Source organism: Mesoplodon mirus (assembly GCF_964341445.2).
Source record: "Mesoplodon mirus genome assembly, chromosome: X".
Taxonomy (NCBI): Eukaryota; Metazoa; Chordata; class Mammalia; order Artiodactyla; family Ziphiidae; genus Mesoplodon; species Mesoplodon mirus.
Genome location: NC_138981.1, coordinates 103,449,612 through 103,521,700, shown reverse-complemented (window position 1 = coordinate 103,521,700; position 72,089 = coordinate 103,449,612). Strand labels below are relative to the sequence as shown.

The following is a 72,089-nucleotide window of genomic DNA, read 5'->3' as shown; positions in this document are numbered from 1 at the left end:
GCACAACAAAATAAAGAAAAAAAAGAATGAAACGAAATGAAGACAACCTAAGAGACCTCTGGTACAACATTAAACACAAAAACATTCGCATTATAGGGGTCCCAGAAGGAGAAGAGAGAGAGAGAAAGGACCCAAGAAAATATTTGAAGAGATTATACTCGAAAACTTCCCTAACATGGGAGAGGAAATAGCCACCCAAGTCCAGGAAGCTCAGAGAGTCCCATACAGGATAAACCCAAGGAGAAACACGCCAAAACACATAGTAATCAACTTGGCAAAAATTAAAGACAAAGAAAAATTATTGAAAGCAGCAAGGGAAAAATGACAAATAACATACAAGGGAACTCCCATAAGGTTAACAGCTGATTTCTCAGCAGAAACTCTACAAGCCAGAAGGGAGTGGCATGATATACTTAAAGTGATGAGAGGGAAGAACCTACAACCAAGATTACTCTACCCAGCAAGGATCTCATTCAGATTCAATGGAGAAATCAAAAGCTTAACAGACAAGCAAAAGATAAGAGAACTCAGCACCACCAAACCAGCTCTACAACAAATGCTAAACATTGTCGTGAGGCCTGATCGATTTCTGGGGCAGCCCTCGGCTAAGAGTTACTCTGCCTCTAGCCCTTGCTGTTCCTCATCCTAACTTACCCTGCTCCCGTGCTATATAAAACCCTACCAATAGCACAGGACCCGTTTGGCAATAGTCTGGTCTCCTTTCTTCTTGGGGAAAGCAAACTTTGCTCTTACGGCACATGTAGAAGTGTCTGGTGCACAGACATTTCAACTCACTTTTCCTATATCAAGGGATGACTGCCAATCCTCTTCCTTAACATGTTGAGATACGCTTGGAATTCAGTGTTCTGAACAATCAGCAGTTTGGTATGTGTTACTGCGTTGTTGGTTTACCCCCCAATGTGGTGGACACAAAGAACAGACCCTCCTGATCCCCGTTCAAGGAAGGACCTGCTGCCCAGCTGCGGAGACTATGCTCAGACCCCAGCGGTCAGACCCTTCAGGGTTGGCTTCCACGTCAGGTCACGAGGTCATGCTCTTGCCAGGGCAGCCTGCTTCTGGTGATTGAGAGAGAGAGGAGGATAAAGGCCTGGACTTGTCAGCCCCTTGTGGGACACTCTGCCAGGCAACACTTGCTCCAGACCTCCCCATGGGGTGGCCACGGCTTTGTGACGCTAGCATCACTGTTCGACTTTTCCCTCTGCCGAGTCCCGCCTCCCATGCCTTCCTTTCACAGATATTGATCTCTAAACCTCTTGCAACCCCAATTCCACTTCAGCATATGCTTCTGGAAACCCCAAGCCATGACACTCCACTTCTTGCCCTCACAGCAGCTATGCTAAAGTACGTAAAGTCCAGGGCAGCTCAGCGCCAGGTGACACAATCCAGGTCCCCCTCGTGATGCTTCCGTGTCCTGGCCCACAGCCACAGGAAAGGCCACAGGCATTGTATTGCAGGACATGAAGCAGGGAAAGCTTCATGGAGTGAACTGAATTTGAGGTGAACATTTCAAAGTAAGGAGAGAAAAGGGGGAAGAGAACTAATACCCACTGAGTATCCCTTACGACTTGGGCTCTCTGCTAGGAATTTTACTTGCTTTATTTCATTAATGCTCTGCTCACGATACTATGGGGTAGGTGGTTCCTCCACCAATAATAACAAAATAAAAATAGATACCATTGATTGAGTGCAGTCCTTACTATGTATCAGGTACTGTTTTGAGCCTTCACATTCATTATTATCTCATTTATGCCTTAAAGGTCTTCAAGGCCTGGGAAGCTTTCAGATTTTTTTAAATATAAATTTATTTACTTATTTTATTTTATTTTGGCTGCATTGGATCTTTGTTGCTGCATGCGGGCTTTCTCTAGTTGTGGCGAGCAGGGGCTACTCTTCGTTGCGGTGCTCAGGCTTCTCACTGCGGTGGCTTCTCTTGTTGCAGAGCATGGGCTCTAGGCACGCGGGCTTCAGTAGTTGTGGCACGCAGGCTCAGTAGTGTGGCTTGCGGGCTCTAGAGCGCAGGCTCAGCAAGTTGTGGCACGCGGGCTCAGTTGCTCCGCGTCATGTGGGATCTTCGCGAACCAGGGCTCGAACCCATGTCCCCTGCATCGGCAGGCAGATTCTCAACCACTGAGCCACCAGGGAAGCCCCAAGCTTCCAGATTTTGAAGACATTCATCAGAGTCCCAGCCTCTAGCACCAGAGTTCCATGGATTTCACTTAGGATCAACACCTGTGTGATAGTCATTCTCCCATCTAGAGTAGGGGCTCCAGCCAAATGATCCCGCTTTCTGCTCCTCCTCTGCTGACCCTGTTCACTCAGGACTCTAAGAGGGAGCTGAGGCTTAGAGAAAATAAGGGACTCACTTCTACTCACACAGCTAGCAAGTTGCAGAGTTTGAGTTCAGACCTAGGTCAGCCTGACTCCCTAGCCGGATTCCTGACTCTGGTCCTGTTACTTCCTACTGGTCTGTGATGTTTTCTTTTCTTTCTGTTTTTATTTGGTTTTGAGGCATGGTGGCTTTGTGTTTTCTTAAGTGTCACAGCCCTTATAAATAAAACACTAATGAAATATCCTCATCTAGGAAAAACTGTGCAAATAAAACCATGTGCCTATATTTACAGAAATTGAAGGCTTTAAAATAAGTAATAACTAAGTCACCAAAAGAGGGCAATTGATATTAATTTTTTTACCACTCAGTGACATAGATAAAAGAAATATATTTTTGCATTTTATCAGTTACAGGCATACCTCATTTTATTGTACTTCTCAGATACTGCGTTTTTTACAAATTGAAGGTTTCTGACAACCCTACATCAAGAAATTTATCGGTGCCATTTTTCCAACAGTAATTACTCACTTGCTGTTTTTGTCACATTTTGGTAATTGTCACAATATTTCAATTTTTTCATTATTATTATATTTGTTATGGTGATGTGTAATCAGTGATCTTTGACATTACTATTGTAACTGTTTTGGGGCAGCACAAACAGTGTCCATATTAGACAGAGAACTTAATGGATTGTTGAAATGACGACAAAGGATTCAGAATATTACATAAACTTAGTTGATAAAGCAGCAGGGTTTGAGATGATTCACTCAGTGGACAAAGAATGTCATCTGCCATTTCAGTAAACAAAGGAGACTGTGGCCATCAAGGCATCAGTCACTGCAGCCACCCCCAACGGTGCACAGTGAGGGGATTCAGGATGGAGAAAAACTGGATACTGGCCCTAGATAGTTGAGGTGCACATCAAAGGGATAATTTCAATGACTCTTGCATCTTCCCACACATAGAAAAGCACTAAAATCATTAATGAGATGGCTGTTTTTTTGTGACTGGTAGTACTGTTCGACTACATTTTTTTTTAACGGCAAAAACTCACACACACACACACACACACACACACACACACACACACACAATCTCCTCCCTTATCTCTTTGGAACAGTCCCTCAGAGCTATCTGAGAGGCTGTATCCTGGGCTATAGTCCTCAGTAAGTCCACCAAATAAAACATAATTCTCAACTTTTACACTGTGCTTTTTTTTTTCAGTTGACAACTCCAATTTTGAAAGAAGTTCTATGTGGGTGAAATGCTATCAAACAGGGCTTCCCTGGTGGCGCAGTGGTTAAGAATCCGCCTGCTAATGCAGGGGACATGGGTTCGAGCTCTGGTCCAGGAAGATCCCACATGCTGCGGTGCAACTGAGCCTGTGCACCACAACTCCTGAGCCTGTGTTCTAGAGCCCGCGAGCCACAACTCCTGAGCCCACGTGCCACAACTACTGAAGCCTGCGTGCCTAGAGCCCGTGCTCTGCAACAAGAGAAACCACTACAATGAGAAGCCTGCGCACCGCAACGAAGAGTAGCCCCAGCTCGCTGCAACTAGAGAAAGTCCACTTGCAGCAACAAAGACCCAACACAGCCAAAATAAATAAAATAAAATAAATTTATTTTAAAAATGCTACTAAACTGCACTGCGTGCTATAGAGAAATCGTTGGTGAAAGGAAGAGTCAATCAATTTGGCAAACTTCATTTTTGCTTATTTTAAGAAACTGCCACAGCCACTCCAGGCTTCAGAAACCACCACCTTGATCAGTCAGCGGCCATCAACGTCGAAGCAAGACCCTCCCTCCACCAGCAAAGAGATTATGACTTGCTAAAGGCTCTGATGATGGTTAGCATTTTTTTAGCAATAAAGTATTTTAAAATAAGGTATGTACGTTTTTTTCAGACATGATGCTATTGCACACTTAATAGACTACAATATAATGTAACTTTTATATGAACTGGGAAACCAAAAAATTCCTGTCACTCACTGTGCTGCCGTGGTCTGGAACCGAACCCGCAATATCTCTGAGGTATTCCCATACTTACATAGTCTTGATTACCATTTATTAGTTAATCCTCTGTGTTCCTTTTAAACAGCTTTATTGAAGCATAAATTATATTCAATAAACTACACATATTTAAAAGGTACAATTTGATGAGCTCTGACATATGCATATGCACGAAACAGTTGTGGTGTCTCTTTCTATCCAAGTCATCTATAGCCAGCCCAGGAGAGGCGCCAGCTTTGGTGCAGATTCTTGCGCCATAAAGGATACCAGGTGACTACGTGAGCTGGAGAAAGACTTCAAAGCAACTGCTGTCAGTGAACTCAGAATCACCAACGTTAGACATAAAGGACCGCCGCACTTTTTTGTTCTTTTCTCCGAGAGGCCGTGATTAACTGGTCAGAATTGCAGGCTACTCTTAGCGCCAAGGCCAAGAATAAAGCAGCATCGCACTGCAAAAACAAACTGCGTTTAAAGGCTAGGCCTCCAGGGGGAGAAAGCTCCTGGAGAAATGCCTGGAAAGCGGCAAAGCCTCCGGAGTCACTAGCTCAAAGTACAATAGTCGCTTTGCTGAGCAAGGTCGCCTTGACCGCTGGCAACAAGCGCGGCCTCCCACAGCTGCAACCGGCCCTCCGAAGGTACCAAACGCAGGAGACACAAAAAGCCAATGTTTCGCCCAGATCGATCTGTTCCTGTTCCCGAAACGCTGACCCACATGTCCAAAGGCGCGCCAGGCGGGCCAAGATCCCTCTCCTTCCGCCACGTCTCTCGCCCTGGCCCGTCCGGGTCCGCCCCGCCGAGGATCCAGAGCACAGAAACCCATGCTCCCAGCTCTTGTAACAATACCAGGAGGGGGCGGAGAGGGGAGGGAGCCAACCACTTCTGGTTAAGTTTCGTTTTTATTAAAATCTTCACGTGACTGCCCGACTCTTGACTCAGCGATTTCTCCAAACAGCCTCCTTTAATGTATTGGTTTGTCATCACCGCCTTCACCTTTTTTTGTATAGTCCTATCTACCAGTTTTGAACTTTTATAGGGAATTCTCCCATTGGATACAAAGAACAAATAAATCACGTGTTAAATTCATTTAACCAATTCACTTCACGCCTGTAAAATGATAAGATACGGGTTTTAAATGATCACTTGACAGTTTCCTCCCTCACCCTCCACGGAAGCAACTGCCACACATTTTCTCGAAAAGATCTTAAAAGGTTATTTTTTCTTCCCACTCCTCTCCCTTAGTTATTGGATTATTATAGACCTATTTTTAAACAAATGGGAGAATTATATAAAGACTTCATAAACAGATGTCCTGGAATCCACCCCCCCTTACCAGACACACCCCAGCAGTGGCAATTCTGAAAAGTTTTGTGTGAATTGAATTTTTAAAACTCAAACCTTGATTTTTATTTTTAAAAGTTTATTTTAATCTTTATGATGAAAATACTACAGTTATTATAGAAAATGTGGACAATCAGACAATTCTAAAGACAAAAGGGAACTTACCTGGTGGTCCGGTGGTAAAGAATCCGCCTTCCGATGCAGGGGTATGCGGGCTCGACCCCTGGTGGGGGAACTAAGATCCCACATGCCGTGGGGCAACTAAGCCCGAGCGCCACAACTACTGAGCTCATGCGCCTCAAGTAGAGAGCCCGCGTGCTGCAAACTACAGAGCCCACGCACCCTGGAGCCCGTGCACCACAACTAGAGAGAGAACCCGCGTGCCACAACTAGAGAGAAGCCCACGTGCTGCAACTAGAAAGAAGCCTGCAGGCCACAACTAGAGAGAAGCCCGCATGCCCCAATGAAAATCCCACGCGCCACAACAAAAGATCCTGCATGCCGCAAACTAAGACCTGACGCAACAAAAAAATAAATTAAATAAACCAATATATTAAAAAAAAAGACAAAAAGGAAGTTATTTACAATCTCAACACTCAGAAACAATCCCTGTTAATAATCTGGAGTCTTTCCTTCCAGGCTTTTTATTATGGATTTTAAAAAATCATTGTAATTATACAGTTTTGTTTGTTTCCAGTTTTTTCTCCCTCATTACAATGTTTGCATTTTCCCATTGTATGACTTTTAATGACCCTTTGATAGTCCACTGTATGAATGTAACATGCTTCACTTAATCCTCCATTTTGAGACATTCAGTCTCAATATTTTCAATTGAGTAAACTATTTGAAATAGCCCTGTGGTAAATTCTTTCTGTGAAGTGAGGCATCCTTTGAAATGCAAATAACCACTCCCAGATCAAATCTACCTTTATAAGTGTAAGGGCGGAAAACTTTTCTTACCCTTCTAGATTCTTTGGCTGATCTAATAATTAAATTGACATAAGGCAGATTAACAGGAGAAAAACAATTTTAATTATATTTAATTACATATGTACAGAAGCCCCACAAAGAAAATGAAGAGTCCCTGGCAGTCAGGTACTTGAGGCTTCTGTACCTTCCTGAGCTAAGGAGAAGGGGGTAGGGTCCTGGGGCTTCAAAGGGGAGGAAGACAATTCACAGGAAGATGGGAAGAGGAAATGTTTAGTAAACAAATGTTTGCCATGCCTTGCAAGGGAGTCTTTGTGATATAAAAGTTCTCTCTGGTAATAGCTCTCTTCCTAGTATTGGCCCCCTACCTCAATTCTTCTAGGCAGTTAAGGGGAAGGTAAAAAGCTTTTCCTGAGTCTTCTGGGATTTAATTGCCTTCATCTCAAAACAATACACATGCCAAAGTGTTACATCTTGGGCTGATGTGTTCTGCTCACCCTCAGCAGCGTTTGAGTTCTCATTTATTGGGTTTGCTTAAGGTAATACACACCTGAACTTTTTTTTTTTTTTTTTTTAGTTTGGGAGTTGTTTGAGGTTTTCCTACAAATATATGTTTGAAGAAACCCCAAAACTATTGTTCCAAACATCTTTTGTGTTTTATCCACAGCGATTCAACACCATGTATATCCATAAGTATCTAGATCAGGGACAGGAGTGATGTGACTCCCTTCCCACTCTTTTCCACTGAGTAGAGGAGAGAAACTTGGAGAGAATAGGCAAGCCCCAGCACAGTGATTAGGCGTGGGGAGGAGGGTGAGATAGCGACTGAGCGCCTGGGGACTAGAGGGAAGTAAGAGTGTACTTGTCCCCAGGTGTTTATAGCCTGGCGGGTCAAACTAAATCAAACCTGGGACTTCCCTGGTGTTGCAGTGGCCAATGCAGGGGACACGGGTTCGAGCCCTGGTCTGGGAAGATCCCACATGCCTCGGAGCAACTAAGCCCATGCGTGCCACAACTACTTAAGCCTGTGCGCCTAGAGCCTGTGCTCTGCAGCAAAGAGTAGCCCCCGCTCTCCGCAACTAGAGAAAGCCCGCGCACAGCAATGAAGACCCAACGCAGCCAAAAATAAATAAATAAATAAATTTATTTTTTAAAAAAATCAAACCTGTGTGCAGTATTGGGCAGGCCGATTCTAGGTCACACAACGTCTTATTCTTTCATAGCTGTACCCTCTGATCTGGCCTAGTGTCAACACAGGGAGGAGAATAAATCCATTCCTTCAACAGTGGTTACTGAGTATCTTTTATATACCTGGCACTGTACCTGATGCTTACGATCTATCAGTGAATAGCAAAGGCACAAATCCTGCACTTTGTGTCATTAGCATTTTAGTGGGGGAAGACAGACCCTAAACAATAAACATAATAATTAATAAATTATATTTTATGTTAGGAGGAGATAGGGGCTGTGAAAAAATGGGCAGGAAAAGGGAGTTTGAAAGTGTTTGTGTGTGGGTATGTGTGTGTGTGTGTGTGTGTGTGTGTGTGTAGGGGGGTGTTTCAGTATTAAATAGAGTAGTCAAGATAGGCTCCATTAAGAAAGTGACAGGTAAGCAAAGACTTGGAAGAAGTGAGAGAGCCACCTGGATATCTGAGGGAAGACTATTCGGGGCAGGGTGGGGGAGGGAAAAATTAGGAGTTTGGGATTAGCAGATACACACTACTCTATATAAAATAAATAAACAACAGGGACCTACTGTATAGCACAGGGAACAATATTCAATGTCTTGTAATAACCTATAATGGAAAAGAATCTGAAAAAGAAAAAAATATATATATATATATGAATCACTTTGCTGTACACCTGAAACATTGTCAATCAACTGTACTTTGATAAAAAAAAAAATTAAAAAAAAGAATGTTCCAGGCAGAGAAAACAGGCAGTGTTAAGGCCCTGGGGTGTGACTGTACATGAAGAACAGAAAGGCCGCTAATGCGGACGGAGAGGAGCAGAGAATCTTGCTTAAGTGAGTAAATGGCTAGAGACTAGATTACAAAGCAAGATGTTAGCAAGGATGCATAAAACCCTACCCATACTGCAAGTTGAATGTATGAGTGCTTGAGCAGCCCCTGAGTTGGAAAGAAGCCATCAGGTGGAGATGGTTCTAGGTAGATTTCCTGGAACTTGAGTGGCAGAGGGGAGGGAAGGGTGGTGAGGGCGCGGAAAATGGAGGCAGGGCCTCAAACTGCCCCACAATTGTTGTCCAGATGTGCAGGTTTCTAGAGGGCTAGATGAGAAACCAAACTCTGTATTGAGACTATTGAAAACTGGCATGTGCTCTTATTCTGGGACTTTTAAGTGGCAAAGGAAGCAAGCAAACCAACCAAAAAAACAAAGACAACATTTTCCATCAAAATCTTATCAATGCCAACTTTGGGGGCAAAATGCTCAGGGCTCTTAGTCCCTAAAACTTGCTAGTCTTTCATACAGGGGTTGTTATATTAGTTTTCTGTTGCTGCTTTAACAGATCACCACAAACTTGGTGACTCAAAACAACACAAACTTATTATCTTACAGTTATGGAGGTCAGAAGTCCGAAAATCAAGGTGTCAGCAGGACTGCATTCCTTCCGGAGGCTCTGGGGGGAGATGAGTTTCCTTGCTTTTTCCAGCTTCTGTAGGCTGCTTGCATTCTTTATCACGTGGTCCCTTTCCTTTTATAACATCGCCGTCCTTTGTATTTTCATTCACTGTAAATTCCCTCCTTTAACAACTACTGAGGCCCAAGGAATTTCAGAAAGCTGTGGGATCTAAGTTGATAGAGTGCTTAGAAGTCATCTTATCTAACTTTTCTTTTAGTGCTGAAATGCATTTTACATTTTCTGGATAAATGCTCCTTCAGCTTCTTTGTAATACACTTTCAGTGACTCAGAATAAGTCAGTGCGAGTTCTTACTTTTTAAGATCTTATGGTTAGAAACTCTTCCTTCCTACTGAACTGAATCCTGGTTCCTTCTGACTTCAAACTAATCTTCCTATTTCCTCTCCAGTTCAGCCTGTAGGACTTTGAAGACAGCTACCCCGTTAGGACTTCTGTTCTCCCGCATGAGCGAGTCCCCGTGGGGAGATCTCGCAGTTCCTCTCCATTCTGGTCTCCCTTTCCTGGAGGCTTTCTGGTTTAATGTCCCCAAACTGTGGTACCCACCCAGAACTGGATCTATGACTCCGGGGCAGAGTCCATGGGGATATCACCTCTTTTGACTCGAGTTTTCTACCTAAGTGGTCCAAGCTTGCACTTTACACCTTTTTTTTTTTTTTAAAGAGTCACACTGTTGACTCACATTGAGTTTGTCAGTAATAAGCACCTGCAGATCTTTTTCACCGGGTATGGTCTCTTCCATCCTGTACCTGTGAAACACTAAAAACAAACAAACAAAAAAAGTCAAAGCAGACTTTATGTTGATCTCTGTTTAATTTTATCTCACTGGTTTGGACTCACAGTACCAGTCTGTTGCACATTGTTAGAAATCTTGATGCATTTGAATCTGAATCATCAGAATAGCTCGATCTCCTAGATTTGGATCATTTGCAAAGTTTATGACCAGTTAATTTTAAGGAAAATGTTCCTATCATTTAAAACACAATTTTCTTTTTTCTTTTCCACACTTATACTCACTTCTAACGCATTGGAAATTAGCATTGTCCTTCGGTGTGATTCATTAAACACTGAACAAATCTTGGGTTGTTTTTTTTTTTCTTTAGAGCAGAGAACCATAATTGCTTTTCCCATATCTGACTTACAACAGCGACAGATTAATTTTCTGCTAAAGCTATATTTTTAAGCAAGTAAATGGACCACAGACTTTTCTAGATATGTTTTCATTTAGGATAGAGTTTCTCAAAATGTATCCCACAGACCAAATACATCTGAATCACCTGGCTATTTTCTAAAAATGCAGATCCCTGGGCCCCAACTAGACTCTTAGATTCTCTGGTAGTGAGGCTCAGAAATTATCATTTGACATAAAGCACAGGTTATTCTTATGGACACTAGAGTTTAAGAACCCTGCTTTAGGACTTCCACACAGTGATCTATAGCAGTGGGTCTGAACCCTGACTGTACACGAGAATCACGCAGAGACCTTTTAAAACCTCTGACAAACATACCACACCTGGCATTAAGTCAGAATCTCTGGAGGTGGGATCCTGACATCTGTATGTTTTAAAAAGTTCCTCAGGTGATTCTACTGTGCAGTCATTATTGAGAAACAGATTTTTTTGAAGTATAGTTGACTGAGAAACACGAATTTATATGTTCCACAGTATAGATTTTTTTCACATCTTTAGGTAAAATCTATATTTTATATACAAAATTGTATGCCTAAAGTTCTGTTTTCTTTTTTTTTAATTTTATTGAAGTATAGTTGATTTACAATGTGTGTTAATTTTCACTGTACAGCAAAATGATTCAGTTATACATATATATAACTTCTTTTTCATATTCTTTTCCATTATGATTTATCACAGGATATTGAATATAGTTTTGTGCTATACAATAGGACCTTGTTGTTTATCCATCCTATATATACTAGTTTGCATCAGCTAATCCCAAACTCCCCATCCATCCCTCCCCCACACCCCTCTCCCTTGGCAACCAGGAGTCTGTTCTCTATGTCTATGAGTCCGTTTCGTTCCACAGTATAGATTTCGGGGTTAAATAATATTTAACAACTTGTCAAATCTCAAAAAAACCCTTTGAGCTCATAAAATGTCACTGCTTACTTTGGACTTTGAATTATTTGTGCTGGAGTAAAAAAAGAACTTATTGCGAGGAGAGACATAAGGTGCCTCTTATTCAGCACTAAACATTCCAATAGTTTACAGACACCATTATTATTCAGACAAGGAAGGTTGATGACTGCAGCACCATGTTAAGCACTGCTGGCAGCGCTGGGGAAAAATATGCTAGTAGAAGGCATGCTCCTCAAGGAACTTAGTCTAGTTGGAAAGTCAAAATGAACCTCGGAGAAGCTAGAGTGAAAAGCTATACAAAACCTCATCGTAATGAAGTACCGAACTGTAGGACACATGTTAAATGCTAGTTTAGAAGCTCAGCAGAGAAGGAGGGTTTGAACTGCATCTTGAAAGCATTTCAGGATTTGAATTGTTGGTGGAACAAATGGACAGCTTCATGGATGAAGGATATTAGTTCTGATGACTTCAAGTGCAAACAACAAAGTTTCCCAACTAACAGTGACTTAAGGTTATACAGACTTTTATTATCCCACTTAACAAGAAGTTGCAAGGTGGGCAGTCCCAGGGTTTGTGTAGCAACTCAACCATATCATCGACATTTTTGTCTTTTTGCTCTGACATCCTAAGTGCAACAATGATGTCTCCCCTCATGGTTCCAAGATAGCTGCCACAGCACCAAACATCACATCCTAATTCTAGTACCTCAAGCAAGAGGTTGATGGAGTGTTTTTCCAATTCATCTCATTTTGTGAGAGGAAAAATCTCTCCCAGAAGCTCCCTCAGAGTCCTCCTCATGTCTCATTAGCCAGAACTAGGTCACTTGGTCATTCCTATATCCAACACTAGCAAAGGCTTGCATGAGTGGTTTAGAGCAATTGTGACTCATCTCTTGGAGCTGTGCACATTTTCAACTGTAACATAATCAAGATTCTCTCTCTAAGGAAGTAGGGGGAATGACTCTTTGGTAAGCAACAAGTCGTGTCTGCCACAGATGTAATGTCAATGAAAACTTATGCAGCAATAAGGAGACCAACAAAGCTAGAGCAGAGAATATATAATGTGAAGATAAGATTGGCTTGGTAGAGAGGAACTAGATTGTCGAGGCCTTAAAAGCCAAGCAGAAAAATCTAGAGTTAATATAGTCAGAAAGAGAGAGCTAGTGAAGGGTTTTGAGTAGTAAGAGGATGTGGTAAGAGCAATATCTGAGAGAGATCAATGTGACATTGGTGTGAAGAAGGATTAGAGTCAAGGAGAGCAGCTAGACAATGACGGCCTGGTTAGGGTGGGAATAGAGTGCTAAGGATAGATTCAAGAGAAATAGTAAAAGAAACATCAACAGCATTTGGTAAGTGGCTAGTTTGGGTATGGAGGAGCTGGATTAAAGATAATGTTAAGACATTAAAAACAAAGTCTAGAAATCTTTATGAGGACAAAGGAAATGGGAAGGGTCACCTGGCTTGGGGAACAAAAGAAATGATGAGTTTTGTTTAGGAGAAGTTATGTTTGAGGTGACAATGAGCTGTTTGAGTGGGTATGTCCAATGGGCAGATGGATTTTCAGAGATTAGAAACAGCACCTGGTGCTAGAGACTTTGTACAACCAGGGTAATGGTTAGGAACATGGACACTGGAGCTAGACTGCCAGGGTTTGCACTTAATAGACATGTGACCATGGGCAGTGCTATGATTAAGTGTTTGTGTCCCCCCTAAATTCATATGTTGAAGCCCTAATGCCCAACGTAATGATGTTTGGAGGTGGGGCCTATGGGAGGTAATTAGGTCATGAGGGTGGATTAGTGCCCTTATGAGAAGAAACATGAGAGAGATGATGTCTCCACCATGTGGGGACACAGAAAGAAGGTAGCTGTCTGTCAACCAGCGCTGGCTCTCACCAGACACTGAATCTGCCAGCACCTTGATCTTGGACTTCCCAGCCTCCAGAATTATGAGAAATAAATATTTGTTGCTTACGCCACCCAGTCTACAGTAATTTGTTATAGCAGCTCGAGCTGACAAAGACAGGCAGGTTATTTAACCTTTCTGTGCTTCTGTTTCCTCATCTGTAAAACAGAGACAATAAAACCTACTTTATAGAGTTGTTGTGAGAATTACATGTGAAAGGCTTACAACAATCCCTGGCATATAGGACACGTGTAGCTTTTACTATTTTTTTAGTGTCACCAGCTTAGAGGTGACCCTAGAGGCCTGCCATGGATGTGCTCTTCAATTCTTCTCATTTTAGCTGCTCTTTTTAGAACAAAAGATACCAGAACCCTTCATGATCAGACAGGCCTATCTTGGAAACCCAGAAAGAAGCTAGGATTTTAGATCGTTACAGCTGAAAGTGACCATGGTGATTTTCTAGTCCAGAGTTTCTTGCAGTTTTTTTAGCCACAGAGCCCTTTGTTCAAGCAAAATTTCCCACAAAAACCCACGATCTAAAACAGAGAAAACTGAGGACTTCCCTGGTGGCGTGGTGGTTAAGAATCCACCTGCCAATGCAGGGGACATGGGTTCGAGCCCTTGTCCAGGAAGATCCCACATGCCGGAGCAACTAAGCCCATGCGCCACAACTACTGAGCCCACGTGCCACAAGTACTGAAGCCTGCACGCCTAGAGCCCGTGCTCTGCAACAAGAGAAGCCACCGCAATGAGAAGCCCGTGCACCACAACAAAGAGCAGCACCCGCTCGCCACAACTAGAGAAAGCCTGTGTGCAGTAACGAAGACCCAACACAGCCAAAAGTAAATAAATAAAATAAATAAGTAAAGATCTAGCAGTAATTTAAAAAATATATAAAACAGAGAAAACTGGAGCCATTCTTTTTTTTTTTTTTTTTTTTTTTTTTTTTTTTTTTTTTTTTGCGGTACGCGGGCCTCTCACTGTTGTGACCTCTCCCGTTGCGGAGCACAGGCTCCGGATGCGCAGGCTCAGCGGCCATGGCTCACGGGCCCAGCCGCTCCGCGGCATATGGGATCCTCCCAGACCGGGGCACGAACCCGTATCCCCTGCATCGGCAGGCGGACTCTCAACCACTGCGCCACCAGGGAGGCCCTGGAGCCATTCTTGTTGGTGTGGAATGAAAGTCAGGACGTCCTGCCCACCTGCTCTGAGATACCTCCTCTGAGCCCATGGACTCCCTGGAACACACTTTGAGAAACACTGCTGTTGTCCAAACCCTTAGACAGTAGAGGAAATTGTGATTAAGTGGCTAAAGAGATTAAGTGACCTGAACAGGCCACGGAGTGAGCAGTGGCCAAACTGGGCTCAGAAACCAGCTTTCCTGGGTTTTATGCTGAGGAGCGTGAGCGAGTGTTAGGTGCGAGCCCTGTGCTGGATGCGGCAGGAAGGTTGGTGTCTGAATCCTGGTTTCACAGGTCTTCAGGTGGCTGTGTCTACCCTGGAAGCCACCTGGCTCTCAGAAATCACTGTGTCTGGGGAGAAAGGGTGGGAAAATATGGATGGAAGGAAAGGGATGGAATCAAGTGAAGTGTACTTATTGTTTGTGCCTCCTATTACATCCCTAATGAAGGAGTTGGCCAGATGGACTGTCTTCCTCAAAGCCCATTGTAAAGCCAACAAGGACTTCCATGAACAGTCAGCCGGAAAAGGGAATAAATAACATCTGGAAGAGGGAAGTTGCTAGGAAACTTACACATTTCAATTCATAAGAGTGCTAAGGTCTCCATGTAATAAATTCCGGAACTGAACAGGGCCCTCAGTGTTTTCCTGGCCTTTCTCAATGACATGAAACTTTAATGAAGGGGGCCTTTTAGAGCACAGGGTCTGAGCTAACTGAGAATAGAGAACTAGGCAAGAAATACAGAGGTAAGAGCTCTATTCCCAGCTCTGCTGCCTACTTGGCCAAGTAACTTGACCTCCCTGGGCAAAATGAAGGGGTTGAAGCAGACAAGAGCTCTCCTGGTTTTCAATGTCTATCATTCTCTATCAGGAGCCTGCAGTGAGTGGCTGCCCTCTTACTCCAAAGCGCTGGCAGCAGCCTTCTCAGTTACACTTGAAGCCTCAGGTTATTGTCACCGTCAACAGTGTCATAAAGGGAGGAGGTAAGAATCTCTGACTCTGAACCCTCTCCTCCAAACCCCAACTGCAAAGGAAGGGAATGATATGACATTATTGCCTGAGCAACACACAGTCTCACAGTTTTGTGGGTCCTAATGTCCTGGGATCCCTCTCCTTCATAATCTATTCAGTTGAAAGAGAATGTGGAGATTCCAGTGAAGAGCTAAGGGAGGGGTGTGTGTGTGTGTGAGAGAGAGAGACAGAGAGACAGAAAGAAAGAAAGAAAGAGAGAGTGCGACAAAGAGAGACATATAGATGAAGAGAAAGTGGTAGAAGTGGAAGTTAGCAGTTTGTCCTCAGTCAGCTGGCTGGTCTAGTGGAAAGAAGGCATGTATCTTGCCACTTTCCCTGATGTGACACAGATGGAAAAAACTTGGGAAATATTCCGCTGGGGAGACCGTTCCGCCAGCTCAGCGCTTAGGCCATATGATCTCCAAAAGCTAGAACCTATTGTTGGACCTGCCATTCATTCGTGAATTTGATAAGCATTTACTGAGCGTTTACTATGAGCATAGATCGGTGAAAACAATGGCCATGTTCCACTTGCTGTGCAGCAGAAATTATTGCAACATTGTAAATCAACTATATTTCAATAAAAAAATAAATTAAGCCAAAAATGGCCATGTCCTCTGCCCTAAAGAAGCTCACAGGCTCCGGTGGGGTCTGGGCCAGTGAACAGACAATTACAGTGTGCTGAACGCCATGATGAGGGAAGTCCAGAGCTTTAGGGGAGCACGTTGGTGAAACCCCCTTAACTCAGCCTTGACTGGTTAAAGAAGATTTCTTGGGAGAGAGTCATGTCACCTGAAGGAGAAGCAGAAGTTAGCCTGGTGTTGGAGGAGGTGGGAGGAGAAAGAATATTCTAGGCAGAAGTAGGACCACAGGTTATTTTAATCTTCCTCTTGGTGTTTAGCAGTGTTTTACAAGCATTCTTCATTGGACATGTATGCATTTATATAGAAAAAATTTTAAAATATGAAGGATAGCAATGGCCCTTCCTTAATCAGTGAGCACCAGTGAGAAGTCATTAGGTCTATGACACACTGGCAGAGAGAAGGGAACACTACAATTACTACAACTAATAAGAGTAACAGGAATGTTTGTCAAGTGCTTATTACTTGTCAGCGTTTTTCATGTACCTCATTCAATCCTTGCCATAATCTTACATCATAGGTACTACTATTATTATCTCCATTTTATGGATGAGGAAACTGAGGCCCAGACGTCACACAATTAGTAAGTAGTAGAGGCAGGAGTCAAATCGAGGCAGTACAATGCCAGAGCCCCGCTCTCAACTACTGCACTATACCACCCCTCTTTAAATGATTAAAGTGAAACACACACATACACACACACACACACACACACACACAGGAGAGCAACTAGTGTTTAAAGTTGTCCCTCTTCTAAGAAGTAACTTCCTTCCATCAGCTGAGTATGTCCCTTCTCCTCCAAGTCGGGAGGGGTGTGTGTGGCGAGGAATATCAGATGCACACAGAGCATGGAATGACCTTCCTAATGTTGCATGATAATCGGATGGCTGAATGGGTTCCAAAAATCCACTTCAGCATCACAACGGCTGGACCTCACTCTGCTCCGGCCACACCAGCGGTGCTTACCCTGTGGCAAGTTTCCACTTTTCAAAACAGTGACATAAGCCTAAGTAATTTATTAAAACTCCCTTATTATTAATGGTGTTGTTATGCGATGCAATTCCTATGTTAACCACAGGGTGATGCTGCAGACAGATCTAGGGATTTGTTTGGGGAAGAGGGGTTTAAGAAAATTTGCGTTTTATAAATTACGGTACAGGGACTTCCCTGGTGGCGCAATGGTTAAGAATACGCCAATGCAGGGCACATGAGTTCGAGCCCTGGTCCGGGAAGATCCCACATGCCGTGGAGTATCTAAGCCCATGCGCCACAGCTACTGAGCCTGTGCTCTAGAGCCCACAAGCCACAACTACTGAGCCTGTGTGCCACAACTGCTGAAGCCTGCACACGTAGAGCCCGTGCACCACAACAAAGAGAAGCCACCACAATGAGAAGCCCACGCACCGCAATGAAGTGTAGCCCCTGCTCGCCGCGACTAGAGAAAGCCCGCGTGCAGCAACAGAAACCCAAGGCAGGGGCTTCCCTGGTGGCACGGTGGTTGAGAGTCCGCCTGCCGATGCAGGGGGCGCGGGTTTGTGCCACGGTCCGCGGGAGGATCCCGCGTGCCGCGGAGCGGCTGGGCCCGTGAGCCATGGCCGTTGAGCCGGCGCGTCCGGAGCCTGTGCTCCGCAGCGGGAGAGGCCACAACAGTGAGAGGCCCACATACCGCAAAAAAAAAAAAAAAAAAAAAAACCAACACAGATAAAATTAAATAAATAAATATAAATTATGGTACAGCTACACAATGAAAGCTATTTAGAAGAATGAGGCAAAGCTATACGACTGTGTTTTTTTTTTTTTTTTTTTTTTTTTTTGCGGTACACGGGCCTCTCACTGTCGTGGCCTCTCCCGTTGCAGAGCACAGGCTCCAGACGCGCAAGCTCAGCGGCCATGGCTCCCGGGTCCAGCCACTCCGCGGCACGCGGGATCCTCCCAGATCGGGGCATGAACCCGTGTTCCCTGCATCGGCAGGCGGACTCTCAACCACTGCGCCACCAGGGAAGCCCAGCTATATGACTTTTAAAGGTCATCTTCAAGATATACCACTAAGTGAGAAAAGCAAGTCACTAAACAATATGTAGAGCATGCTCATATTTATCTAATTTAAAAAAATGTAAATATATATGCAGGTACATAATTTTTTCCCGAGAGTTGAGAAAAAGAGATTGTTACCAGTTTTTACTTTGAGGAGTGGGACTGGAGTCCAGGAGCTAGTGGGAAGCAGCCGCATGGCACAGGGAGATCAGCCCGGTGCTTTGTGACCACCTAGAAGGGTGGGATAGGGAGGGTGGGAGGGAGACGCAAGAGGGAGGAGATATGGGGATATATGTATATGTACATGCATAGCTCATTCACTTTGTTATAAAGCAGAAACTAACACACCATTGTAAAGCAATTATACTCCAATAAAGATGTTAAAAAATGTTTTTAGAAAGTGTGTTTCCTTTAGATTTCATACTTTAAAAATTGATTTTTTAAAATGATTTTCACTCATTAATTTAAAAACCATTATTACAAAAAAAAATTTGATTGCTGTAAAAATTGAAATACCGTAGAAGTTAATGAAAGTCTCTTCTCCCCCACCTCAACCCCATTCCCCAGAGGGCAGGTGACCTCGGTTTGGGGCCTCTTTACTCAAAGTGTGGTTTCCAGAATGGCAACATCAGGATCACCTGGGAAGTTGCCAGAAATGCAGATTCTTGTGCCCCACCCCAGACTGGCTCAAACTCCACAGTAGGGCCCAGTAATCTGTGTTTTCAGAAGCCTTTTTGGTGATTGTGATGCATGCTGCAAGTTGAGAATCATTAGCAGGTTAGACCAGATCTTTGGGGGACAGGTCGAGAAGAATCCTGCTGGGGGAAACAAATAACTCCAATGGCCTGTTTCCACTCACCCAGCGCACTCTAGCTCGAGGCTGGCAGCCCTTTGAGCCCACTGTGATCTTTCTGTTGGGGCTGAGTGATGACCGTACAGTCACAGTTTGGAGGCTTACCCAGAAAGGGGGGCCATGCCAGAGGGGAAAGGAAAAAGGAGTGTAGGAGAAACTAAAAAAAAAATGAGTAGGGAAAAGAAAAATGGCAGAGAAAGAATGCAAATAAAATAATTGCATGATGTGGGGAGAAAAAAATGTTGCCTGCCATTTCAGTAAACAAAGAATGCCACCCGCCACCAAGCCACCAAGCCAGCAGCCGCGGCAGCCACCCCCGCCAGTGCGCCCCAGGGGCATTCAGTATGGAGGAAAACAGGATAGTGGCCCTAGATAGGGAAGATGTATATCTAAGGAATAATTGCAATGAGCCCAGATTCTTGCATCTTCCCATACAGAGAAAAGCACTAAAATCATTAACTTGAGATGTCTGGTTTTTTTGTGATTAGCAGTAATTTTTTTTTTATAGTTTGTTCTCTTGTATGCTTTTTTTTTTAGATGTTGGGGGTAGGAGTTTATTAATTTATTTTATTTATTTTTGCTGTGTTGGGTCTTCGTTTCTGTGGGAGGGCTTTCTCTAGTTGTGGCAAGCGGGGGCCACTCTTCATCACAGTGCCCGGGCCTCTCACTATCACGGCCTTCCGTTGCGGAGCACAGGCTCCAGACGCGCAGGCTCAGTAGTTGTGGCTCACGGGCCTAGTTGCTCCATGGCATGTGGGATCCTCCCAGACCAGGGCTCGAACCCATGTCCCCTGCATTAGCAGGCAGATTCTCAACCACTGCATCACCAGGGAAGCCCTAGCAGTAATTTTTGATGTTCGACCACATTTTTTTTTTTCCAGCAAAAAACTCCTCTATATCGTGGCTCCTCCCTTGCCTCTTTGGAACAGGTCTCGGGTGCGGGCTATAGTGCTCAGTAAACTCCCCGAATAAAACAGAACTCCCAACGTTTAGACAGTGGGTTTTTCTTCATTCAACAGATGGCAGGTAGATGGCACCAGTACCTCAGGGTCGCTCATTTATTTAATAAACATTTGTCATTTTTTCCATTCTAAATCTGTATCTTTTTGTTCATTTCCTCCCTTGGACCCACACATCTCATTGTTTTGTCACTTACCAACTCTGAGAGGGTCATTATTTCTGCCACCATTCAGTGTGTTCACATTTAGGTCAGTGTTTGCCGGTGATTCCCTGCTCCCTGGCTAAAAAGTCATGAGCTCTCAGAGCTGCCCCAAAGAGTCAGAATCTACCTATGGTGGTGGGGGACTGAGGAGTTTTGCCCTAGGGGGAGGTACGAGGTCCGGTAGGAGAGGAAGTGCACGTAAAAGCGCTCTGTTTACAGCAGTATCAATAATCAAGTCCACAGATGTGAAGCTCAGATCCCAGGGGATCTCACAAAGTTCCTCAAACCATGGACCCTAGTCCTACATACGGATCTGCCTCTCCTGCAGAAGAGCTCCGGTCAAGTTCCTTCAACTGGGTGGGGGTGATGGGAGACAGTGCACAAAAAAGGGAGTAGTTCTCACAGTGTTAGAGGAGGGGACATTAAACAACTGCAAGTATGGACACTCAGACCAAACAAAGGTTTGAGAATTTTTGGCTTGTTTCTTCTGACAAAATAACCCAACCTTTACTCACCACCCCCAAAACATTGTTCTGTCTCCTGAAGGAGGCTGTCCCAGTCAAGGAACAAGCATTTGTTTTTGTCAGGGGAAAAGGTGGTGATGGTGGTGGATTTCGCTTATAAGGCCGCTGATATCTCTCTGTGTTCCATGTTTTCATTTGATGACATCTGCAAGAAGTTCAGGACAACAATTTGTTAAATGGGATGTTTAACTCATTGGGACACTTTGTTTTCTAATATTTTAAACAAGTGAGCATTTACTCTCATAGAATCCTAGAATTGTAAAGCTGGGGCTACCTTAGAGAGATCATGTCTGGCCCATTAATATTGCCTTGGGGAGTTTTGAGAAAAACACAATGCCCAGGCCCCACTCCATATCAACTGAATCAGAATCTCAAGGGGCGGGACCAAGGGGCATCTCTAGTTTTTAAGCCCTACAAGTGATCCCAATGTGCAGCCAGGATTGAGAAACAGCTCTAGTCACACTATGTTATTTTTGGATAAAGATATAGAAGCTCAAAGCGATGAAGTGACTCACCCAAGGTCATGCTGCCAGTAAGTGGTATCTCATACCCAACTCTTCTGACTGCCCATCCAATGTTCTTTCCACCATGCTCTTTTGTCTCTTCTTCTGGAACTTAGAGTTTCACTGAACATTAAAGTTAGGCAGTTTACAGCTGAGGGAGAAGGGAGAGAGTCGCTTCATTAAGAATTGGGGGGGGCAACTTCTGAGTGCTCAACTCAATTGTGGGTTCTTCAGGACATAGCTGCTGCCTAGCCTTATTGATGGTGGGGCAGTCAAATGACTTTGTTTTGCTAAAGGCAGTGCCTAATACTGTAGTGTATGTCAGCCCCTCTTAGAGGAAGTCACTTGCTCATGACTCAGTTTCACCCATGACAGAACACATTCATTGCGAAGTGTTCTCACTTTCAGGAATTAATCACATTAAAGCAAAGGACAGTGGGGGCTAGATCTTAATATTTGAGCAGGGGCGGGTGTTAGGGTGAGGAGTCACAGGTCCCACTTAAGAACCAGTAAAAGCTATAAACTTCCCCAGAAAAATACACATACAGAAACCTTGCATGTAATTTTTGGGGATTCACAGACACCCCCCGACCCCAAGTTCATCCATTGGAACCAGATTAAGATCTCCTGGACTAGATGATTTTGAAGCTCTATTTTAGTGTTGCTCAAAATGTAGTCTGGGGACCATAGGAATCAGAATTACTTGGGGTTCCTGTTAAAAAAATAAAAACAGATTCCTAGGACTGCCAAAGATCTACTGTTTCAGAATCTCTGGGGAATGAGATTGAGGAGTCAATATGTTATTAAAAATCCCCAGATAATTCTTTTGGAAACAAATATTTGAGAACCAGTGCTTTATCCCAACTTGAGATTTTTATAGTTTTTGAATGCTTTCGTTTGTTGAATATTTTAGGCTTCATCCGTCCAATGGTCAACTATACCAAATAGTATGTTTAGTATTAATTCTTATTAAAGAATATTTACATGTGTATAGGCAGAGGAAAAACAACCTGAAGGATGGACAGATAGATAGGTAACAGTGTCTCGCTGTGTAGTAGGAATATGGATGATCTTTGTTTTTTTCCCTTTGTCCTTCTATTTTATTTCTCTCTTCCTCATTTTCTTTCTTTCTATATTTAAATAAGACTCTTCCTCTTTCTGAGTTCAGTTTCCCCATCTGAAAAACAGGGTGTTGTAACTAGGTGAACTTCAAGGCCGAGCCCTGCTCTGGCGTTCAGTGACTCTGTATCACCCTCTAGCTCCCTTGTCCTTTTAATGACATGAACTGCATGGGCAACAGTGTTTGGAGAATAATCATATATTATTTTTGTAGGTATTACGTTGCGATGCCTAGCAATCATTTTTACTCCAGCAAAAGTATTCTCTCCTTCCTCAAGGAGTCGGAACTGAAATAATCTCTACTATCTAGCCCCCCCACCAAAAAAAGTTCGTTTCTCTTTAGCCTTAGAAAGGGCCGTCCGCGCCCATCTCCTAGGAGCGTAAAAGTGAGTGTGAACCAAAAAGCCAGGGCGTGGTCACCCCTCCCACCGGGCCATGCTTCACCACCCCTCTGGCCGCCTTCAAATGCGGTGATTGGCTGAAGGCAAGAAAGAGTGCCGCCCCTGGTCTTATGACCGGCGCTGAAGCGCCGAGTCCTGGGTTTTGCAGCGTTGTGGTCGGTGGTCAGCAGCGCTCTTACCCCGGTTCCGCGAGGCTTTTCTCTGCTGTCGCTGCACTTGTCGCCGCAGCAGCCTGCTCTGCGGGATCATGGTGTGCTTCCGCCTCGCCCCGGTTCCGGGATCCGGGCTCCTTCTGCTCTGCCTCGTCCTGGGTGAGTTGTCGGGCCCTCCTGCTTAGTCCCTGAGCCTGGGCCCGGGGCGCCCAGTTCTGAGGCCACAACCTGAAAGACTGGTCCGGGGAGAGGGGGTTGAGAAGCTGAACGACTGACACTGGGCCTCGGCGCTTGGCCCGAGGTGACGAGCGATGACCTAGAGAAGGCCCGACCGAGGGATGGCAGGGGAGAAGGGCCCATAACGGGGCAAGTAAGGGGGGGGGGGTGGACGCCGAGGGAGTAGGTAGGGAAGAGAGAGGAGTGGAGCACACCGGGTTAGAAAGAGTAACTTGGGGGAGATACTAAGGAGTGATGAGCATAGGAGGGCGGTACGTGCAGGTTCTGGGGTGGCATAGACATTTAGAATCTTGGTCCTAGTATCAGGCAAGAGTTTTGAAGATGGTGGAAAACTGTGGGGCGGGAGAGAAAACTGAGGGAAGAGACTGCCTGCTTGGAGAAAAGCTTGGGGTAAGTGGGGGGAACAGATACGAGTAGATTCTGAGGGGCAGTGAGAGGCTTGGGTGGCGGGGGTTAGGAATTTGACGCTGTGGAGGAAGGGTGATTAAAGAAGTGAAGAATGATGATGGATTGGAGTTTGGTACTTGGGGTTTTGATGGGGAAGGGATCTAAGGTGGCTGGGGCAGTTTCCAGGGGAGAAAACTTGGACCCAACCTCTGGAGACTAAAAGGGATGAGTAGGAACTTTGGTGGCGAGTGAATATCTGACTTGGAGGTGCTGAAGACATCGTGGGTTTTTTTTTTTCTTTTTTCTTCTTCTTTTTTTTTTTTTGTTACTTCCTCCCAGCTAGACCCTGACAAAAATGTCCCCAGATGTTGAGGTTTTAGAGGGGTGGTATATCTGAGTCTTGTATACTGCCTCTTTGCCTTCAGAAGCTCCATTTCTTCTTCCTTCTCACACAACTGGCCTATTACCCCGTTTTCGGAGGAGGAGGGTAGGTAATTTCCTAAGGATTGGGTTGTTACCAGGTCCTAAGAATGACTGGCTGAATGTTGGCTGATGGTGCTATGTGCACCCCACCCCCAAGCATTGGGTCCCTGAGGGCTTTTAATGCCTGAAAGGTGAACTTTGACCAGAATATCTCTTCCTGAACTGATAAATCCTGTGCTTGTTGCTACCACTGACTCTTGCTGTTTGTGACGTAATAAAAGAACAGAAGGAATAAATCCAGATGGGAGTAGAGAGGAAGTAGATATATTAGGGGCCTGAGAAGGCAGTGAGAGGTGCACATTTTGTAATTCACATTTCAGGAGAATAAAATCAACACCCTGGAATGGTGGATTCTCAACCAGGGGACATTTGACAATATCTGGAGACATGTTTGGTTGTCACAATTGGGGATTGCTTTTGGCATCTAGTGGCAAGAGGCCAGGGGTGCTTCTAAACATCCCACAATGCACAGGACAGCACTCCCCCACCCCCGAAAAAGTATTATCCACCTCAAAACGCCAGTAGTGCCAAAAGATGAGAAATCTCGCTCCAGAGCCATGGCGTTGGAAGGGGTCTTGATGATCTAATCTAGTGATTCTCAAGGATCTTTCTGGGGGAGGGGGTTCTGTCAGATCAAAACTATTTCTAGAAGAATATTAAGACATTTGTTTTTTTCACTTTCATCCTCTCATCAGTACAGTGGAGTTTTCCAGAGGCTATAGAATGAATGTGTGATGACATCACCACTCTCATGGGTCTGATGTGTTCTATTCACTTCTTAGTTTTAATTTCTAGTACAGCAAATACCAGTAGATGTAACTCACATAAACCAAAGCTCTTTGAGGTCTTCAGTGGATAGAGTAAAGGGGTCCTGATGCCAAAAGAGAGTCCAGCTGTGCACACAGTGCAGGAAACTCTTCTCTAGCCCTTCTTGAAAGTGGGCCACAGAGGCTTTGCTCAAACACAGTTCGAAGCCCTAACTCCCCTGTGAAGTACTCACTGAGGGCCAAGCGACCCTAAGAGAGGATTGTTTACAACGAAAAGCACCTTATCAGTGACTAGAACACATCTGACCAAGGCATCTGGTAATCAGTAGTTCACTGCCAATTGGATCTGCACAAACAACACTGTTATTGTTTAGAGAAAGTGAAAAAAAATAATCATTGTCTTGTTGGCTTTCATGTCATTAAGTTTTTTTTCTAATGAAAGCTTTTTTTTGTTTTGTTTTTACAAAAGCAGTGCTTGCTCATTGCAGAAAATAAACAGGCAAAAAGAAGCACATGAAAGAACCCATCAGATCGTCTGCTAGTTTGCCATTTATTGATTGGGACTAACTAGATTCATTCTCTTGGAAGATTTCCAAGATTGATTCTCTCCACTTTCAAGTTCAGAACAGGGTTTGGAGAAGTAAAAGTTAATTATGTAGGTAGGTCAGATTTTTCAGAGGTACCAGGATGAAATGGAAACTCCCTTTTCCCTACAGCTGCTTGTGCTCCCAGCTATTGGTTCAATGTGGAGCTCAAACTCCTTCCATGTGTTTGTTTTTTCCTTAAGAATTTAGCAATTCTTCAGTTGCTTGGTGGGTTTTGCATGTTACTTTTATATATCAAAATGGATACCAAGAATAGTTTTTTGAAAAGTCAAGAAATATTTGTAAAGTACCTGCTCTGAATTTCATGCTGTTCCTGACTACTGCAGAGGGTACCAACGAAGGAGGATCTGTTCCTGAATTTATGGTCTCATTAGCTTCCAGCTGGGCCGTTTTCACTTTGTAACTTTATAACACTATCCCAGCTGCAGCAGGTAGCTTTTAAAAATAGTTGCTCTAGAGTAAATATAGAAAAGAATTCTCAGAGCCTATGTATTGGTCTTTTTCACAGAGATTAAGTTATGCTGGTATTTATTTGAATGAATTATAACTGACTAGAGAACTTTATGAAGAAAAGCTGTATAGAGGCATTACAAAGAGAGTAGTGGATGAAAAACTTTTCGTAGCATCACTGCTTATGTTCCCTTTCTGACATCATAGATTTCAGATTTCTGTGGTTATTGATTCCTGTAACTAGTCTGACATCTGGTTTTTATAGGGTTGAGGCTTTTCTGGGTGGGAAAAAAACCTGATGTAAGTGTCCTGAGTGTGTACTTCACTGGTAGGAGTCCCTCCTTTCCACAGTTGTGTGTACCAGCCACTAGGTGAAAGGGATAGACAGAGCAATGGAGAAGACAGATCAGGTTCCTGCTCTCACGGAGCTTACATTTTAGTGGGGGAAGACAGCCCAACAGGTAAATAATAGAATTTCAGTGATAAGCACTGTGAAGAAAATGAGGCAGGTAATGAGGAAGAAGAGCAGACGATAGGTAGTGGGTGGTGGGGTTGACCCTCCTTGACATTTTGTGGTCAGAAGGCCTTCACTGTTGGGTGACATTTGAGCAGAGACCTGAGTGTTGGAAGGAGGCCAGCCAGGTGACTTATTTGGAGGAATAGGAGTAAATCTTGTCTTTCCCAAACTCTTAGGTTATTAGGCTAGCCTATTTCCCACTCTTTTTTCCCCCCAGTAATAGTCAAGTCTCCCCTGTGGTCTTAGTCTCTGAGAGTGGAGACTGTCTTCTGTACTGTTACTTCCCATTGTCTCCCTAGCACAGGGCCATGTGGCACATGGTTACCTCTCAGTAAATTTTTGTTGGTGGGCACTGGGGATATGATGGTGAGCTAGACCAACTCAGTCTCCTTTTTCTTCTGTGAACCTTAAATTAGGTCTTGCAAGATATTTTGTGTGTGTTTTCCATTGGAGAACTTCAAGATTAGTGCTAAGCAGTACAGATAGCAACTTATTAAACTACAATCCCATACAATAATGCTAGTATCTTACCTGTAGCCCTTCACATACACCTACATAGTAGTGGAGGTTCACCTGGGGAGCTAGGAAGTCCTAGGTGAACAGGAGAATAAGCTTTCCACAAAGAACCAATCTCTCTCTTTTGGAGGTGATCAAAAAGCAAGAAAGTAAGCACTGAGATTTGTCTGTAGCCTTACCACTGATAACTTTGATTTCAAGATTCTGCTGAAATTGTTCTAGCTTTAATAAAGATACTTGAGGGGCTTCCCTGGTGGCACAGTGGTTGAGAGTCCGCCTGCCGATGCAGGGGACACGGGTTCGTGCCCCGGTCCGGGAAGATCCCACATGCCGCGGAGCGGCTGGGCCCGTGAGCCATGGCCGCTGAGCCTGCGCGTCCGGAGCCTGTGCTCTGCAACGGGAGAGGCCACAGCAGTGAGAGGCCCGCGTAACGCAAAAAAAAAAAAAAAAAAAAAATGCTTGAAAGGACAGGCTTATTATTCATCCATTAGTCATTGGTTATCACACCTGATAGGATTTATAGATATTCACATATCCCCCATGAATGCAGCTTTCTTCCCTTATATCACTGAGTGGAATTTGTGATCAAGGATTATTTCACAGCATTATAGCTGACTTCAGTGCTCCATGGTGCAGGAAGACTGCTCTTCCTCCTGTAGTGACAAAAGCATTCCAATCATAATTTCAGATTAAAATGATCAAGAGATCCCATCAGATCCAAACGTGTACTTTATAAGTACTTGTTGGTATCCTGCTGTGCATTGCAAAAGAATTCTGGAGGTCTGCCAAACAGCACTCAGCAATAAGCCTTTTCCATTAGTTGAATGGTGTTGAGTCCTATTTCCTTACCCACTCTCTGACATTAAAAAAATTATTTCATAGCTTAAAATCTATTATTACTTTTATTTTTTAAGAGGTTTACCAGAAATCCAGAGTATCAGAAACTGAAACGGTAATCGTACTTACATTAGGAATTGAGGAACAGTCAATTTGACTTAACAGACCTATGAGTTGAAAAGAAAGAGTAAATAGATATTGTTGCCTATGTCCTGATTTTTTTTGGCTTGTTTTGTTTTTAAGACCCTTTGCTCAACCTCATTCTGAATTGATGAGTTTGAGGACAAGAGTCCATAACTAAGTATGATCAAACTAGACATACCTAAAATTTGGGAAGGATCCCTTTAGGTGCCGTGTTTACTAGAAGGGAAACTTTTAAGCTGGAATCTCTAGCTTGCTTGGCAAAGTTCTCTTAGCTCTGAAGGGCTTTCATGCTTTCAAAGAATGTATTGGAGAAGTACACACTACAATTCTTAGCAAGGTTAACTTGCCCAGAGTCTCACAGCTAGTAAACTGGACTGCCTGATTTGAATTCTAGCTTTTCAATGCCAGTGATGGGACTCTTAATCGTCGCATTATATTGCCTCTTAGATCATTGTTTGTTTTTTATTGGTTTTGTTTTACCACTAGTATTATGTTCCCACCCCACCCCCATATTGTGTACAAATGTATATTTTTCAACTACACTTTGGGTCAAATAGACTTATAAAAACCTAGCCACTTTTTGCAGTGTGCCATGCTTGGAGAACAGAGTTTGTTCTGAGTTCTAAAAGAACCTATAAATGATCTCTTTGGAAACAAGATTAAGAGGATATTTGAATTTGAGAAAGTTGATTTTGCCTTTTTCTTCTCTTTGGAGAATAAACTGTCAGCTCTATAATTACACACTCTAGGATATATTCAGCTGTGGTTTTTTAATGTCAAAGCCTTTTAGACAAAAATGGTTTGGCTATTCGAAAATCAAACACTTCAGTAAGGATGGAAATGGCTTGCTGAAGATTTTTTTACCAAAGTGTAAATGTTTCAACTGTAAACTTCTGGGAAAAGGATTATTCCTAGCTTGAAATCCATGTCAAAATTTATTGCGAAAAATGGACATGGGGGTTGAGGGAATATCCAGAAGCCTGATAGGTTGGGTTCATGATTTGGAAGAGCTAAAGGCTCTTCCTGTAATTAGATTAAGCTGTGTTCTGGGTCGTTATTGCATGGTATTTTCACCTTGATCTAATCAATCAGTGTTTATTGAGAATCTAATACGTATTCAGCACTGCTAGGAATGATAGGAGATAGAGGGAGGTAATAAACAAACATGGTCTCCCCCACTGTGACACTTGTAACGGATGACATTCATATAAAAGACACACTCCTAGGGGCTGTGGCATAGATAAGATCATCTGTTTAAGGGAGCATATTGAAATTCAAATGAGTGGTAGAGACCTTATCAAAAGGGAATCTTGAATCTACCCATGTATATCATTCATTCATGGACCTTGTTACTTTTTTATTAGTTAACAAATTACTTGCTGTATACTATAATTTACCATGGCACATCAGTTTGTTGCGAAGTAACAGTTGAAAACTGTTGTCTTGGAGCTTATGACAGTAGGGGAGACAGGATTTACAGGCATAAAATAAATGAACAATTCATGATAGTGTAAAATACACTCAAGTGTGGGGCTATGCAGTATGACTGCTCCTTGAGGGCTTTTGTAGTCAAGGAAATCTTTATGGAGAAAATGGCTGCTGAAAAGTGGACAGCGTATCAGTCTGGGTTCTTAATTGTAAGCAACAGAAATAAAATCTCATTGTTGTTTTTTTTTTTAAGCAGAAAAGGAATTTATTAAAAAGATATTGGGACATGTGCAAACCCTTTGACCCTGCAATTTATTCCTAGACACGTACCCAATAGACACACATACACCTGTGTTCACCGATGTGTCCATTTGTAATAGAACCAAACTGGAAACCATCCAAATGCCCATCAGCAGTAGCATAGACAAGTAGTGAAAGAAGGCTATACACAGAGAGAAATGACAAACTGCAGTTACACACAACAGCACGGGTGAATCTCACAGACATAATATTGAGTGAAAGAAGCCAGATACAAAAGAGAGCATAGTGAATGATTTCATTTACATCAAGTTGAAAAACAGGCAAAAGTAAACTACACTGTTAGAAGACAGGATGGCAGCTGCCCTTGGGAGGGAAATCGTAACTGGAAGGGGGAACAGGGGGACTTTGAGGAGTACTTGGAATGTTCCTGACACAATGTTTCGTGACACAAGCGGGTTCAGTTTGTGAAAATTCTTTGAGCTGTATACTTTGTGCACTTTAAATCCCTTCCGAATGTATACTGTGTACTTTTCTGTATGTAACACATCAGTAAATTTTTACTTTATAAAGAAATGTTCATTAGGTAACTCAGAATTACTGGAGCTCTTGACTATATACCCCAAAGCATAGTTCAGTACCCCAACTCATGCCACTGAACTGCACTGCCATCGCCAAGCATTAACCTGCAGCTTGCACTGCTGGCCACTGCCACTAGCTGTTCTGGCCTTGTTACCTGGGACCCTGATCCTGCTGTAGCTACTTCCATCTGAGTGTGATAGTTCCCTTCTTGGCTGCATTTCACCGCCCTCTTATTCAGAATCTGGGGTGGATGCCTTTGCTGGATGGAGCCTAGTATAAGTAAGTGCCATCCTTACCACAAGGGAGGCTGGGAAAGCAAGTATCTAACATTTTCAGCTGTTGTAGTAGGTGGGGATATTTGCCAGAAATTGTAACAAAAACGCAGTGGGGGCGGGTGTTTCAGATTTTGGGACAGCGAGAAAGAGTGAAATCCCTGCTGAGGTGAACAAGTAGATTTCAAATGTTAGGAGCAGTAGAAGCCTGGGAGGTTGACTAGAGCATGGCGACTGGGTCCAGTGGAACAAGTTCAGGCAAATTAAAGGGTGTGTTCTGGGAACATGGCTCGAGAGAAGTTGAATGAATAGGATGGGACAAGATTAAAGATTACTTTGAAAGTCAGGCAGAGGAATTTAAATTTAATGTGGGAATTTTGGAGCCAGTAAAAGGTTTTGTTCAAGAAAGTATCCTGAGAGAAGAGGTATTTAATTTTAATTTTTAATTTAAAAAAAGTTTTTATTTTTTGCTTTGTTGGGTCTTCGTTGCTATGCGCGGGCTTTCTCTAGTTGCGGTTTGTTGTGGTGCCCAGGCTTCTCATTGCAGTGGCCTCTCTTGTTGTGGAGCACAGGCTCCAGGTGCGCAGATCTCAGTAGCTGTGGCTCCTGGGCTCTAGAGCACAGGCTCAGTAGTTGTGGCACATGGGCTTAGTTGCTTTGCAGCATGTGGGATCTTCCCGGACCAGGGCTCAAACCCCTGTCCCCTGCATTGGCAGGTGGATTCTTAACCACTGCGCCACCAGGGAAGCCCCAGGAAGAGGTATTTAAGGACCATTAATCTGACAGCAGTTCTAGGGGTAGCTAGGAGGTATCTGTAGTAAGTTAGGGGTGTGGTGGTGGAGTTGGAATAGAAATAAAAGGCAAAGGATTGAATTTCAGAGGTAATTTGAAGGGAAAAAAATCAATAGGACTTAACAAAGGGAATGAAGTAGAAGCTAATTCCCAAAACCTTTTGAGCCTGAGGGTCGGTACAAGGTCCTGCCTTTCCTTTCTAGCTAGTGAGGCTGAGAAGGTGGGCTCCATTTGGAGGAAGTCGAAGAGTAGATTTTCATTGTGGAATTGTTGAGTTTGAGGTGATACGCATTGAGTAAATGTGGCTCCTATGCAGTTGGAGATGTACACCGGGATGCCAAGGAAGCCCTGTGAAGGCATAGCTCTCACATGCTATGAAGGCATGAGAACAGAATGTTTTGGACCCTCGGGGCATTTCTCAGTTCTCATTTATGGGTTGGCAGGTAGGCTGTTTTGCTGTTAATGTAGTGGCAAATGTGAACCACAACCTGTGCCTTCTGCTCCATAGGGTGGAGTTCTCCACCCCAGCACACGCTGATACTAATCACTGTTTTACACTGTTTTGTTTGTTACTCTAGTATCTTTGGAAAGAAAATGATTAATACATGCCAGGCTTTTCTTGGTTGCTTCTGATAGTTTTGAATGCTTTGAATATTCACAAGGAGAATATGTTAAAACGAGGGACTTTAAACAAAACCAAGAGAGACTGTGTATGGAAAGCAGGCCTCCAGGTGATTAGAAGAATTCTAAGCTGCAGTTCTCAACACCACTGCAGGGTAGCCTTGGATCAATGATGCCAGCTCCACTCCATATTGTTCTGAGAAAAGAAAGCCTGTAAAACCTACTTGGGCCTCACAAGGTCTTATTGGAGCCTTAGTCGATAAATTTAGGCATTGTCAGCAACCACAAGCTTTAGCATATCAGATTCAGGCTTGGCGAGGCAGCCCGGTCTCCAGAGCATGCAGAGCATGACGAGAGCTTTGTGTACAGCTTGAAAGCTGTTGCTGAGGCACGCCTTCTTGGTATTCCTCTTAGGACTTTATTCTCTGAGGTCTATAGCGTGTCCCCACTTGTAGGTGACGCTGGTGTGCTCAGGTATCATTCAAGGCTATGCAGCTATCTTAACAGGAAACAGCTCACCCCTTGGGTATATGTGTGAGACAGTGAAGAAAATCCTTAGATGATGGCCTATCATTTCTGCTGCCGGTAAGTTTGCTGGTGTATCGTATTTTGAGTCCTTGGGCTCTTCAATGTAATAGGTAATGTCCCCATGTTTAACCTAGTGTAGAAGATCAGAGTCAAGTTAGCTGAAAAGTCCCAAGGCTTTTCTGTCCCTGAAAGGTTTCTCTGCTAAAGGAGAGGTAGCAGGTTGAGAATGTAGGAAGGGACTTTAAGTCCATGTCAAAAGTTTGTTTTTTTTTTTTTTTTTTTTTGCGGTACGCGGGCCTCTCACTGTTGTGGCCTCTCCCGTTGCGGAGCACAGGCTCCGGACGCACAGGCTCAGCAGCCATGGCTCACGGGCCCAGCCGCCCCGCAGCATGTGGGATCTTCCCAGACCGGGGCACGAACCTGTGTCCCCTGCATCAGCAGGCGGACTCTCAGCCACTGCGCCACTAGGGAAGCCCAAAAGATTTTTTTTAATAAATTTATTTATTTATTTATTTATTTATTTATTTATTAGTTTTGGCTGTGTTGAGTCTTCATTGCTGCACGCGGGCTTTCTCTAGTTGCGGCGAGAGGGGGCTACCCTTCGTTGTGGTGCACGGGCTTCTTATTGCGGTGGCTTCTCTTGTTGCGGAACACGGGCTCAGTAGTTGTGGTTCGCGGGCTCTAGAGCGCAGGCTCAGTAGTTGTGGTGCACAGGCATAGTTGCTCCGTGGCATGTGGGATCTTCCTGGACTAGAGCTCAAACCCGTGTCCCCTGCATTGGCAGGTGGATTTCTGAACCACTGCGCCACCAGGGAAGACCCATGTCAAAAGATTAATTAGGCTTTCTAATCAATTGGATTTTATTATGAAACAAAAATGATAAACGCTGCATTTACAAAAATTAACCTTTTGCTTATGGATCTAACAACCTTTGCAGTACTGTTCCTTTGGTCATGTGGTACACACGCTTAGCCCTGGCCCACATCATCATTTTTTCACGTTGGAATAAAATAGTTTGCCAAGACTTCTAAGTGTTATAGGTCACATAGCTTGTGACAGGATTTAAAGCAGAAAGACCACAGAAATCAGATCTATCATTATTTATGTAGAGAAAGTTCCACCAGCTGGTTTGAGAAAAGCAGGAGTTTAACACCCCTCCCATGCTTCCCCTTCACCTCATTTACCTTAAAAAACAAAAGTCCTAACAGGTAAACTATAATTGCCCAAAACAAAACTAGCAAGGTACAGAGTGTGGAAACGATTATTAGGAGGTAAAAGGCAAATGTCACCAGTCTGTGCCATTACCTAAGCATCCTATGTTGACTAAACTTTTTGGGGAAGGGGTATTGCTAACTTTATCAACAGGATTTCGATAAAAAGATAATCGCCAAGTTATCATATATGTTAAAAGTACTTTGTTTCATTTTAGAGCTGGTTGAACTTCAGTGCTGGATAGAGCTTGTTTTTATTTTATGTATGTTTTTGTAGTCCAATTTAAAAATCTTACTCTTCTTAATAAATCTAGGAGCTGTCTCGTCTTATGCATTGGAACTTAATTTGACAGATTCAGAAAACGCCACTTGCCTTTATGCAAAATGGCAGATGAATTTCACAATACGCTATGAGACCACAGACAAACATAATGTAAGTATTTTTATTTTTCTTTGAGTTTTATAGTAGGAATTTACTTCTACTCTTTTTTTTAGCCTTTGTATTCATTTATACAAACAAGATTTCATATGTTAACTGACTTAACGTGTAAATTCTGTGGAGCTATTTTAGCATGTACACTTGAAGGTATTCTATTTAGTGTTGGAATGAATATTTTTTATTTTACTTATTTATTTAGGAATGAATATTTTAATTCATCAGTTCTTCAGAGGTTTTTTGGAGTTGGTTAAGGGCAAATAATCTGAAGACTGTATGGTGTTTCAGGTCTAACTACTTCTGTAGTGTTTGTAACATGTACTAACGTCAAAGCTTGTCCTTTTTTTAGTAGCTTGCTATTAAAGTCTCCTTTCGGGGGGTATCCTCTCAATCCTTTTTGCCTTCTTATTTCTTTTGGTTAAGGTCCTGCCTGTTTACAATCTGATTTTTTTTTTAAAAAATCAACTTAATAACAGAGGTTCAGGCCGGTTTTCCTTTTCCTTTTAGACTTGCATGGATTTGTCCAGAGGGACTGGTGTGTAGCTGAAGAATATGAGACTGGTCAGCACAGACGGGCCAGGCTGGCCACGAGGGGTGTGAAGTCACCTGCAGTGGCACCCCGCTCGGAAATGCTTGTGCTCATTGCTGCCTGTTTGGGCCTAACTCCCAGATTTTTTTTTTCTTTTAGAAAACTGTAACCATTTCAGACCTTGGTGCTGCAACATACAATGGAAGCTCTTGTGGGGATGACCAGAATGGTCCCAAAATCGCAGTGCAGTTTGGATCTGGTTTTTCCTGGATTGTGAATTTTACAGAGGAGACGTCTTCTTATTCAATCGACAGCATCTCATTTTCCTACAACACTAACGATAACACAACATTTCCTGATGCGAAAGAAAAAGGTAACCTTAAGAATTGGATTGTGTTGTGTTCTCTTGCTCTTTATTAATAATAAAAAGAAATGTAAATAATTTAAAAGCCATCCTTATGCAAGTCTGTCTTCCTGTATGGATTGAAACATCATGTCTTTGTATTCCCTTGCATGGCATACTGTTGGACACAGTAAGGATATTTGCTGTCATTGCTTGGTGCTTTACTATGTACCATGTATCCATAGTATCCTAAGTGTGTTGCCAGCAGCATCTCACTTAATCTTTAACAGCAATCCTGGGAAGTAGATGTTATCTCAGTTTTAGAGGTAAAGGGAATGAGGCTTGATGAGATTAGATGTCTTTCCCAAAGGGCACACAAGCTAGTAAGTGCGTGAGCTGGTGTTTGAACCAAAGTGTGTTGAGCTTACAGAGTCCATGCACTTAACCTACTATTATTTATTTCATTCAATAGTGGGCACTCAACAAGTGTTGAATGAATGAGAAAATCCTTTACTAATAACTATTTTAAATGTGAACAAGTTTAGTAACCTGAGACCAGCAGAAATACTTCATCTTCAAATCTTTTTACCATTTAGGTAGGATTTTGACTGAAAAGTAAAAAAGGTAAGGAAAAAAAGTTAAAAAAAAAACCTGTAAGATGACTGAAATCAACATTTGCTGCTATTTTGAGAGAATTTTAGGTCAAAATGAACTTGGGAGGGCATTGGGAATTAGGCCATTGTTGTGACTACTAGAACTGAAATGTGTGTTAAAATATTTTGAAGGCATGGATAATGGAGATTTCAATCTTGTTAGGCATATAATTCTCTCCTTTCTCCCCCCTCCACTGAGACGGGGACATTAACAGGGTGTTTGTAGTAGCTTAGCATTTCTCACAGATAGTATTTCATCCTGACCCCAGAAGCACAGGTAGATGGGCTTTAGTTTCCTGGACTTGGGGATGTGTGATTCATTTAGGTTTATGGGATATCAAAAGATCATATTTTAAAGATCCAGAAGTGAATGAGCTCATGTAAAACTTGAGAGGTATCACTAACTGAGACTTGGAAATTAAATCCTAGTTTTCTTTTTACTGATGTCTTCGTTTGAGAGGATAACTAAAGCAAGTTTATTATTGGATATCTTGGTATTTAGCTTTCTGCCATATATTGTCTTTCAGAACTAGTATTAGGATTTGCCCCTAACTTTCACCAAGCTTAAAAACTAATTGGAGAGACAAAGTGAAGTTGTTTACCCAAGTTACATGGATAAATTGGAAAGCATTGAGATCCTTGTGAATTTGTTATTGTTTGTGTTTTGGGCACGGAGGATTCATAAATCTTTTCTGACAATGTGAGGAAAGCTCTAGACCCTCTCAAAGTACAGAGTAAACTTTGCATATGGTACATAGTCCCTGAGCCCATCAGTGGATGCCTGTGGACAAGAGGTCCTGATGAGGAGCAGAGGTCAGCGTGCATTGAAGGAGTGAGAAAGCTTGGTGTAGAGAAGGAGGACCTGAGCTGAAACTCGGCCTAATGGTAGATTTTGAATAAGTGGAGAATTTTGAGCAGAATATTTCCAGCAGGGGGAAGCATAGTATGCACAGCAGTAATTGGAGAGCTGCCTGATTAAAATAGAGGCTGTGTGTGTAGTAGAAGGAAAATCAAGTTGGCTAGGTGCAGTGAGTCTAAATTATAGGGGACCTTGGAAGCCAAGGAAAGGCATTTATAGCTTGATGGGGTAGGCACTGGGGAACCATTTTATTTTTTTAAGCAGGAGAACGATGTAACAAAAGCAGAGACAGTAGTTTATAAAGAATGTTCTGCAGGATTAATTGGAATTGAGGAGACTACAGGCAGAGATGCCAGTTCAAGAGGCTGTTATAGGAATCAAGTGATGATGTAATGAGTAGCCAGACCAAGGGGTGTGGCAGTAAAAGCAAATGGGGTTTAATCTGACAGATTTGATGGAAAAATTGTGGACTCTGAAAGGTTAATGCCAGTCTCTCCCCCCTTTATTTATTTTAATTTTTTTTTTTTGGCTGCGCCGTGCAGCTTGTGGGATCTTAGTTCCCTGACCAGGGATTGAACCCGTGCCCTCGGCAGTGAAAGCATGGAGTTGTAACCACTGGACCACCAGGGAATTCCCTCATCCCTTTTATTTTAAACAAGGGAAGATGCAATTTTTATTGCTAGCTTCTGTGTAATATTTGCAACTATTTGAGATTTTAAATGGCTTCCTTAAATAGACTGTTGATGTTTTTTTCTTTTTTTAATAAATTTATTTATTTATTTATTATTTATTTTTGGCTGCATTGGGTCTTTGTTGCTGCGTGCAGCTTTCTCTAGTTGCGGCGAGCGGGGGCTACTCTTCATTGCAGTGCACAGGCTTCTCATTGCGGTGGCGGAGCTTGGGCTCTAGGCGTGCAGGCTTCAGTAATTGTGGCTCGCGGGCTCTAGAGCGCAGGCTCAGTAGTTGTGGCGCACGGGCTTAGTTGCTCCGTGGCATGTGAGATCTTCCCGGACCAGGGATAGAGCCCATGTCCCCTGCATTGGCAGGTGGATTCTTAACCCCTGCACCACCAGGGAACTCCACGTGTTTGTATTTGACTAATATATATGTCAATACATGTTCATAAACAATACATCATTTTTAAAATGACATAGTTTTATTTTTTATTTTTTTAAATTTATTTATTTTTTGTTGATTTATTTTTCGCTGTGTTGGGTCTTCATTGCTGTGCACGGGCTTTCCCTAGTTGCGGCGAGCAGGGGACTACTCCGCGTTGCGGTGCACGGGCTCCTCATGGAAGTGGCCCCCCCTTGTTGCAGAGCACGGGCTCCAGGCACGCGGGCTCTAGAGCGCAAGCTCGGCAGTTGTGGCGCACGGGCCTAGTTGCCCCGCGGCATGTGGGATCCTCCCGGACCAGGGATCGAACCCGTGTCCCCTGCATTGGCAGGCAGATTCTCAACCGCTGTGCCACCAAGGAAGCCCTAAAAATGACATAGTTTTATAGTGTAACTCCAGTATGTTTATAGCTTGTTTTTGCACTCGTTTGTTTTTGAGGTCTATCTACATACAGCTAGTTCATACATCTATTCACTGATGTTAACAGTGGGAAACAGTTTTGGAGAAAAATGTTCTGGTTCATTGGTTTAAAAAATTCTTTTCCTTTGGCCGTTAGGGGGTGCCAAGGCAGCATAAGTCCTGCCTTGCTATGTGATGGAGAGGCACAGAAGGCAGCCTATATTAAGGGCCTTGAATACCTTCCTTCCTTGCTTCTCCAAAAGAAGCTAAGCCATTTGGGTGGATAAGTGTGATCATAGTCTTTTGAAGTTTCACCATATAGGCGTTATAATAACTCTGCACAGAAAGGTGGTAACTTATTGCTTTCATATTCTGAAATTTTCCTGAAATGGAATAGTCTTTAAATCCTATCCAGGAAAAGGTTTTGAAAACTCATTTTAGTTACTGTAACTTACTTTGGGATAGTAGCACAAAAATAATCATTGATTATTCCATCTCTCTTCTTTGTTTCGTCACTAAGTTCTGTTGATTCTACCTTAGCTATGTGTCTACAATTTGGCCTCTTTACTCTCTTCTTACTGCCCCTCACTATTTTGGTTTAGGCAACTCCTCGCCTTTCCCCTTAACCAGCTCATTGGCCTTCTAACTAGTTTCCCTCTTAAATGACTTTCCTTAAAAGTTTTCTGCTCTGCCTAACCTCTACAGTTTTGCTATGTTCCTTAAAATAAATGATACATTTGTTATTCCCAGCTTTAAAAACTGAAGCTGACCTTCTGTTGCTAACAAAACAAAGCCCAACCTGTCCTTAGGTCATAGAAGATGCTTCAAAGTGTGACCACCTGCAACTTGTCTTTCCTTCCTAATCCCCATCACGTCTTTCCTCTTACTCCTTGTGTTTCTGCCACAATGAATTTGTCAGTTCCTGAACAGGCCTTGTCTTTTGTCACTTCAGGAATGGGGCGTGGCAGGCAGACAGAAGAGATGAAAGTCTAATGTATATTTATATGATCACTTTCCTCCTACCTTCTTGGAAATAGCTATTGTTAATCTTCTTTTACAGAAAATTTTACTGTTTCTGACCGTGTGGCATTCAGTGTTCCATTGAATGACATCTTTAGATGCAATAGTTTATCAACCTTAGGAAAGAATGATGTTGTCCAGCACTATTGGGATGTTCATGTACAAGCTTTTGTCCACAATGGCACAGTGAGCACAAAAGGTGAGCACTTAAAAAATATATATTTCTATACTTGGGTCCTAACTTAAGATTAGAGTATACCAGGTAGCTTTAGTTGAAGTCGTTATCTTAAAGCATTTATATGTTAAGACTTACACCTTACACTGCACTGTAAAGTTTTTATAAATAACAGCAATTCTTATTCTTGTGGAACTTGCACTTTTACGTTTCTGATGTACATGTTGTGGAATGGTCTTTTAAAATATGCTACCCGTAGTGTTTTCAGTGGATAAAACCTAATCTTTGTTTGAACAAATCCTCAGATAGCATTTGATCCTCAGCTCTTCAGCTTTTGAAGATCCAAGACAAAGGCTGAGAAATGGGATTTCTGTGTTCTAATCTTGACTTTTATAAATTGATTTTGTAACTTTTATATGACTTTATTGGAAATACAATAATTTCTCGTGCACCAGTTCTGGAAAACTACCAACACTTCCTAAGAAGAGGTTGAAATAAAAAGTTCATTTGTATTTAAATCCTTCAATGATTTTTAAACTTTTGTCAGTTAAAAACAGTATTTTTCCTTATAGTGGTCATATGTGGAAAAGAAGAGGGCAGGCCTAGATAGGGGCAAGCTGCTTTCAAACTTAAACCTCTGATTTTCACCTCAGAGACAGATGAAGTTTTGGGGGAACAAAGGGACTTAAGGGTATGAAAAATGAGTGTATGGCCACGCGTGAGTAGATAATGCATTTGTATGTGTCTAGAGCCTGTCTGCCATATCATAACTCTTAAGACTGTCTGCATATGAAGCAGCAGTTTGAGGACCTCTGCCTCATTTAGTTTAAAATAATACTATCAAGATATTCTCTACCCTAAATATAGCCCTTTTGGACTTTTATTGTGAGAAATATTTTGCTCTTCCCTGGCCTTATGAATTAAAAATTTTATTTTGTCCTTTGTTTGTTTCAGAGTTTTTGTGTGATAAAGATAAAACTTTAACCACAGTGGTGCCCATCGTTCCCACCACTGTGCCATCTCCTACTACAACACCCTCTCCAAAGGAAAAGCCAGAGGTTGGATCCTATTCAGTTGTAAATAGCAATGGGACATGTCTTCTGGCTACCATGGGGCTGCAGCTGAACATTACTGATGATAAGGTATAGTTGTCTGTTTTTATTGATACATTCTTTCTGTATCTCCTTTCAGATGTAGTGGGTCCAGCCTTCACCCCAAGAGTAGTGTTATTAGAATGATGCAGTTTTAAATAGAGATTTGTGTTGACTTGTACAGTTTTTTTGTGTGTGTGTGTGTTACGCGGGCCTCTCACTGTTGTGGCCTCTCCCATTGCGGAGCACAGGCTCCGGACATGCAGGCTCAGCGGCCATGGCTCACAGGCCCAGCCACTCTGTGGCATGTGGGATCTTCCCAGACTGGGGCACGAACCCACGTCCCCTGCATCGGCAGGCGGACTCTCAACCACTGCGCCACCAGGGAAGCCCGACTTGTAGAGTTTTGATTAATTTGAGTTATTATAACCGTGAAGAGTTAATGTCACTGTCAAGGTGTTGTATTGGCCAGCAGGAAACCTAGTAGTTTAAAGGACTCTTTGGGGTGTAGATTCTTTTTGCCATCAGTAGATCAGAATACGAGCAGTTGATCTTTATTTCAGTCAGTTTAAAATATAACTCCATCACACTTTTACCTGAACCACACTAGGTGTGGAACAGTGCAGCTGTTTCTCCAGCTATTTGATGACTTGAATGGTATAGGTAGATAGATATAGATAGGGGTGTACGATGGCACTTCTGGTTGCAGTGCTCCACTGGGGCTACAGAGGGTGTGCCAGCAAACCAATCCCATTTTCAGAGTCCTGGGACTTTAAACCAGCTAGACAGATGGCTCTTGTGCTCCATTAAAAAATGTGTTTTCAGTTGGCTCATTATTTGAGGAAGCTTTCCTCTGGCCTTCCTTTTTTTTTTTTAAGTCTTCTGAGTCATAGCTTGAGGACCTGGGCCAGCTTTGAAAGTAAGGTATCATACACTTAAGTATCCATATCTAGGAGACAAAGAATTTTTTTGTTCTCCACGAACCTGGTCTTATTAGAGTATAAGGTTTTGCTGTAGATTTTTATGGTTCATCTGTACCTCTCTCCCCTCTTCTTCCCCTGAAGGTTGCTTCGGTTATTAACATCAATCCCAACACAACCAACTTCACTGGCAGCTGCCATCCTCAAACTGCTCTACTTAGGCTGAGCAGCAGCAGCATCAAGTATCTGGACTTTGTCTTTGCTGTGGTGAGTAACAGGTTTATCAAAAATTAGGGGAGCACATCTGAAAGTCTAAAAAGGTATGTGTGTGTGTGTGTGTGTGTGTGTATTTGTTGAGAGGGATAATTACCTCTATTTTCCATTTCAACACTACTTAATTATAAAGTGTAGTCCATTAATCCCCATTAATCCCTCAGGGTCACTTAGATGTTCTGTGGGCTGGACTCGAATTCTGCTATTCTGTTTTTAGGTAGACCTTAGGGTAGGAGTAAGAATTAACCCATATTAAAAAAAGGTCTAGTCTATCCATATAGATGTATGTTATAATAAAGTCTATTTATAAAAGACAAAGTAAGTTCCATAATATTTTTCTCTATTATTGGTTAGAAAATTCTCATGTTTGTCTGTTAAAATATTTTAGGCTTTTTCAAGGCTATACTATTTGTAATAGTATCAGTAATAATGATAGCTAACACTTATTGAGTACTCACTATGTACAAGGCTCTGTGCAAGTACTTTACGTGCATTACGTCAGGATAGTTTGTAATGGCAGCATTCAGGTTTTTGTTGTTCATGATCACATCAAGAGCTGAACCCTAAGTAGAAGTTTCCATGCATGTTCTGCTTCTAGGTAGCATAAATTGATCATTGGGGACCTTTATTTCCACCTTCTCAGAAGCAGTTGTTATCCCCATAATTTTTCAAAGGGTGTGTGTGTGTGTGAGTATGTACACATGTTACAGCAAATTGGAATGGGGAAGAGGGGCTATCAATGAGGGAAAATGTTGGACCACCAAAGTTATTGTATAAGGGCCTAAAAAACAGTTCTGCTTTTAAATCAGATTACTCTTATCTAGGGATGGGGAAATAGTCTCAACATCTGATATATGAAAAGTTAGGTATGTCTTTGTTTCATGTCTGAACTTGGTATTTTGAGAAATACCAAGAAAACTTGGTATCTTTTCTCTATGGAATATATGCCGAGTAATTGAGGATTGTATTTTAGAAAGGTTTATAAAAACCTTCCCTTTTCCAGCATTCAAATAATTACTCCATTGTAGTACATACATGACCAGTGAATTACTATTAAGAATGTCTAGTTAAGCTTGTCGTCTTCAGTGTGATAAGAGCAGGCTTCCCAAGTTACCTCATAGAGATTATATTATAGTCAATAAAAATGAAGAAAGTAATATTTTAGATTCACTCCCTTTTGAGTGATTGAGCTTGATCTTTCTCGCTGAGGTTAGATCCTAAAAGGAACATGGTTTCTTCTGACTCTCATGGGGAAACTTGTAATATTTAATGATTACAATATTTAATTGCCCAGCAGACTATTCTAAAATGTAATTCAAAATAGTGACATTTTAACCATGATATAGGCACTTTGAAAAATCAAGAAACATCTGCAGTGTCACCAGAGTTCAGTGGGGCCCATCTCACCTTCAATCCTATCATGACACTTGCTTCTAAGGATAATTTATTGAATTCGGTGTATGTGCAGGATGTTATGGTGGGATACAAAGAGGAAGGCCTGTATTCTTCCGATGCCCATGGATTAGTGGTAAAGATAGCAATGTACTAATAATTACCATTTTTATGGAAGGCCTTGAATGTCATGCTGGCTTTTGGAATTGATTATTTGGGCAAGTAGAGTGCTGTGGGATGAGTGCTAGACCAGAGGAAGATACAAAGTGCTGTAAGAGTGTAGAAGAATGAGCCATTAATTCTAGCTAGAGTAGAGTCAGGAGGGTTTAACAGAAGAGATGGCATTTAAGCTGGACCTTCAAGGATGGGTCAGATCTGTACACATGGGGGAGAAGGTGGGGAGTAAGTGAAAAAGTACAAGCTACCCCTGGATAAAGGAACACAATCAAGACCAGGTGGAGAATGAGACATGTAGCATGTTTAGTGAAAGATAAGTTTGGAAGAGTACTTGGGACTAATTGTGGAGAGCCTTGAAGGCCAAGCCAAGGAGAGATGCGATAAGGTTGTCAGGTCCTCTTTATGCTTCCTCCTGAAATTCTCTTAGTCTGCCCCCTGGTTTTCATTCCCTACTGATCCAGGCCTGCATTACCTCTTACCTGGATGTCTCACACAGCCTCCTAACTAGTCCCATCTCTTCCTCCCCTCCCCCAATGTACTTCGGCATCAGCTTGATCTTCCTGAAGCTCAGCTCTTCCTCAGCAACCTGCAGTGGTTCTATTTTGCCGACAAGAAAACATCTAAATTCCATGCCAGGGTAGTTCAAGCCTCCCCTCCCTGCCATGCAATGTAACCTGCATATCCAGCTTTATGATTCCTTCTTTCCCCTTATATGAATCTCATGCTTCCCTTACCCTGTTCCCTGTGCACATCCCGTGTGGTAGGAGAGCGTATGAGAGCCAGTACCCAGGCTCTGCAGCCAGACTTCCTGGTGCCAAATCCCAGCTCACTGACTACTGTGTAGCCTTGCGGAAGTTACTCAACACCCTCCATAATTCAGTTACAAAATGGGGTGTTGTAATTCTTCCATTCCGTGAAGCCTCATATGTAAAGTTTTAAGAACAGCGCTTGTCACTTCATAAGTTCTCAAATGCTCGTGTGCTTGTGATTATGCTCATTTTCTGACTACCTTTACTCATGCGGTTGCTTTCTCGAATACTCGTTTCTGCTTGTTTCCTAATTGAATCCTACCCAATTCAAATGGCCCATCCCTAAGCTTGTGTTACCTTTGCTCCTCCCTTAGTTGGAAGTAACTTCTCGCCTTTTAATTTTCATAACCTATCACTTTTTTGTAATATGGTTATTTATTTATATCTATCTTCTCTCACCTGACAGATTGCAAACGTGGTGGGGGCAGGAACCATATCTGGTCCATTTTGCTGGCTCCCTGGAACACTTAGATATGTTACCTTGTACATACTAAAAGCACTGAAATAATTAGAATGACTGGCTAATCAGATGAGTGCTTCAGAAAGAAAATAGCAGCGAAGGAAAGGTTAGAGCTGGAGAGGCTGAAAGGCAGGGAGCCCCGTTAAGAGGCTGTTGTGATCCAGGCTAGACGTGGTGAGGGCTCAGAAAGTGATAGAAGGAATGGAATGAAGGGAGTGAATTGCTGAGTGTCTAAGAACCATATGAGCACACCTCTGGTCCAAAAGTTGGAAACAAAATGAAGAGGGAAAGGGTTTCTGTCACATTTTGAGTCCCTTTACTTAGTTGCAGTTTATTCTACTGGTCCAGGTCTAATCCATGGTTTTATCTTCTGGGTAATAGTATTAGATTCCTTTCTTTCTGTAGACATTAACTGTACCTGTAGACAGTTGTGATGCATTGATTAACTGGAAGCTCTTTTTCACACAGAAAAATGAAAACCGATTTTATCTAAAGGAGGTGAATGTCAGCATGTATTTGGTTAATGGCTCTGGTAAGCAAAACATTGGCCTCGGGGAGAAGAGTATGGGTTACACTGAAAGAATAGAAACTGTAATTATCTTGTTACCAAATAGTGCCTTATTTAATGAACCAGAAGATTCTATGTCAAAATTGTAATTTGACCATAACTTAAAATCAGTAACTTAGAACTAGAGTGTTCTATCTTTTGCAGTATCCCATATTTTCAAAGCATGGTAGATAATAGTTAAGAATGTGAGTGAGTTTTAGACTGTAGAAACATCTATAGAAAGATACGGAACCTAGTAATCTTAAGAATGACTTTTTGTGGGCAGACCCTGTACCCTAAGCCCCCATATTTGACAGAAAAATCCTGGGGACTGTCCCATTTTTTTTTGTTGTTGTTGTTGATGGGATAAGAAGTTACTAACATGTTTTTTTTTTCCCTTAAAGTTTTTAGCATTGCAAATAACAATCTCAGCTACTGGGATGCCCCCCTGGGAAGTTCTTATATGTGCAACAAAGAGCAGACTGTTTCAGTGTCTAGAGCATTTCAGATAAATACCTTTGATCTAAGGGTTCAGCCTTTCAATGTGATGGAAGGAAAGTATTCTACAGGTAAGAATCAAGCAAGTTTTATTAATAATTTATGGTCTTAGGTTGACTGCTGGGTGGCTTTTCCTTTGAGTCATGGGAATTTAAGCACTGAAATACAGGAATATGAATTCACCTCTCGACTCTGTTGTAGAGTTCTCATAGCCTTGAGCAAGTTGTGTAACTATATTTAGCTCATCATTTTGCTCAAATTAGATTTGTTTTGTCATCTCAAAACCATTTGCAACAAAGTTCTTAAAGCTAAAACTGATAGGAGCTCTAAGTGAGCTTTACTTAAGGTGTAGACATTTCTCCATGGGTTGTAGTGTGTGGGAAGGGTGGCACTTGGGAGCAGCAGTTTTTGAGCATCTTGCCTCTGCCTTCTTGGGGCCATCTTCTCGCTGGAAACATTTTCATACCAGAATTAAAGCAGTTTGGTCTCATTTTGTTAAGACAAAAGACTGCAGTAGGAAAGCCTCAGATATCATGACCAGCCAGAAAGATCTGGAGAGTTTTACAGAAAGATCTGGAGAGTTTTAAAAGCATGTGCCAGTGTGAATGAGACTTTTTGAAGGTCTACTCAGGGCTAATGGTGGTATTTATCAGATTTTTAGTGAAAGCTTTGTGAAAGGCTTATTACAGTGTGTTTATATGAATATGAAAGATGCATTTGGCATTACAAGATTAAAATTTGCTTGAAGAGGAAAAAGTACATAAAATTCCTTAATTGACTCGTCCTTTAAAACCAATTACTTAAAATTGACGGTTTATGGATCACAGTTCTGCCCAGCAGAGCCATCCCAGTCATCCACATCCTTTTTAACAATTAATTCTATGGTTTAGAAGGAAATGTGGAGGCTGTGTTTAAAGTGCACGTGCTGTGAGCTGCTCAGCAGTTTTGCAGTAGTGCTGAACACCTAGCCTGAGTTGGTTAGGCCAGAATAAATTGGGCTCTTCACCCTACTGTTCTTGTGATTAGAAGGGTTAATCACAATTTAAAAGTACTTTCAAGAATTCATTTCCCCCTTTGTCAGTTTTGCTTACGAACTTCAATTATTTTGATCCTTTAATAGTTTTACTTTTGAGTCTTTATCAAGCTCCCCTACATTATTACCTTAATTTTAGGTCCAAATTTGTGTTTAGAACTTAAAATCATTTGCAGTGTAAAATCCGCTCAAGCCTGTTTATCTAGTCAGCTGTAATAGACATGAGCTGTGTTTTTTCTCTAATTTGAAACTTTGGGTTTTATGTACATAGAATTATAAATGTCACCCAAAGGAGTATACAACATTTAGTACTGATAATGAATGCGTAATCTATTTGTGGAGCTAGGTTCTTGACTGTGGGTACCTATAAATACAACACACTGGTAATATTTCACTGTTTAGGAGGAGGAAATAGACTTTCAGTAAGGTAAGAGTGTTGATTGGATTTTACTGGATCAGACTACTCTCTAGAAATGGGGAAAATAGCCCCTGTGGGCTGCCAGCCCTGACCAGATTGATAAATGTGGTTTCTGAACACACTCAAATTAGTAAGAGGTCCCAGTTTCTTGACTTTTGCAGCCACTAAAAGCATATACTTGAAGTCGGGAATCTGCAAACTTTTTCTGTAAAGGCCCAGACAGTAAGTGTTAGGTTTGGAGGCCATGTGGTCTCTGTCACAACTATTCAGCTCTGCTGTTGTAGCATGAACACAGCCACAGGCAATAAACAAATGAGTGAGGCTATGTTCCAATAAAGCTTTACTTGTGGATACTGAAACTTGAATTTCATATAATTCTCATGAGTCACAAAATCATCTTCTTTTTTTTTTCCCAATCATTTAGAAATGTTCAAAAGGCATTTTTAGCCCTTGGGCCAGATTTGGCTCACGGGCTATAGTTTGCCCGATCTTTGTTCTAAAGGATTCCAGAGCCAGCATGGCTGTTCTAATCCCACAGTTAAACCTTCCTGATCTGCTCCGAGTTTCCCAAAAGACATTCACTCTACCACTAAGAGCGTAATCCTTCTATGTAGCTATCTGGCTAGATTACCTCTCTTCATTACTGATAAAGTAATACTCCTATTTTGGAAAGCACTTGGAATATATACAAAGAAATACAGGCACATGTATGTGTTTTACTCATAGATATAAATGAGTATATATTCATATATATCTATCTCTATATACACACATACATGAATGAAAGGACAAATAACGTTTAGGATTTTAATTCTAGGACACTCCATAATTTTATGTAGCTTTATCACTAAAATATACCTGTCTTAATTACTTAAAGTTGATCTTATAAGAGCATTTCTGAATTTTGAATCAACATCTTTTACTTTTGGACATCATTTTTTTTTATTATACTCATTATTTGTTACACACTTTTTCTCACCTACAGCCCAAGAGTGTTCGCTGGATGATGACACCATTCTAATACCAATTATAGTTGGTGCTGGTCTTTCAGGCTTGATTATCGTTATAGTGATTGCTTACCTAATTGGCAGAAGAAAAAGTTATGCTGGATATCAGACTCTGTAACACTAATCCACATGTGACTCTGTTATAAAACAGTAAAGCAAGTACAAGATCCAAGATCCAACATGCAATACTATTCGATTTAAGGTATATATAGTTGCAGTTCTGATCTTAACAACAGGTGGTACAGAGGATTTCGAACTTAAATAGATAAAAATACCCCTAAAACTATAAACTATAAATTAGTCACATGATTTTGGTTTTCCCAACTAAGGAATTTAAAAGTTATTTCTACAGCAAAAAACATGTGCAAAATCACGTGGATTATAGATTCCTTTTTATTGTCTTGAATTAGTATTGCATTGTTCTCACTTTAAACATTCTTACTAGAAATATACAGCTTAGGAAAGGGTTAACCACACCTCCACATGTAGTCGATTTGAGACAACACATTCTACGGTGGATTTGTACTTGCTCCTTTGCATTTTTTGGTGATTTTGTTTGCAGGTTAACTTAGCTGCTTTGGCATTGCTGTGTATTTGACTATGAGAGATATGCCAATAGATTTGAACAGGGTCTAGTATTATTATGTTCTTAGCAATGCATGCTTTTCTAATACCTTTTGAATACCTTTGTATTTAATGTGGCTGTAGTGACAAAAGATACAAAAGCTTTAAAATTTTGGAATAGGTGTTAATCTTATTGTTTAATCTTCTTAAGAAAAAAAACTGGATATTTCCGTCTTTTAAATTGTAAGACACAAGACTATTCCAACTGGGCATTTCAATCCATTTTCTAGATGTTTTAGAGATAATTGCTAGGCAGTGCCAATTTGGGGTGTTAGTCCTTTGTACCCGTAAATTGGCTTCTACATGCAGTGCTAAAATTAATGTAGATTTCTCTTTAGCTTTCTAGTATCCTTGTTGGTGATGGTTTGTTTTATTCTCTTCTTTTCTTTTCCTTAAAGAAGAAATGCCAGTATGTCCTAGAACCTAGATAAAGAACTCGCACGTAACCCAAAAGTTTTGGCCTTCTCTTTGTTCATGAAAAAGCTGTTCTTTGTTTCCAGCTTGTGTTGATTGCTACAACATTTACTAATTTGGCTTTCACATTTAAATAGTTCTGTGCTAATCAAAACTTACATTATTATTGTTCATTATGGTAGCATCATCATTAATTCATGTACTTTGTGTTCAGTTCTGTGCTCTGGGGAGTTGCACCAATTGTCCATTTAACCTGCACCACCTAATGTTTATATGAGAAAGCAAGACATTTCTGCTTGATAGTTAGCACATCAAGTATTTCTTGCTGCTTCTGTGTCTTTCTTTCTTTATTTTATTTTGGTATTGAGATGGCTGAGCAAATATTAAAAAATTGTTAACATGCAGCAATATATGGCAGGTTCCGTGTTTTGGGGGATGGGAGATTATGTGTGCCTCCCATTCACTAGAAAATGAGATATCTGGGTTCCAAAATGTTTGCATTGGATAAATTTGGTAGTCTAGTGACACACACACAGAGGCAATTGCATGTTAGCATGTGTATGTCTATAACTACCTTTCGAGTTATATTGGCATGATAAATATTTTCTCCCACCTAAATTTGCTCTCTGTTTAGAGTAGCCTGCAAATCTTACTGGCTCAGAATAAGATTCCTGACTAAGCCCCTCTCTAAAAGCTACATTGAGCTGCATTGCCAGCTTAAGGCACTTTTTAAAGGCTAAATATAAATCTGATTTTTTAAAAAATATTTTTTATTTAAATAGTGTTTTAGTGTAAGATTGTTAACGTTGTAAGAATGGATAATGCTTGCAAGAATGTGAGCCTTAGATATTTCTCATGAGTCAAAACAAAGCAGCTTTTTTAAAAAATAAAAATTGGAAGCACAAGTGGGTGGCACACTGGCTTAATGCTGTTAATGTTTCTAAAAGTTTCTACCTTTAGATTATATATCTGATTTATATTAAAATACCTCTAATTAGTACTGTTTTATAGAAAATCTGACTTAATTGAATATTTTTGTATTTTACATGGGCCAGTTTATATGCTATCATTTACACTATCATTTCCTATAGCCATGTGTTCTTTGTACCTTTTGTAGTTTTGCTTTAACGGATTTACACCTTGATGATCTAACACTCTATTTGGTTTCTGGGTGTTTTTCATGGGTTAGCATTTGTATAAAGAAACTGGTCCATGTAAATACTTTCCATGTTTTTTCCTCAGATGTTTAAACCACTAGTTGATGTATGGTATTTCTCTTCAGATATTTGCCTGTCCATTTGCTCAACATATTGCTTCTAAAACAAACAATAAAGATTCTTTTATTTCTTAAGGAAATTTGCTCACATTTCTTTCCCATTGGCTAAAGTCTAGATTTTGTATACTACATAATGGCAATTTCTTCCAAAAGGAAAAACTTAAGAAATGCTTAGAAGTAGAATTAATTATTTCCAGAATGTTCTGTGTATTACTGTCTGGAAGAGTGGTCCCATACATAGGTCCCTACTGATGTTGGGGTGGCTATAGAGTAAGAATCAGGTCTGGGATGAGACGTGTGTGGCGCACGCGCACGCATGTGTGTGTGTGTGTGTGTGTGTGTGTGTGTGTGTGTGTGTGTAAGCCCCCCAGCTGAATCTAATGTTTAGGCAATTAGGAAACCAGTGATCTAGAATATTTATTTCATAGTAAAAGTGACAGAATATCTCTGTACACTTTTCTCAGGTCCTAAATTGAGGCTGATATTTAGTATCTGTACATTTCAGCCACACAAACTGACCTATTGATCTGAGCCAAAATAGGATTGTGTGTAATCTTTTTTTTTTTTTTTGTGGTACGTGGGCCTCTCACTGTTGTGGCCTCTCCCGTTGTGGAGCACAGGCTCCAGACGCGCAGGCTCAGCGGCCATGGCTCACGGGCCCAGCCGCTCCGCGGCACGTGGGATCTTCCTGGACTGGGGCACGAACCCGTGTCCCCTGCATCGGCAGGTGGACTCTCAACCACTGCACCACCAGGGAAGCCCTAATCTTTCTCTCAGATCACCTTAAAATGCTTGAACCTTCCAATTTCCAGATAGCTTCCCAGTCCACCTTAGTGTATCACACACAAAAATTTAGCAGCCTGGCTAGTTGCTTTCCTCTGGATTACCCAGTTAAGCCACGTGACTGCCAGTTAGTCATCAGAGCTCCCAGCTCTACTAGCTACCATGTGACTTGGTCAAGCTACTCAATTGGGGTCTCTCTCGTTTTTTCATCTGGGGGCTGAGGGCTGTTAAGTCCTGTTACTCTTATTTCTTTGAGTGATAGTTTTTCATTTCAATGAAGAAAAATATACATTTGAGTATTTTTAGAAGGAACCTGATAAGAAGCTACTTGTTAGGCATCAAGAACATATTTGCATACAGTGTAAAACACACCATCTGAAGTTTCTTGTGTTTTTTTAGGAGGAATTATTATGAGACTCAGATATTTTTAGGATTATAGCCTTTTATCTCTGTTTATTTAAATAGATAATGTTACATTGTCTTGGGCTCAGCTCTCTCCTACCTGTCTCCTGATCTTTTACCCTGGTACATAACTTTCTGCATCAGTAATTACCATATCTTATTTTTGAAACTAGTATAGAGTAGCTTCAAGTATCTTTTCAGATTCATGTAATATATTTCAAACAGTTTGACTATAGATCTAAAAGGTATATAATAAATAAAATGTCACATAAGGATGTGCTTCTAAATGCTGATTCTTCCAAAGAGAATTTTTGACACATTGGTTTTGAAGAGGTGTTTGTTTTATACTTTATTATAAATGTACATCTCGGCTTTTCAGCCCTCACACTGAAAACTGTATTTGAAAAATTTCTGAACTAACAGAAAATTGAAGATAAACAGCATTTTAAAAATCTACATGAACCTTTCCATTGAGATTTCAATGGTCAATGAAACTTTGTCTTTAAAAATCTTCATTGCTTCCGTGACTATTAAACTCTTCCACAAATACACTTTTCCTTTCCCCGGAAAGGTCTCAAGTGTACATTAGGCAAATAGATCAGGTCAAAATGACTTACAGAATGAGGTTTTCTTTTCTTGGATGTGATTTTACTAAAATTACTGTTTTACCAAAATTTCTTTCCATTACCTAAAGAATTTTTAAAGGCCGAATTCATAAAAATCAATAATTATTATAAATTAATACTTCACATACTAACTGAGAGCATTTTAAGTAAATGACAGCATCTAGAAAGATCTTTGTATTAGCAGAATTGCCTTTTTGATCTACTCTGGGAATATTTGTCTTGCATGAAAGCCTTAAGAAAGCCTTATTGGCAGTATTTATGAAAGTCGTTTCAGTACTAGGTCAAATACCCAATTTGGGAAAGAGGACTATGAATTCGTTGCCAGAATAAGAAATTAATCTAATGAATTTTTTAAAAACCAAGTTATATTAAATCCAAGACATAATACTTTATGGTCATGTCACCTAATAGTTTATATGCTGGGTGGTAATTTGGGAAATTGAAGGGGAGGAGCTAACTGGGTGCTCTTAACACCATATATTCACAAGTCACATCTGGCAACCTCAGCTATCTGGATTTTTAACAAAACCAAGAAGCAAGTAAAAAAGATCATTGAGCTGGCAGCCAAAATTGATGTCATAAAGTCCATAAACTCTAGGATTGCATCTTGTTCCCAGTTATTGCCCCAGAGACTAGCAAAAGACTGGCACATTTCTTACATGCAAACACAATCAGATGTGCCTTGCAGCTATTCATTTTTATTTTCGGCACAGTTCTAATAAGTTTAATTATCTGATTTATCAATCCCTGGTAAATTGCAAGCTAGGAGGAGAACTAGGGCAATAAGAGGCAAGGAAATGGAAAACAGAAGCGGTGGTTCAACATGCTAGCCACCTCCTCTCTCTGCAAACGTATCTCCATCTGCACTATCCCTTTCTTCTCCAGTCTCAGTAGGTTTTCTTCTGGTCAGTGCTTCTGGAATCCCATTTCCCCTGCCTCCCAGGAGACTTTGTACCAGCGTCTTCAACCTGTAAAATGCTCATGGCTCTTTCCCTCATCCTGTAACCACAAGTCTCTTCCACCCTGAAGGTATCCTTTCTTGACCCTGTGTCCCCCTTCTAACTACCTACCTTTCTTCTAAACGTCTCATAACGAGTACTGTGTGTTCCCCATCCCAAGTTCTTGATCTCCTAACCAGTCAGTCACTTCCCATTCACTCCTAAACCTGCAACAATTTGACTCCTAGCCCCCACCCTCCGTATTGCTACATCCAGTGGACATTTCGCAGGCGTCTCTTAATATTTTACACTGTTCTCCTATGATAATTGAAGCTGTTTCCTTCCTTGGCTTCTGTGGCACCATTTTCTACCTGCCTTTCCTACTTTTTCCTGCTCCTTTATTCTTCAAATATTGGTGTTCCCAAGGGTTTTGTCTCTGATCCTCTTATTACTCTTTATTTGCCCTTGCTGAGAAATATCTTTCTCCCTGGTTTGAGCTATCACGTCAACCACTTGATTAGCACATAGGTATCTTAAACTCAGCAGATCTAAAACGGAGTGTCTCCCTCTTCCACATATCCCTCTCCACCCTCCCCTGACATGCAGATTTTAAAAATTAAATTTAAAAAAACCCACACAAAAATAACTACAAATAAAACTGAAATGTATATATTCCTCCTGTATTCCCTATCACAATGAATGGCACCAGTGTCTACATAATCATGGGATTGGAAGCCATTCTACAATATTGTCTCCTCCTACATCTGTTTGGTCAGTTCTGTCTTCTAATTGGATCTCTAGTCCATCCCTTCTGCATCTGCACTTTATTAACCAAGTTCAGGACCATATTATTGGTCATCTGGCTTCTAGCAGTAGAGTTGCTTCCTAACTTAATACCTCCAGTCTTCCATCTGCCATAACTTCTGAAACAAATATCCTGCTTAAAATTCTGCAGAAATATTTTTTGAGGGGGGGCATCAGTATAAGGCCAAACTACCTAGAGCATACGGTGCCTTTGTGAGCTGATCCTAGTACCCTTTTCCACCTCTTTTCCAAGAGTACCTCTTAATCCATTGTTCTAGCTATGCCAACCTGCTTGCATTTCACCCGAAGTGCTATGTTTTCTTACCCTCCATAGTTTTGTCTGTGCTGCTTTCTATACCTGGAACGCCCTTCACCCATTACCTGCATGGTTAATTCCTACTCATTCTTAAAAATTCAGCTCTGGTGTCACCTCTTTCAAACTGTGTCCTGTGAAACAAGGCTGGGTTGAGTGTGCCTCTGAAATATTTTGATGACACTGTGTGTTCCCTGCCCCTATTACAGCACATTTTGAAATTATAACCACTGATTTTCTTATCTGACTCCTACACCAGACTGAAATCTTGAGGCAAACAGTTATGCAATCAGGGCCAGTTTATACCTTTCCTTACTACTAAATGGCCCCATATTCCTATGCATTGAGTTCTTACATCTGCTTTATATAGTTGTTCATTTGGTTCATTTCATTAATACTTCCCAATCTGCAGTGTTCCAGGCACTATGCTTCTTCAACATCATAACAATTTGCCTCTGAAAGCTCACAGCCTGATCATCAAGGAAAGGCTAATTATATTTATCCATTATCTTCCATTTGAAGAATCTGTGAAGTATGTGATCATTTTATATATCTTTCAACCGAAATGACTGCATTTTTTGGGGTACTTAAAAGTATATGATTTGGTTATTTGGAAAATCACTTTTGTGGAACATCTCATTTGCTGGTAATGAATTCCAATGACTTGTTGCCTTGGTGTAAAAAACACATATGTGTGTTGGGAAGTACTGTCATTTTAACTTAAAATGTACAGATCTGAAATTTTGTCACTGTTTCTGTTCTCAATTGTGCTTTCTCCACATCTAGCTCAAGACTGCAGTGCAGATGACGACAACTTCCTTGTGCCCATAGCGGTGGGAGCAGCCTTGGCAGGAGTGCTTATTCTAGTGTTGCTGGCTTACTTTATTGGTCTCAAGCGCCATCATGCTGGATATGAGCAATTTTAGAACCTGCAGTCTGATTGATTATATAAAAATACATGCACATAACAAGATTTTCTTCCCTTTCAGTTTTGAAATACTTTGTTCTTTAAGATTGATATATTGAAACTTTAATTCTTAAATCAGTCCCAGCATTTTGAGATAATTCTTTATTAATAAAAACTGTTAATAGAACAGCATAAAATTTTTTTTAATGTTGTATTTACTGGTCCTGAAGACAAACTTGTTGAAAAGAACATCGGTGTGCGGTGTTTTAAGGTCTATCTTAAGAAGCCTTGGCCAAATTTTGATTCTAACCCAAGATGCCTTAAACTTATTAACATGGCCATTATGAAGATAAAATATGTAGTTGTCTCCTAATGGAATTAATAAATATTGTTTCACTACCGGTGTTCTGTTTCAGTGTATAAGAATTATCCTGATTTAAGCTCATCACAGTGCCTTTGCATATAGTTCATTAAATAAATGTTGATGTGGCATAAATGCCCATCAGATGCTTAAACTTGGTTTTCAGTTGAATGTCCTCAGGACCATCAGCATTTTTTAGGTTATGTGACTTTCTTTGAAGATGAAGTCAGTATCTTTGGCTTGTGATTTTTCCCTAGGTAAAAAACAGACGCAAGAGGCTGCAACAGAGCTTCAACTGGCTTCAGAATTAGAGTTTTCAAAAAACTGTTTTCTTTTTCAGCAATAATAGACAGAAAGGATTCAAGCATATTTAACCACTTGCCTTTTTAAAAATGTTTTTCTCTTCCTTGGATGCCTGATTAGCATTGCAAGATAGAAATATTCTATGAACTAATTAGGAGAGATTGTGTTGTGTTTCTCTACCTCATCTTGTTGGTCTCTAGAGCATTAAAATCTATTTAGTGTTGTCATCAGACTGGTACTTATGAGCTGTAAGCAGCAGCAATCTCAGAAGGGAGGCAGCGAAGCAAAGCAGCAACTCGGCTCCTGCCTTTTCCAGGACAGCCCCTGTGGGGCAGAGCATAGATGGGGTGTAGACAGAAGCTGTTGGCATGAAAATGAGCTAGATAATCAGCCCCTGTTGAAGCATGCTCAATGTTAGAAGTGCAGCACAGATATTGAATGTATAGACAAATAAATAAGAAGGAAGCTTAATCAGTAGACTCGAGAATTTCACATGGAAGTGATTATTTTATTAACTCATTCTGTATATATATTGGCTTGTTCAGAGTTTTTGTAATTCACTGATTACAGCATTTTGATACCCAGCTATCAGTCTCTGAAGGCTTTCAGTAAAATATAGTAAATCTTTTTAATAAAAGCTAATGTCATTACTAAAATCTGTTCTATATACTCAGAACCTCAGCAGCATTTTTTTATGAATGACAAAAGTGCAAGGGGAGGAAAAGATAAAATTAGAGGAAAAATGCAAGTTATTATTCAATCATAAATCACACCAAGTATCACATTTTGTTAATTGCATTAGACTTATACTGGAAAGGACCTTAAAGATTCCTTACTATAACCCCATAATTTTTTCAGAAAGAGGAGTGACTTCACTGAGGTTACATATCTAGCGGGCAACAAAACCATTATTAGCATTTTGATTAAAAATTGTCCCAATGAAGTCTAGTCACTCAGTAGTTTAAACTTGAAACTGTGAGATCAGAACTGGCACTTTGAGTTTCTGTACTAACTAATTTCAATAAATGACACATGATACCAACTGTGTTTGCTTAAGTATTTTAAAAAGTACTGAATATTGGCTTTTTCAATGGCTCCTATTTTGACCTCTGTTTGCTACTTCAAAGCCTAAACCTCCTTGGATGGGATCACAAACATGGGAGGAAAAGAGAAGGGAATGAACACTTGTTGACCTCCTGATGTGTATCATATACTTTAGAAATATCATTTAATCCTCAGATACCTTATAATATAGGTATTCTTATTCCCCCTTTTACAGATGAGGAAAGTGAGGCCCAGTTTAAATTACTTGACCAAGGTCCATTAGCTAGTAATTGAAGGAATCAAGATTCAAACTCAGTTCTGTTTCAGTCCAGAGCTCAGAATCTACATTGCATGTGCACACCACCTTCCTGGTGGTCCAGTGGAGTGGACTGCAATGTCCATTGGACTCTGCTATTATTCTTCCAGGCCACTGCTCAGCTAAAAATAATTACATATAACCTGATAGCTACCTAATGCTTGTATGAAAAAAATTATACTGCATTTTCTTGATCATGAGTCCTTTTTAACTTAGATGTTATTACTCATACAGAATTCTTATTTATATTTTCACGATAGCTGTGGCAGGGGAGAAAGGGAGTGGGGAAATACGCAGGTAGTGGTTTTAAGTGAAGATTCCCGCAGTGCTGCCCTTTCCCCGCAGTGCCGCTCTTTCCCTGCAGTGCCATTAGACAATTCAACATAAGATCTTCCCATATTAGGCAAGCACAATTCTTTGTTTTGGACCCTTTCCCGTTCTTCCCTTAACTTCTGCTTTTTGTACTGAGGAATTAGGTGTGATTTGAGATGAAGTGACAGTGAGAGATACAGGAGGATCAGTTGCTTGGAAATACTTGGGTGGACATAGTGAAAATAAGAAAATAAGGGTAATGCTGTAAAAGACTAACCTATGTACTCTTTCAAAATGCTTGTTTCTTGTTTTCTTGTTTCTGCTTAATTGCATTCCTTACTAATTTCCTTTCCTTGCTTTCTGTCTGTTCTTTTCAAACAGCTGAAGAATGTTCTGCTGACTCTGACCTCAACTTTCTTATTCCTGTTGCAGTGGGTGTGGCCTTGGGCTTCCTTATAATTGTTGTCTTTATCTCTTATATGATTGGAAGAAGGAAAAGTCGTACTGGTTATCAGTCTGTGTAATCAATTAAATCTAGTGCTTTTTGGAGTTTTTTTGCCATCAGAAGTTATGTTTTCCATTGGCTAAAGAGCCAGGAAATGCTGTGCAATTGATTGTTTGAGAGATGCAGATTAACCTCAGTGAGTTGCTAGCTAACTTGGGCATGAGTAGCACTATTAGGACCAATTTCTTCTTTTTTTTTTCCTATTTTTTTCTTCCTTTGTAAAAGTGTAATTGAAAGAAAAATTGTGGCTTAGAATATTTTTTTTTTAGTGAATAATGATTCTAAGCCTCTGGATCCAATTATGAAAGCATTTCTACTGAAGTATAATTTTATATGTTGCAGTTACTTGTATTTTGCCTCTTTGACATTATTTGCAAAATCAAAGCTGTTAGAGAATTTAACTTGCTTCAGGAAATAAATTCAAGAACATAGTGAATTCGTTTTCATTGGTGGCAAACATAAAATCCGGTTTGTAATAAGACTTAGATTCCCCACCGCCTAAACAAGATTATTTAAATTCTGATTTAATTTTCCTGCTAGTTAAAAGGAAAGAAAGAAAGGAATGTCTTCATAATATTGTATTTAATAGCAAAAGTCTGGCTGTTTTCTTTATTACTGTTAGTGGCTACTGTATTTTAACAAGGATGTTGCAACTAAGACTCGGTGCAGCCAAAATAAATAAATAAATATTTTTTAAAAACCCCAAACAAAACAGGGATGTCTTTTTTTTTTCCTACTGGAGTTTGGAATATATTGATTACCTCAGACTTGCCATTTATGCTGAAGGATGAAGTAAGATCTATGGCGTTTTTTTTTTAAGGTGTTGATATAGAAAGGGTTATTTTTTCTTTAGAGTTATGATTTAGAATTCTTTTCCCTTACAGCCTTAACTTCTTCACAAAGTTAATTCATCTTCCACTAAAAAACAAAACAAAGCTTCTCTATTTTGTGTGCCTCATGTACTCTCTCATCCCCTGTATGAATAAGTTCTAATTGATAATTTTAATGTATTGGTTTCTTTTTTCTCACAGCAGCATGTGCTAACTCTAGAGGCTAGTGGGCCCTGAAGTATCATCAGTCAGATGCCTGCCTGGCCAGAGCTGGACCAGGACTGTTCTGTAAATTTGTTGATCTTGATACAGACTTATATCCCTGTAGGGACCTCTAATGGCTCTGGCTACTGGAGTAAGGTACTAGAGGCCACTCCTCCCAGTGTCTGCTTGATTGGCTAGGCTATTGAATTGTCCTTTGATTTGGAAGCACACTGTTGTATTTCTCTAGTGTCCAAATGGCTGCTTTGCACTCCTGTTATTAGCATAAGGCAGATGTTTATTTTATCAAGCTATTTTATCTCTATATAACTAAAAAAGAAAAGTTTTCTAAAGATCTGCCTTCACTTTATTTTTTTTTTTTTTTTTTTCTTTTTGCGGTATGCGGGCCTCTCACTGCTGTGGCCTCTCCCGTTGCGGAGCACAGGCTCCGGATGCGCAGGCCCAGCGGCCATGGCCCACGGGCCCAGCCGCTCCGCGGCATATGGGATCCTCCCAGACCGGGGCACGAACCCGTATCCCCTGCATCGGCAGGCGGACTCTCAACCACTGCGCCACCAGGGAGGCCCTGCCTTCACTTTAAAAATGTTCCTTGGATTGGGACTTCCCTGGTGGCACAGTGGTTAAGAATCCGCCTGCCAATGCAGGGAACATGGGTTCGAGCCCTGGTCTGGGAAGATCCCACATGCCGCGGAGCAGCTAAGCCCGTGGGCCACAACTACTGAGCCTGCGCTCTAGAGCCCGCAAGCCACAACTACTGAAGCCCATGTGCTTAGAGCCTGTGCTCCACAACAAGAGAAGCCACCGCACCACAAGAAGAGTAGCTCCCGCTCGCCGCAACTAGAGAAAGCCTGTGCGCAGCAACAAAGACCCAACACAGCCAAAAATAAATAAATTTTAAAATGTTCCTTGGATTAAAAAATTAAGCCTAAACCTTAACTAAAGTTAGTTATTACATCCAAGGATTAGGTCCCCATCTACCTCTTAGCACAATGCAGATGCTCACCACTGTATTGCTGCCATTAACTGATGCCAGAACTCTTTGCCAATAAATGAAATTGGAAAATTTTGTTTTTTTTAAAAAAAAAAAGAAAATTCATCAACGTCTTTCTTTACTATCTTTATATATAGTGCATCTCAAAAGCATATATTCCAAACTGGAGTAGAAATAGATTGCTCAACTACATTTCCCTTAGAACTTTCTGGTTCTGACTTGTAGACTCAAGCTCTCCTCTCTTTGCTAAGTATGTAAAGAATGTTTCCTTTTAAAATGTTCTCCTTTGAAAACAACTGCTTATTTGTTATTTGGTCAAAATGATGGCATCATAAAGAACAGTGGCTTCGTTTCAAAAAATATTTTTGAGATGATTGTCTAAAAGCCAGGTTATTTAAATCAGCTTGTGACCTTGCTAGGTATATGGATTGGAAAATTCAGATACATTCAAAATTATGGGTTCATTTAAAAGTTTTCTACTTTCGGGGTAGCAGACTAACATCACTAATTCTTCATTGGGTATCATGGTTTTATCTTAGATAATTAGCAAACATGTTTTAATTCTTCTTTGAGAATTAAGATTAATTGAAATATAAAATATTAACAGAGGGTTCAAACATTAACTGCTTCAACTCCAATAAAACACAGGAAGCCCCAAATCTATGAACTGAGTGTTCAATAAGCTTTACTCACTGAGTTCATTTTTATTGTCAGTACAACAGGGGAGGTCAAATAGTAGGACTTTGAACTCATAAAGAATTGTTTTTACCTAAGCTTCTTTGGAAGAACTGATGCCTGCTGCTGCCTAAAGTTTTGTATATATCAATATAGTAAACTACTTAATACCTACAAAATAAATACTGTGGTACTCCTGTTTGATCTGATGTGTGTGAATTTTAGATTGATGGATTAAAATATAATAAAGATCATACAATCTATATCACTGGATAACTTCATTTTTATTCCATGTTCTCAGTCTTAAGAGCTTGGATTGATTTATAAAATCTAAGTTCCTCAAATTATTGTCTTTTGAGTTGTCAATAGGACTCATATGATCTCATAGGTCTGCAAATTAACCAAGTGCCGTCGTTAAGAAGGCATTAGAATCTTTAATGCAGACATTTCAAATATGGGGGCCTATGTGGTCATGAAAATTACAAGAAAGTATTGAAAATAAAATATGGAAATCAAATTTAAGAGCTTCATAATAAATGTACTTTCAGCATATGTATGTCTGCATTGATAAAATGTACTCACTGTTGAAGTTCATTCCATTCTGAGCAAGATACACCTCAGGGGTATGACAGGGGCTGAGAAGGAGCTATCCATTTTCTGAAAATTCCTTATAACCCAGCCTAATGCTCAAATGTTACATGATTGGATTAAATGACATACATTCCTTTTTACATAAGAGACATTTTTGGTGGGAGAAGGAATTGAACTTTGGATCTCTCCATAGTTCCTGAGTAACAGGGTTTCATTTTCTGATAAATGTTTAATGGCTTCTAATTCAGTCAAAGAATGGCCTTACCTTGCGTTTGTGGGACTGGGGAGGGGGTTCTCGATAGAACCTGTCTTGTCTCAGCTTTGCTGAATATATTGCACAACTCTGCACCTCATAGAGCCTCTGAAAGAAGCACTTTAAGATTATTGATAGCAAGTAGAGTGGTTCTATGTATGTTGCCATGTATCTAAAAAGTCAACTTGGAGGTCCATCTTTTTAAATTCAGTGTGTACACTGTAATGCTAGAACTGCCTAATTCTAAGGAAACGTTGTGCTTTCTCTTTGCTTTTATTGTCTGTATGTATTTTGATGGCAGTCGTAAATTTGAGTCCCTCTCTTTCAAGAGATAATGAACAGGAGAAATCTTGGTGTACAATACATTTTTAGTAGGAAAATGCAGCTATAGTTTTATTTGTTTATTTTATAATTTTTTTATTTATTATTATCTTTGGCTGCATTGGGTCTTCGTTGCTGCGCGCGGACTTTCTCTAGTTGCGGCGAGCGGGGCCTACTCTTTGTTGCGGTGCGCGGGCTTCTCATTGCGGTGGCTTCTCTTGTTGCGGAGCACGGGCTCTAGGTGCGCGGGCTTCAGTAGTTGTGGCTCGCGGGCTCTAGCGTGCAGTCTCAGTAGTTGTGGCGCACGGGCTTAGTTGCTCCGCGGCATGAGGGATCTTCCCAGACCAGGGCTTGAACCCTTGTTCCCTGCATTGGCAGGCGGATTCTTAACCACTGCACCACCAGGGAAGCCCTATCGTTTTATTGAGCAGTTACAGTGCTGTGCACTTTACACACATTTCATTTAATCCTCATAGCAACTCTCTGAGGTTAGGCAGTATCATTCCCAGTTTACAGAGGAGGTAACCGAGGCTTGAGTTGGTTACTTAACAAAAGTCCCACAAAGAGTAAGTGACAAAACTGACATTTGAGCCCAGCTCCGTCTGCCTTCAAAGACCATACTCTTAACCACTATGCATCCTGGCTGCTAAGAAACAAAAGATTTTTTAAAAACCGTGTACCTTACATTAAATGGTTACAGAAGTCTGACTTCTGTACTCTTCTGTCCTACATGTAGTTACCCTGTAAATGTTCTTCCGTATTCTTAAAATAACTTTAGATTTGTCCAGCCCACTTGAAGCAAGGACGGATGCTGTGGCAGCATGCCTTCTGAAAGATCAAACCAAGGCCAGTTTGTGCTGTACCTCATTAGTAATGTTAAGCCCTGAATGTCACTTTTTTTTTCAGAGTAGCTTCATCTAGTTATTCTGATCACGTATCATTATCATTCTGCCCTCAAACTGTTCTGCACCATGAATCATTTTGACTGTGCATTAGTGTGTTTAAGAGACTAAATGGAACTGTCTCTCTCCTCACTTTACCTAAATTAATGCCATCTCTACCCCGCAGCCGTCCCCCAGCCTTAAGTGCAGTGTAGCCATGACACTCAGCGATCCTTGCTAGGTGGTTGTGAGCCCCAATACGCAGTTCCTACTCTTAGATCTAGAGCCTTTTTGAGAGGATTTCAAGAAATCCTTATCCACATACTTAAAGTTTCCAACTATAATCTGCAGCACTTCCCCCTCCCACCTCATTTACTCTCCTGTACTCGCTTCTCTCCAGCCATAATGGCCCTCTTGCTACCCCTCAAAGACCCTAAGGGTGCCCTCACTTCAAGCCACTTGCACTTGCTCTGCCTTCTACCTGGAAAGATATTCCCCCAGCTATCCTCATGGCTCACCCTCTAATCCCATGCAGGTCTCTTCAAATGTCACCTAGTCAGGGCAGCATTCCCTGTGCACTCTAATAGAGCACTCCCTGCCCCCACCACTTCCCATCCCCCTTCTTCTGTTTCACTTCTGTTACTTACCACCTATTGCCATCTGACATACTATATACTTTACTTGTTAATCTGTATTTCATGTTTGTCTCCCACTAGAAGGTAAACTTCATGAGAGCAAGAATCTTTGCTGTGTTTACTAGTCCATCCCAGTCCCTAGACCAGTGCCTGGCACATAGTTCACACTGAAGAAATATTTGCTGATGGATGAGTGGTCATCTTGTGTGATAGCTAAACACTTATTAAGCACTTTCTACCTTATTTCATCAAATCTAAGATGCCATCAGTTGTAAGATAAATACTGCCAATTAAATTGTGAGAGACCTACTGGTTTCAAAAATGTGGGAAAAGTACTTTTTTTTTTCTTTTTTGGCCACACCGTGCAGCATCTCAGTTCCCCAGCCAGGGATTGAACCCGGGCCATGGCAGTGAAAGCCTGAAATCCTAACCACAAGGCCACCAGGGAACTCCCAAAAATGTACGTCTTAGAGTTGATATGTACCAGGCACTGTGGAGAGTTCTGTATGTGGATTATAACACCATTAATCCATTGAATGCATCTGGGATTCAGACCCAAGTGGTCAGAGCCAATGCCTTTAAGCACGCTACCATTACAACCTCCCTTTAGTATGACATACTGCTTCTTGTGTCATTTTCAATTCCAAAAACACAAGTCTGTATCTGTGGTGGCTATGATTTTCAGTTTTAAAGCAGACAGAATTTTTAATATTCACGTTTCCTTCTTTTAAATGCTACATAGCTTAGGATGGCAGGTATATCAGAAAAGAATTTGAATCCTGGCTCTTAACACACAGCACAAGTTAGTTAACTTCTCTAAGCCTAGGTTTCTACATCTGTAAGATGAAGGTGGTACTACTACCTATCTTGTAGGGTTTTAAAGGGAATTAAATAAGATAATGCCACCAAATATACATAATAAGCAATAAGCATGATCTTTTTTTATTATATAGATTGGAATCTTCTTCCTAAAGATGATAGGTGTCAAATGTTTAGATAAGATCATGGAAGGAGGAAGTGAAGAGAAAGAATAGGGCTGAGATTAAAGCCTTAAGGAACAGAAATCTACTCAAGCTAGGTTAAAAAAAGAGGAATGGGACTTCCCTGGTGGCACAGTGGTTAAGAATCCACCTGCCAATGCAGGGGACATGGGTTTGATCCCAGGTCCAGGAAGATCCCACATGCCACAGAGCAACTAAGTCCGTGAGCCACAACTACTGAGCCTGCGCTCTAGAGCCCGAGAGCCACAACTACTGAGCCCATGTGCCACAACTACTGAAGCCGTGCACCTAGAGCCCATGATCACAAGAGAAGCCACTGTAATGAGAAGCCTGTGCACCGCAATGAAGTGTAGCCCCCGCTCGCCACAATTAGAGAAAGCCTGCGTGCAGCAACGAAGACCCAATGCAGCCAAAAATAAATAAATAAAAGAAATTTATTTAAAAAAGGAATGAGTTATGAAGTGATTGGATAAGCCTCACAGAATCCAACTGAAGGAAGTACATCTGGGACTCAAAGGAGTAGAGTTGAATTATAAAGCTTCAACTGAGAATAAGCAGGTGATAACTACCAAGAAAGTTTAGAAAGAAAGAAATGAGTGATAACTTGTACTGCATTTATTAAGATGTGCTATAAAGCTAGGATCAAATGTTAGATGGATATAATAATAGACCAACAATTTAATGGACAACACACACACACTCTGTGTATTTGGTATTTGATAAAGATGTTCTTTTCAGATCAATGGGGAAAGAATGGAACATTGAAAAATGATGCTGAGATACTAGGTTGATTATTTAGGGGAAAAAATACATTGAGACCTACCTCATAAGTACCAAAGTCAATTCAAGGATGATTAAGGCGTTAAATTTTTAAAAACTGTAAAAGACAGAATCAAATATAGATGGTTGTATCTTATCTCAGAATAAAGGCCTTCCTAAAAAATGAAAAAGAAGAAATGACAGGGAAAAGATTTCAATATATAAGAAATTACTACTTCTGACTATCAAAATGCCACCACACACAAATTTTAACTACAAACAAGGGAAAATACTTGCATCTTAAGTATGACAAAGGGTTAGGTTAATATCCTTACTATCAAACAAATACGAAACAAGATGAATATTCCATGAGTACACTGGAATAAGGACATGAATAGCTAAGTCATGACAGAAGAAATACAAATGGATAAGCAATTTGAAAAAATACTCCATCTTTCTAATAAGCAAAGAAATATAAATCAAAACAAGGTATCTTTCAAATTGGTTAAAGATATTTTAAATGATTATATTTACTCTTGGGCACAGTACAGAAAACTCTGCACGCTAACCCAGTGTTGAGAGTGAAATGAAAATTTGGAGACAATCTAAATGCCCAATGAGATAGAACAGCTTAAGTAAATTGAAACACTGACATGACAGCACGTTACACGGCCATTTAAAGTCATGTTCTCAACTAATTCAAATACGAGACAATGTTCGTGTCTTACTGTTAAGTGAGAAACAAATGTAGGAAAGAAGTATGTACCATTTTTCTGTTTTGGTAAATATATCTATATCTATGTATCTATATCTATATAACTGCTCCTCTGCCATCCAAGAAGTGCTTCTCCCAATCCCTATACTTTCCCCCATGAGGGATGCGGAGCCCACCACAGAAAGGATCCAGATTTGAGCCACTACTTTCACAGTTGAGGAGGCTACAAAAAAGTATGTACCATATTGTGTCTTGGTATATATGTATGTGGGTATATATATGCATATGTGTATGTATAAAGTAAATACATTAAAATATAAACAGCAGTCGCCTCCAGGTTTTGGGATTGTGTGTGGTTTCAATTGCTTTTCCTCCTTCTTGTTTTGGTGAATCTAGTTTACTTTGACAGTCAGAAAGGCCCTCAGGAAAATGATTTCCCAAGGGTTTTAATCTCCTTGGTTCTCTCTTGCATCCTGCGTATAAATAAGAGTTGGCTCTGTGAGAAGACAAAGCCTCCACTCGTACCAGATATCAGGGCTCTGCCCTCATTTGAAACTTGTTTTTATCAAAGAAAACTTTTTATTTGACACTGCTCATTAGTCTGGTTAGCTGCCCTTTGCCATGCATCAGGCAGAGTTCTCTCACCCACAGAGGGATGCAGAGGCATACCTATTATCCATCGGTCTTTTGTTGCCTCCTGTGACACCTGAGGTGCTTCTCCCTATCCCTAAACTTTACACTTGCTTCCTGCAGAGGCCCCCGCAGGAAGGGTCGGCTTGGAGCCCACTACTTCTGCAGCTGAGACGAATGGGAGTGGAAATGTTGATGGCAAGGGGCTCGGTGGAGGTGGGGCAGGGAACGTGGCAGCCACCGCATGCTGCCTCAGCCTTCTGCATCTCTGTCTCTGCAGCTTTCACCAGGCTGACACCCCTAGGAGCCATGTCCACACTCCTTCCAGCACCTTCTTTTCTAGCACCAACACTCCACAGCGACCAAGCCTGACTCTTTTGCCATCTCCACTCACTTCCCTCTCCACCAGACGGCCGCTATGATTCACAGTCCTTCCATTATCGTCAATTATATCCATCAAGGTATTGACAGACCCTGTTAACTGCTATTAATTGGTAAGGGTACAAGGTTGAGGCTCTGTGATATAGTAGAAAGGGCATGGAGTTTGGTGCCAGGCAGACTGGGGTTAGAACCCAGGCTTCACCGACTCCCAACTGAATGACTTTGGGTAACTTATTGAGTTGCCACATTTGTAAAAATGGGAGTAAAATATCCTCCTTGAAGAACTATTGATAGAGGTATCTATTATACTTATACTTTCCAGAGCTGTGATGGTCACCAATGGGATAATGGCCATACAGTGTCACATAGTACGTACTCAGTGGTATGAGAAGGCACACAGTGGGTATCCCTTATACCCATTACCCCATCATCACAGAGAAGAACCCTAATGGTGGGGGAAGGGAGCCAATACTTTTGGGGGATCAGAGAAATTCACTAGTTTGTTTTCGGTCACACAGCTAGTGAATGGTAGAGCAGATGTATGAAGCCAGTCTCTCTGGCTCCAAAGCCCAGGCTCTTAAACAACTTGCTGCCTTTACCTGCATGTGCCCAGCCTAGAACAAAGGGATGACTGACAGCCAACCTCAATGATTCTGGCCAAAGGTTCATGCAGGTTGCTATGAAAAGAGTCAGCCCTGAAATATTAGGTGATCACACTGAGCTATGGAAGAGCTGTGCCTGGGCTGTCTGCTTTCATACAGATCTACAGACGTTCCAATGGACATCAGAGTGTGTTGTGAAGCCCTAAATGAACCAACCATAATGAGATCCAGGGTGATTTGTTTACACTACACTAGGGGTTACAAAGGTTCTCAAACTTTAGTAAGCACCAGAAACACCTGTTAGGCCTCACCTCCCACAACTTCCCAAGTCAGGAGGTCTGAGGTGGAGCTTGAGAATTTGCATTTGTAATAAGTTTCCAGGTGATCCTGATGCTCCTGGCTCAGAAACCAAGCATTGAGAACTGCCGGATTAAAATGTACTATAATATTCCCAAGTCTCATCTGTGTCCCATCCTCCCAAAATTCCAGGGAGCTATCAGCATACACAAGTGTATCACAAAGCCATCCTCCAACCCAGAAAACCTAGCTTTGGGTTGATGTCCCTGATGGTCCCCCTCCTCCCCAGTGCCCTCCCAAGTTACCCAGGCGTCCTGGCAATCAGGACTCCGAGGGAAGAGAGAATGCTGGTGGGTCAGGTTCACGTCTGTTCTCTGCCCCTTTCCTGTCTCTACACCAAGCAGGTAGCCAGACTCTACCCGCCTTTGCCTCAGGGAACATTTGTCTTGCTAGCTGACTGTCTAAGCCTGGCTGTTCTCCAGAATCCTGAGCACCTTGATGGGATTATGCATAGGGGGGAGGGGGCAGTGCCTTGCAGGGCAGAAATGCAGGGGGGAAATTTCTGCTCAGGGGACCTCTGGGAGACAGGGCCTCAGGGAGATGGCTTCTCGGTGCATGTAGGGAGGCTGGACACCAGGCATTAGGGCTCCCAGCCTAGGCAGAAGCCCCCTCCTCACCTCACCTCTCGTGCCCTACGGGCCCAGGAGTAGCAGAGATGCCCACCTTCAAGGAACCGTGGGGACTTGGACAGTGAGGGGAGCAGGGACAATCACAATGGATTGAAGACCCTGTAGAATACCCTCTGCCCTCCCATTCTTGAGTAACTCACAGGAAGAGGAGGGGCCTTCAATAGTGAATGAAATTGGATTCTCTGTCACCTCAGTGGGATGCAGGGAACATGCAGATCCAAACTGCCACTTCTGAGCAAACCTGCCGTGAGGTACACACTACACAGAAGACACAGCAAGTAAGTGCACACTCTGTATTACTAGGTAGAATCAGAAAACCTCTGACAAAGGTTGAGCTTGGTGAATGCGGATCTCCTGGGGGAACTCGAGGACACTTTTTGTTCATCCCGGAGGCTGACCTAACTTCCCAGCCCCTGGGCTTGACCCTGGCTCCCCCTGGCTTGCAGCAGCTGCCTCAGGGGAGCAGAGAGCCTGCAGAGAACACACCAAGTGGAAGAGAAAGGCCCAGGGGCATTGTCAAGACTTAGGGTGCTTGTCCCAATCCAGTTCTACTTTTAATCCAGTAGGTACTCCCAAGGGAAGCACCATCCATAGCATAATGCCTGTCCTTGGAATCCATTTTATTCTTCATCTGCTCTTGACTGGAAAGGGGCTCGGGATGGGGGCAGCCTGAAGCTGAGGGTTCGAGTGTGTAGCCAACACTCTCCCAAAGCATTGTCTTTCTTAAAGACAACGCAGTGGTCTTTCAGACAACTGGGAAAATAGCTGTCCCTCTCAAGGGGGGAAATCAGCAGGAGTATGAGGAAAGTCCTGCCTGTACTTTTGTGAGGCTACATTCCCAATATATGCCCCTGCTCATTCATTTCCACTGGGATTAATGTGATGAGCAGTTCAGTCATTCAAGTCCTTCCATGAAAGTCTCTTCAACATTGCCCCCAGGATCGTAGAAATGGATCTTGACTTTATTTCAATTGGGTTTACCCAAAAGCCATACTATGTGTAAGGCAAAGAAGTCACTCTTGATATAATCTGTATGCCAAATTAGGCTCTCTCCTGTCATCTAACCAAACTTATCCAATTGAGTTAAAATGTGTGCACCAGATAATAACATACAATAGTAGTTCCTAGCACATAAAAGACAATCAATCACTATTTGTTCAATGAATTAATGAATGCAATTTGACAAACTTTCTGTAACCCCTGCAGTTTAATACTACCCTCCCACCCCCCTCTTTGAGATTCTGCTATGTCTATCTCTTGTCCCCAACAGAAGCATTAAGTTTAACAAAATTTGTCTGCCCTCCCTTGTTGCAAGATGTGTGCCAGAATGTTTCCTTTTCTCTGATACTCTTTACCTCCAGCCAGTTGAGATCTCACTGAAGTGAAGGTTGCTGAGAGCCAGAAGGGTATCTCCTAAGGATTCACACACTGGGAGCTGGACCTCCTTCAGCTTCACACGAAGTTCCTGGAGCTCAGAGACACAAAGAACAGGCCCAAACCAATGAATGTTATAAAAACAAATCAAGAAACAAATATGAACACTGCTGCAGAATACAGCATAACAATAGCATTCTCAAGAAAAAGCAGTGTTCCTAGAATAAAGTGTATCTTACGTTCTAAGAGCATGGTTATTCTCAGCCAAAGACCTGGTATTATGGGAGAGAGGAGGTTAGAAGAATACAGAAAGGAGAAAGAGAGAATGTTTAATCACATCAGCCTCTCGAGGGTGTCAACCAATCGGTAGCAGCCATCCAAAGTCCACCAACCTCTGAACTTAAATGCAATTGGAGAAATTTTCCTTTAAAGGATTAATTAACATATTCAATAGAATCTCATCTTCCTTTAAAACAATACACATTATATACACACATATACATATACATGTATAATATGAAAGTGGGAGAAAGAGATCCATATGTAGAAACAGATATATTATGTGTTAAAAATGGTTATTGCTTGATGGTAGGATAATGAAAATCTTTGTTTGACGGATTTTCAAATTTTTTATGATGTAAATAAAAGACTTAGTTTTTGATCAGAAGAGGGCCTCCAGAAACTGATTTCTCTTTAGACTATGTGTCCATTCTTTTTCTACATCCCATCCCTGAATTTAATGAGGAGCTTGTTTTGGGCAAGACTTTCCACCTCACTTAGTATCTAGATTTTCTGGCATTTACTGCAAGGCAAGTATCAGGAAAAATTAATCCCACTCTATACCTTAGGCAGTCCCAATCCCTCCTCCTGAGGTCTGGGGCAGGTTTCTCCTCTTGCTGGGGTTTAAAGGCTTTCTTACCTCTGGTGGCCTGGGCGTCTGTTCCTGAGGTTGTTGCTTCATTGGGTCGTCTTGGCTCCAGCTGTGCCCCAAGGGATTTACAAAGTGGGGGCCTCACAGGACCTTCCTCTTGGCCTTGGATCCTCGGGTCCCACTGCAGGGCTACCTCCTCCTGGGACACGACTGCAGGCTGCATGCCAGGTTGGTAGATACCCCCAGCAGGCATCTGGGGTGGGAATGCTGCTGCTGCGGCTGCTGCTTCTGCTTTTGAGACTACCCTAGGTGCGGGAGGCGGTGGGTATGGGAATGGCATGTGGAACGGCATGGGAGGAGGGGGTTGAACAACCTGGGGCCAGGCACTCGGGGGTAGCGGCACGTAAAGCACACCGCCTGCCGAGGCATTCTGGGCCTCCTCCATCTGCCTGCGCTGTGACGTTGCTCCATCTGCCTGCGCTGCGACGTCGAGACCAGCAACGTATTTCGCTTCTCTGGGGTCAGGGGCCACACGTCAGCGCAGAGCTGCTGGGCTTCAGACCGGGATACGAAGTCCTGGTACTGCATCTCGGCCTGGAGCAGCTGCTTACGCAGGGCCTCGTGCTATTTCAGCACCTGCTGCAGGTAGCTGCGGGTGCAACGCAACTGCCTGACAATCTCCTCGCGCTCCTCGCGCAGGCACTGCAGCTGCGAGGTCAGAGCCCAGGTGGCCGTCTCCCGCTGCCCCACCTGCTCCTGCAGCCACTGGACCTGGCAGGCCTGCTGATCCTGATGCCTCGTGGCCACACGCACGCTCAAGGCCAGCGCGCTCCAGGTGCAGGCCCTCCTGATGGCCAATGGCACCTGCAGGTTGGCCAGGATGGACTGCAGCTCGTCCTCGATCTCGTTCCAGGGCCATGAGCGGAAGGTCAAGTAGAAGTCTGGGCCGCTTCCGTTACTAAGCACCTCTTCGTTGATGAACATAACTACCTCGTTGTGGCGGAAACCGCTGCTGGGGTCTCTGAAGTCCACAGCCATGGCCGCCGCGGCCTCGTCGGCAGAGCCACTGCCTCTGTGGTGAGTGGTGGCCGCCAACCGATCCGCCTCTCCACTCCTCACGCAGTCCTCCTTCAGCCCTAGCTCAGTCCTGGCCTCCTCCTCAGCCTCCTTCCCCTCTCACCCGTGTGTTCGCCTAACAAAGAGTGAAGCGACCCACTCGCCATACCAAACCCCCTCAGAGCGACGAGCTAGCACTTTTGAGATGTGGGCACCGACTCATGCCGCAAAGCATGTTGGGAACCACCGTACTCTACCCAGCACCCCCTGTTGGGCGGGCAAGTTGGGTGACTGCTCCAGGGTCCACCTGGGACGCGCTCTCCTTGGCACAGCGCCTCCTACAGGGCAGGCTGGCTGGTGACTGTGCTCCCGGGGACCGCAGTGCGCCTCACAGTGATTCTCGTTTCCAAGAGCTTCTGAAGGAAGGCACCTGGATATGGCGCAACAAATTTCAAACCCGGGAGTCGGGTGAGTGGGCGTGAGGGGGGGGGTTCTTTTGGTTCAGCTCCCTCTCGCTTAACTGTCAGCTGCTATCTCAAACTTCCTATACGGCCTCAAGCTGTTTGCTCTCTTCCCTCATCCTAAAGCAGACAGCCTTGGAGTTCGTCTCATCAAGAAAATCAAGTGGCTGAGCCATGAAGCCCCTCGGTTTTCCTTGCTAAACCCTACCTTCATGCTCTAGATCCCAGTCCCTCCTATTCCATTTTCTCAGGGACTTCACTACATCTTATTTCCCC

At 41.9% G+C, this 72,089-nt stretch overlaps 1 protein-coding gene across 3 annotated transcripts; it reads left to right on the top strand.

Annotated features, from left to right (window-relative positions):
- The first annotated feature begins 22,818 nt into the window (after positions 1 to 22,818).
- LAMP2 (lysosomal associated membrane protein 2) lies at positions 22,819 to 58,290 on the top strand. Of its 3 annotated transcripts, none has more exons than XM_082609502.1 (9): positions 22,819 to 23,019; positions 33,810 to 33,928; positions 34,620 to 34,833; positions 38,891 to 39,049; positions 39,980 to 40,167; positions 41,181 to 41,303; positions 44,616 to 44,679; positions 45,099 to 45,263; positions 54,617 to 56,443. In XM_082609502.1, exons 1-9 carry the CDS (start codon positions 22,956 to 22,958, stop codon positions 54,754 to 54,756), a joined length of 1,236 nt encoding a protein of 411 aa, XP_082465628.1. In that variant the 5' UTR covers positions 22,819 to 22,955; the 3' UTR covers positions 54,757 to 56,443. The 3 variants fall into 3 exon arrangements, with proteins under 3 accessions (XP_082465628.1, XP_082465629.1, XP_082465627.1); XM_082609503.1 differs by lacking the exon at positions 54,617 to 56,443 and adding an exon at positions 57,455 to 58,290 and having other exon boundaries at positions 22,879 to 23,019; XM_082609501.1 differs by lacking the exon at positions 54,617 to 56,443 and adding an exon at positions 47,629 to 50,050 and having other exon boundaries at positions 22,880 to 23,019.
- Positions 58,291 to 72,089: the final 13,799 nt, after the last annotated feature.

What these genes read in the sequence shown, in the direction of transcription:
- LAMP2 (XM_082609503.1), top strand. Translation starts at nt 22,956, where the DNA reads ATGGTGTGCTTCCGCCTCGCCCCGGTTCCGGGATCCGGGCTCCTTCTG. An exon ending in TCCTGATGCGAAAGAAAAAG is followed by an intron (nt 34,834 to 38,890) that starts GTAACCTTAAGA and finishes CTTCTTTTACAG; the next exon opens with AAAATTTTACTGTTTCTGAC. An exon ending in GTATTTGGTTAATGGCTCTG is followed by an intron (nt 44,680 to 45,098) that starts GTAAGCAAAACA and finishes TTTCCCTTAAAG; the next exon opens with TTTTTAGCATTGCAAATAAC.